The sequence below is a fragment of the Hydra vulgaris genome, chromosome 03, assembly GCF_038396675.1.
Source record: "Hydra vulgaris chromosome 03, alternate assembly HydraT2T_AEP".
NCBI lineage: Eukaryota > Metazoa > Cnidaria > Hydrozoa > Anthoathecata > Hydridae > Hydra > Hydra vulgaris.
Window position 1 is genome coordinate 2,646,159 of NC_088922.1, and position 72,089 is coordinate 2,718,247.

At 30.0% G+C, this 72,089-nt stretch overlaps 2 protein-coding genes and 1 long non-coding RNA gene across 3 annotated transcripts; 2 read left to right on the plus strand and 1 right to left on the minus strand.

Moving 5' to 3' along the window:
- The first annotated feature begins 748 nt into the window (after positions 1–748).
- On the plus strand, positions 749–2,170 carry LOC136078378 (piggyBac transposable element-derived protein 4-like). The gene is made up of 2 exons (XM_065794147.1): positions 749–1,535; positions 1,653–2,170. Exons 1-2 carry the CDS (start codon positions 749–751, stop codon positions 2,168–2,170), a joined length of 1,305 nt encoding a protein of 434 aa, XP_065650219.1.
- A 41,267-nt stretch (positions 2,171–43,437) lies between these two features.
- On the plus strand, positions 43,438–44,998 carry LOC136078379 (uncharacterized). The gene is made up of 2 exons (XM_065794148.1): positions 43,438–43,648; positions 44,052–44,998. The coding sequence occupies exons 1-2, from the start codon at positions 43,438–43,440 to the stop codon at positions 44,996–44,998; spliced, it is 1,158 nt and encodes a 385-aa protein (XP_065650220.1).
- Positions 44,999–58,298: 13,300 nt separating this feature from the next.
- LOC124809206 (uncharacterized) lies at positions 58,299–59,966 on the minus strand. Its single transcript, XR_010637323.1, has 2 exons — positions 59,067–59,966; positions 58,299–58,968 (listed from the first exon to the last, which is right to left on the minus strand). It is a non-coding gene; the product is annotated as an uncharacterized LOC124809206 (long non-coding RNA).
- Between the last annotated feature and the right edge of the window lie 12,123 nt (positions 59,967–72,089).

The following is a 72,089-nucleotide window of genomic DNA, read 5'->3' on the forward strand; positions in this document are numbered from 1 at the left end:
ATATTAAACATATTATTTTTTTTATTTTTAAGACATTTATATTTCATGTTGCTAACATTTGGGACAGTTATTAGTGTTTTTTAAATAAAATTATATGTGTAAATATGACTTTTTGCCGCCACTGTATATATATATATATATATATATATATATATATATATATATATATATATATATATATATATATATTGTATATATATATATATATATATATATATATATATATATATATATATATATTGTATATATATATATATATATATATATATATATATTGTATATATATATATATATATATATATTGTATATATATATATATATATATATATATATATATATATATATATATATATATATATATATATATATATATATATATATATATAGATCAATAAAATAACCTTATAAAAACCTAACTTTTTAAGGTCTTTTTATTTTAAATTTATAAACAGACTTAAGGTATTTAATAAATATATTAGTTTTATATATTTATTGTTTTATATATTTATTAACCCTTTAACCGTTAATCACGAATATATACGTCATGACAAAACTTTCGAAAAACGGCGTTGACGTATATATACGCAAAATTTATTTGAAGCAGTGTGACACTTACAATACTAAAATAGAAGCCGTCAGACCAGTCATATATTCTAGAACATTCTTCTACGGAAATTTTAAGCTCGTACTGGATATTTTTCATGAGTATAACTGATTTAATTTAAATTTCAGTAAACACTGTTAAAAAATGCCAAGTTTAAAAAAAAAAGGTAGTGATGTGAAACTGAACTCAACAGAAGATATTGTTAGATTTATGCTTGAAAGTGACGAAGAAATTTCAGACTGTAGTAGTAGTGACTTTGATGATGTTATAGATGGCACAGACATCTCCACTGAAGAGGACAGCGATGATGATATGGAAAAGTCAATTGCTGAAAATAATCAAAGTATTGTTACCCAGCCTGTTTCTTTTGTTGTTCCAATTAAAAAAAGACAGCGAATGACTACAAAAAAAACAAAAGTTATGGATAATTTATGTTTGACAAAATGTAAACCTGTATCAGGTATGTGTAGGCAAATATTTCATAGTGAGCCAGGTGTCCACGAGTCTGTAGCATCAGATGACCCTCTGGAGATTTTTGAACTCTTATTCACAAATGAACTTATAGATATGATAGTCAAAATGACAAACAAATATGCAGATCAAAGTAATATAGGTAAACTTCACTCTAAGACATCACGTCTTTCCAAATGGGTAGACACAACACCTAGTGACATTCGAATGTACTTAGCTGTACTAATATACCGTGGCTTGTTACACAAACCTAGAAATGACTGGTATTATTCTAAAAACTTACTAATCACAACACCTGGATTTAGACGCCTAATGTCTCAAAATAAACTTTTACTAATTGAAAAGTATCTCCACTTTGTTGACAATCAAGAGTTAGAGGAGTATTATAATCGCTCTGCAAAAATTCAACCAGTACTAGTTAGTCTAATTGAACGCTTCAAGCTTCTCCTAAATCTTAGACGTGATATTTCGATTGATGAATCTCTGCTCTTGTGGAAAGGTCGTCTAAGCTGGAAACAGTATATTTGAAAAAAAAGAGCACGTTTTGGACTAAAATCATTTGTTTTGTGTGATGCAGCTACTGGATATATCTGGAATGTAATTATTTATACAGGAGCAGATACGTTAGGAATAGACAATCGTGACGAAGATTATCATGCATCTAAAATCATACTTTCTCTTCTGGGTGGGTTGTTAGATTTAGGCCATTGTATTTATATAGATAATTGGTACACTTCAATAGAAATCTGCAAAATTCTCAAACAGCGCTCTACGGATCTAATTGGTACTATTCGGAGAGATCGTAAAAGTTTGCCTCTATCAGTAGCGAAAGTTAAATTAAAGCGAGGAGAAAGAGTTGTAGAGTATGAAAATACATTAGGAATTTCTCTCCTACATTGGAAAGACAAAAGAGATGTATTTATGATGAGTACATGTATACTAGACACAGAGAAGATTGTAGTTAGACGTGGCATTCAAGCAAAAATACCAACTGTTATACACGAGTACAATCAGCTAATGGGTGGTGTAGATCGTTCTGATCAAATGATGACATCGTACCCAACAGAGAGAAAGCGTGTTAAAAAAATGGTATAAAAAGGCTTTTAGTCATTTAGTCAACATGGCTTCTTTTAATGCACATATCATTCACAGCAAAAAAAATGGGAAACTAGATGCTTTTTATTTTAGGCTAAAGCTAACAGAGCAAATTGCTTTAAAATATGGAAATGAAGTTGAGTCTGCTTTTGACCGGCGTGGTGGACGTCCAACACTTGAAGGGAATCCATTCCGACTTACCGAGTCTAACCATTACCCGAGTATGATACCTGCTACTGCTCTAAAAGTTAATGCTACAAGAAGATGCGTAGTTTCTTATAATAAACAAAACAAAACAAGAAAAGAATCACGTTACTTTTGTGCAAAATGTGATGTTGCACTATGTGTTGCACCTTGCTTTGAAAAATATCACACTGTATTAAAATATTAATTTTATATTAAAGTAATGTCTATTTAGTATTTAATATGGATCTAGTTTTATGTAATTTTATAATTTTTTAACTATTTTGTTCACTTTATCTTATAAATGCAATTTTTATAGAATTTTTTATTTTTATTTTTTTCAAATTAACCTGACGCTGAGGCTAGTGCGCGCTAAAATTAGGTGACGGTTAAAGGGTTAAGTATTAATATTATTACTAAGTTTATTAAATACCCTAACATTTACACAACAATAATTATAAGGTATCTTTCCTTTTGAGATTGACAAAGAGTGACATCAATGATTTATGTTAATGGGGTAACATGGTTTAAATAAAATTTACTTTAAGTGATATTAAGTTATACTATATTATAGTATAAGTGATACTATAAGTAGGTAAATTTTAAAAGCATATAATAAGAATCAGACTACAGGTTATTTTCTGATTCTTATTATATGCTTTTGACTAAAGCTTAATTATCTTCATTACGTCGTTGAATTTTTTTTGGTGGAACAAGAAGGTTGTAACACGGGGAGATTGTGGCAAATGGCATCAGCTGATGAGATCTAGTTTTGTGAGAAACTTTTATCTTTCTTATCATTTTCTTATGAAAATATCTTATCACTTACACTACAAATCAAAAGTACCAGCTAACTTAGATAGTGAATCAATATGCCATTGTTCATGACAACTTGTAACAGAGCAACTTTGTGATTGTTGCTGAAGACATTTTGGCTATTTTAAAACCATACCAATGTCAAGTTTGCATTGAATGATTTGGTGACAAACTTTTACAACAATTAACATCACACGCACAAAATTAAATTATCGATATTATTCTTTAAAACAATTAAAAAAAGAGTTAAGACTACGCAGTAAAAGTAATAGTAGAAACAAGGCGAAGTTAATTAGGAGATTAGAGGGTATTTAACTAAATAGATAAACCTAAATATACAAATAGGTATGCAATCGTTATATGCATATTCTTATTCTGTTTTTACCTCTGACATGGTGTCGGCACACCCATAAGTTATTATATATCAATATATATTAAATACAATTGTCCCTTGAGTTCAAATATTTAGGCCTTAGCTTATTTTTAAGTTACTGCTTAAGCTACCAGCAGTAGAACAAGGGATTTTCTACAGTGCATATAACATGTGGTTTTAATCTACTTATAATCTTCTTTTGAAACTAGTAAGTTTAACTTAAAGTATTGTTCAACCCGAAGTCCGTTTTTTAACGAAGCCTGACTCTAAGTTAAATATCACCCTAAGTACAGGTTTTCGTTACAATTCGGGGTAGGTCAACTTTCACTTGGGGTGAGTTCTTAGTATTTTTATTTTATGCGTTACTTACAATTTTGTTTAATGTGAATTTTCAAATTATTTTTATTCTAAGCGTATTAATTTGCTTTGGATTGTATTTTTTAACAATATTTTTAAGTTTAAAGATTCACTTAATTTAACTTAACATAAGATTTAAAGATTCAGCTAAATTTTTAAAGATTTTTTAAAAATATAAAGATTCAGTTAAGATTTAACGATTCAATTAAGATACAACTGTTCTTCAACCTTATCAAAACGTTTCAAAATACTATTAAGATTGTTAGGTCAAGACATGTTTGCAATTCTATGTCAGTTAATTTTCTAATATAGTATTTATTCAAGATTATGTTTATACAAGTTTTAAATGTGCGTATGTTAGTTTTAGTTAAATGTGGTAATGTTATGTTAGTTAAATGCGTTTATATCTTTAAAATACCCTGATTAGTATATTAAAGGTTCAAAACTAAAATGTTAAATTTTCTTTGTAGTGATGCTATGTGAGTCAAGCTACTAAAAGCTAACCTGCACTTTTAGAAATGATTTCAATAGTTTAACCTCTGTCAGATGTTTATCTTTAAAATCATAAACTAAGAGTTCAGGTTAATAAAAAACTGGAGATAAATTGAATCAAGATTTTATGAGTCAAGCAACTTACTTTGATGGTAAATACTTTATGAAATTAAAAAACTCTTAACTATTTTTATTTGCATTAGCACTTTTACGTTTATTTGTTTAAATTTCATTGACATTTTCTGTTATGGAATTTACTATTATTATTGTTTGTTTACTTTTACATACTAGTTTACAGTTTTTGTTATAACAACTATATATGTAACAGAGTGGATCGTATTGTTATAATTTATTCAGGTTTTTCCATGCTTTTTTTTTTAAAAGTGTTATGGTTTGATTATTTCACAAACATTAAATATAATTTCAGACAAAACCGCACTTAACTATTTTACTGTAACCAAATCTGATCAAGCTAAACAAGGACCGTCGACACGGCCATTAAAGTGGGGGAGGGGGGGGGCAACTCCTCAATTTCTAGAAAAGTACTACATTTCTAAAAGAGGGCAACGAATTTGATGAGGTTTAAAGGCGTCAAAAGTAACCCAAAGAATGTGTTAATTATCTAGATAACAGTAAACTACCATGATATATTATTTCTAGTTATCGTGGCAACCATTTTCACATTTTCTACACTCTTCATTTTTCATAGCAGTTTCATTTATCAGACACTGTAGTGAGTTTCAATTCAAGTCTAATTCAGGAGCCTAGTTTTACGATCTTTAACAAATTTATGCTCCATTGATGTAAAGCTTATACAAATAATTTCTGTTTGTCTTATCGCTGTAAAAGATTTTGTACTAATAAGATTTTGTACTGAATATACGTTGTATTTTTTCATTACTGTTACAGCACTCTTAAAGAAGCAACTGGAAGTAAACAATTGTACAGTATAGATACTGAAGAGTATGATATAAAATATTTGTGATGTCACAGCTTTTTTTTAGACGGAATAAAATAAAATACTGTATACTAGAGATGTGCCTCAGACAATTTTTTCCCGATTCCAATACCATAGAAAAGTCCTGATACTCGATATCGATACTTTGAAAATAATATATAGAGCTGTGACTAATTACTCATAAAAAAAAAAAATTAAACTGTGATGTGAAAAGGAGTGAAATAGGACGTATTATCGTTCATTAAATTATGAAAGCTCAAGGTGTAAACATTAGTGTTGGTGGAGTTCACAAGATACTTTCACGTCAGAAAAACAATAAAACAACATCTAGAAAAAAAGGTTCTGGCAGACCAAGAAAAATGACGGAAAATTGAATGTTTTAAAAAGTCGAAAAACCACTATGACGCATATCGCAGAAACTTTTACGTGTTCTGTTGATAAAAAGGTTAGCCGATGGACAATTTCGAGGCGTCTTAAAATCAGGGGTTCAAAATACAATGTAAAAAAGTACCTCTTCTTACAGCACGCCATAAAAAGGCAAGGTTAGCTTGGGTAAAATATAATAAAAATACAGACTGGACAAAAATATTATGGTCAGATGAATCACGATTTGCATTCAGATCGTCCACAGATGTGCATTAGAAATGAGAACGAAAAATTAAATCCAGATTGTATTCACCAAACAGTAAAGGGTAATATTGGAATTATGGTTTGGGGTTGTTTTTCTGCCAAAGGTGTGGACAGATTGCATAGAGTCGAAGATGGATTACGAATAAATTCCTAAGAATACATTAGTATTCTACAAAAATCTTTGCTGCCCACACCGGAAGAATTAGAAGAGAATGAAATTAAATTTCATTATGACAATCCTCCTTGCCATATGTCTAAACAAGTTAAAAAATCGCTCAAGGTTAACAATATCTTCCCTTTTGAAAATTGGCTTGCCCAAAGTCCAGACCTTAATCCCATTGAAAATTGTTGTAAAATAATATTGATGTTATAATTATTACACTATTATTATTGTATAATACTAGTGTAACAATTATTAATAAATTGATGTTACAAATGTTACACTATTATTATTGTATAATAATAGTGTAACAAAAATAAGACTAAGATTGTTACACTACTATTATTGTGTAATAATAATAGTGTAACAATCTTAGTCTTATTTTCAATAAAATTATTTCAATAAAATTATTTTTGGAAATAATGAATTATTTCTATTTCTCTATTTCTCTAAACTTTCATTTCAGTAATTTTAATTTTTCTTCAAATAAATTTATAATCTTTGAAATTATATTCTAATAATGAAATCATTTGAAATTCTTTTGAAAATTTTATACATCAGAAAAGTAAAGTAGAAGTAGTATTTCTTATACTAAGCTTTAATTTTTTTCAATCATTGGTGTTGTTATGTTTTTTATTTAATTTAGAACAAACTTTAGAATGGATCTCCATCAGTTTCTTATTGCTGCTTTTAAAAATGAAGAAGATGCTGTTGCAATTTTACCAGAAACATATCTAATTAATAATGGACTTTGCTTTTGGCCACCATATACCTCACAAGGCAGAGTAAATTAGGCTATCAAAGAATGTGAAGCCCTTAATGAAAATTGACCGAAACATGCATTCGAGTTATTAAAAAAATAAGTCACTCACATATGTACATAATATATGTACATAATGTGCTTAAGATATAACCTGCATTATTGTCAAAAAGTTATAATGTATTGTACAAAAGAAATAGTGATAATTTTATGCTGTATTTGTAATATTGATAGTGTTGTTATAAGAGTGTAACTTAGTGGTTGTATTTTAGGTTCCTACAACAAGGCACAATGTCAACGTGAAAAGGCTACCATAACATCTGATTTGCAGAGTGATTCAGAATTAAGTACTAGGCTTCGTCCAAAGCGGTACTTAATAGTAGAGAATTTATATTTTTTTCTAAATACAATTTTATAGTTTTAAAGTTAAATCCTAAGTAATTTTCTTTTCTTTATTTTATGTGAAGAGCAGTTTTATATCCTGATGAGCACAGCGAAACAGAATCTTTTGTGGAAGAACCTATTCCAATTTCTAAAAAAGTTAAATTATTGACACCAGCTCCGGTTACGCCAAAAATATTTCCCTCTGGAACATCCATGCAACTTACACCATCAAAACCTGTAAGCGCACAAATGCTAACTCCACTACTTTCATTCACGCCTCCTGCCATAAAATCTAAAATAAATCTAATAATGAGGAGCAGAGATCACAAGAAATGTTGCCATTGGCTGTGACAAACAAAATAGTTTCAATATTAGTGGAACTCAAAGAGGATGTGGCAAATCTGAGAAATGAGGTTGCATACAACACAGTCATGCTACAGAATATTGCTAATTGCGGAGTTCATAAAGATGACCAAAACATTTTTGATATTCTTAAACTTCCCTTATGCAATAAGGCTCAGTTATTGCAACTTGAAAAAACACTTGAAAATGAAAAAATGACAATGAAAAATCTTGTAAGTGGCTCACTCATTTAACTGATCTTAATTTTTACACTTTATTTTTTTATTATTTATTTTAATTATTTAAAAGAAAATATAAAGTTTCTATTGGTTTATTGAAGTTCACCACAAATGTGTTTAGCAATAAAATTTTGCAACTCAAGAAAATTTTAATGCTAAACACATTTAATCTTTATTTCTCTTTTCTAAAACTAAATTAGCAGTAAGGAAGCAAAAGTTTGAAAATTAAAATTTAGATTTCTAATTAAATTAAATATATGTTGTCAAGTTAATATATTTTTTGTGCTAATCGTAAAATATTTCATTTTGAAAACATTTTATCTAATTTGTTTTGTTGTTTATTTTATTGCTTATTGTATCTAGATACGAGCAGTTGCTTCTAAAGGTGGGCAAAACTTAGAAGAGGCAGTAAAGAGAATGCTGTTGTCATTATTACATAATAATGTTCTTAAAAAACTAAATTGGACAGGTCAGGGTGATAAAGATAAACAGTCTTTCCGTGATTTAAATTGCAGATTAGTTGTTGAAGGTAGATCTTATTTTTTAACATTGAATTGAAATTTTTTTTTTGTATGTATATATTTTGCCATTTAAATAATGATGCAATACCAATATGTATAAATATTTACATGACCGGGGCAAAAAGAAGAAAAAATTAGTCTTATCACTAAGCCCCGTAATATACATTGTTCTTTTACATTATAAGTAGTTTTAAAAGATAGATATTTTATAATACCGTTAAAAATTAATTGAAATATATTTTTATTTAGTTAACAAAAGTCAAAAAACAAAAAAAATATGACACAATTTAAATAAAAGACAATAAGAACCTCAAGGTGTACAAAAAACAAAATAAAACAAAATTAAATATAAGATCTGATTTAAAATAAAGTTATAAAAAGAACTATTTGTTGAAATAATTTTATTGATTGTTAATAAATAATTATTATTAGGATTAAGAGTTTTTTTTATACTGTTTAAGATAATAATAACAAGAACATAAAAAAGCAAACCAGGTGGCTTGTTTGCATAAGGGAAATTATAAAGATAAATAAAAAAATAAAAACAAGAAAATAATAAAAAAGAAGATAAAAATAAAGTTAAAAATAATAATAATTAGGAAATAACTTAATTCATTGTCAATGGTAAGAAGTTTTTGTTTAAATGTTACTTTATATTTGTGAAAAGAAGCAGTAGTTTTGATGTCGCTATTAAATTTGGAATGCCATAATTTAGGTCCTCTATTTGCAATAGAGAATTTGGTGGCCGTATAGCTTTTACCGTATAGTTTTAGGTTGAATAAAATTTTTTAAAGTTAAACATGATTTATTTTGTTAAAAAATGTATTAAATATTAGAGGTAACATTTTATTATCAATTTTGTACATAAAAGTAAGTATCTGATAAATCTTCAGTTGATAAACATTGAGTATATTTAGTTTATTAAATAAACCTTTTGAGGGCGTTAAACTAATTAGGTTTAAAATAATTCGTATAGCAAGTTTTTGTCTACTGAGTAGTTTTTTTAACCTTGGTTGCGTTGGTGCCGCACCAAGCAACGAAGTAAAAAAGTTTTATAAAAAAATTTAGTTTTTAATTCATATAAATCTTTTTTTTAACATTATTAAGGTGGCTCTACTAAAATGTTGGTAAGGAGGATAGTGGGAGCTAATAAACATTTGAAGGTAATCTTTATTGTAATGGTGTCACGATACTGTATCCGGTTCTGTTGAATAGGCTAACATTTGAATCCAGTAGTAAAACATTTTGTAAAAAGTGGGACAATTAAAAAAAAAAAATTCTATATTTATTGTTCTTTTCCTTTTATGTAAGTAAATGCCAAGTATATACCGAAATGTTTTTATTTTAAAATAGGTTTGACTTCATAAAAATAAACTTTAAATTATATAACTTAATAAATTTGTATTAATGGATGATTCTCCGAATAAATATATAAGTTGAGAATATGACATCATTTGAATTTATATGTATGTTATCTTATGTGTTTTAATTTTACAGGCGCATTGAAGCGAAATCTCCCGACTGCACAAGCCACACAAAGTGATATTCAAAAGGCGATAGTACATTTTTTGGCGGGAGCAATCGATAGAAATGGTGGAAGGAATGCGAGAACCACAAGGCTACTGGCTCAGAAAGCTACTGCAACCGATAAAGTACTTTGTTTTTCGAAAGTGAAAAATAAAATTTTTCTAGTTTACCATCAACTTCCCATTCAGGAGATTCAAATTGAAATTTTTCATTGTAAATATGTTAGGTTTTAAATATGTTAGATTGTAAATATACATATATTACTCATTGAATATTATATTATATAATAATACCCTTGCTTGATCAACTATGTCGTAATGTAAGCAATGAAATGTAGTTAATACATTATGAATTAAAAATTTGAAATTTAATTAACAGAAAGATAAGTTTAATCTGATGCTAAAAGTAACGTATAATTTTCAGTTAAGAAATGTTAACTATTAGAATAATAGTTGACATTTCTCAAATGTAATGGTTAGCCATTTTTCTGCCAGTTCTTTTCCTGTAGTGGCTAGCCACTGTTTGCCATCACTGGCTAACCATGGCTAGTCCATGAGGAATCCTTAGAGCAAAACGGAGCTTCGCCAACGTTGGGAGCCGCAGCTGGTCTAGCGGGACCAGTGCGGGACCATTATATCCTTGCTGTCTGGGTATATATATATATATATATATATATATATATATATATATATATAAATAAATTAGTAAAAAACACTTATCTAACTAATTTTTACTAATTTATTTATTATTGCTCTGTTCTTTTAGAACATTGAGCACTCTATTTGTAAAATACACTAATATAATTTACATATATATATATATATATATATATATATATATATATATATATATATATATATATATATATATAAATATATATATATATATATCGAAATAAAGTAATGGATCAAAAAAGGCATACTCATCAAATATGACAATAAAATTATGGGAAAAACTAGATTTATTAACGTTGATTTGCGTCATTTAAGATAATAAAAAAAGATGAGACCAGTGCTTGATTATCGCAAACTTAATACCTATATAAAAGCTTCTACAAGAGATGCAGATGTCATCAACGATGCAATGAGGGATTGGAGACTTAATGTAAAAATAGTAGTGATAAAAAAAAAGTGTGAGTGAAACATAAGTTTATGACGCCGTGTACACAAAGATGGGGGAAAAAAAATAGTGTGTGTAGTGTAAGTAGTAGTGGCACTGCATAATGGTTTAACAGCTGAAGTTGAAGTCAACGGAAATATGTTGTCACAACATTTTTTTTTATCTGCAGTATTGTCATGCTGTTGTCATCCTAAGTCTCCATAGACAAAAAAAAAGAAGATTTAACAGCTGATGGTGATTAAGACCTGAGACTATTTAAAACGTCCGAAACAAACTTTAAACAAGTCGTCAACGAAGATCCAAGTTTTCAAATAAATATTCTTGATGATGGCAAAGATGACAACAGTATGGACAGCGCTAATCAAGAGATGCCAGACAGAGTCTGTTAACTAACCAAGAGATTGGCAGACAGAGTCTGTTCGGTTCACTCGCTATGGAAGAAGAGCACTTCATAACTGGAAGTATTACAAATATATATAAGCTCTTAATGAGCTAGGGAAGATGTTGTGATTTTGTCAACAATTAGCATTCCTAATTAATGACAAAAGTAACACGTTGCATTTTTTTTATTATTGTATCGTTTTGCATAAATATAAAAATTATTGACAAGAGTCAAAAGCTGTTAATTTTTAAAAGCTATATATGGCGAACGATTTTAGGTGAGAAGATGAGATTGTTGATAACTGAGAAAAACATAGGAAACAAAATGACTTTTAAATGCTTGATAAACACAAACAAATTTTGTCAACAATACAGGCGGTTCCAAAGTCCCTGTAACTCTAGGTCAAACTAGTATGAAACAGACAGAAATACGTTTTGAGAGTTTATCAAGTTAGTTGATTTTTTACAATCAACTAGTTTAAATCAAATGTTCTCTTGTAGACCTATAGGCAAAATGGAGTTAAGTATGAAAGTAATATGGAAAAGAAATTGAATAATAAAATAAGGATACCTAAAAACTTCTATGTTAAAATATAGATGAATTTAGATTTAGGAGGATAAAAAGAAAGAGATACTAAATCCTGAAAAAAAAGAGTTTAGTTTATGTCAAAAATATTGCTGAAAGATTCTTCTTATTAAGATCAAGCCAAACCATCAGCTTTGTGTCTTCATTGGCATTGAATGCCTCTTATTCTTTACCAGTTTCGTAATGAATCTTATGTCATCTGGTTAATGAACAGGTAGTCTGTTTATAAGTAGGTCCGATCAGACTTCAGGAATTTGAAGATTCAATGAGCAGCTTCAGGTGCGCTAACATATCGGGTGTCTAAGAATGATTTGACTTTACACCAGTTGATAGCGTTTGATCCATCCTCCGACTAAACCTTGACACTTGCACAATCGTAAGACCATGCAAACGTATTTGAAGGAATACTTTAGGCACTTGATGGATAAACAGTATTCCAAATTGATACGGCAACCAAATTTTGAAAGAAGGTACCTCAATTGGTTTTTTGGCTGAGTCTCTTTGGATCGGGTACGTTCCAGTATCTCTTCTGCGATGTGTGTTATACCCATTGCTGCTTCGTAAAGTGTCATTAACGAACTCTTTTGAAAATTCTTAATGCATTTTTTGCCAACTATGCATGGAGAGAATTTGTTTTTCGTTCACAAGGGCCATGAATCATGTGCTTCATGACAGTGTGGTAATGTCGTGGATGACAAAGAGGATTGGGAATTTCGGCACATATTTTAGTGTCCATTTTTTCTTACAATTTTCTTACTTAGTTTTCATCTTTCTGAATCAAGATAATAACATGGGCATGTGGAATGTGTCTCTTTTTGAACTCAATTACTTGAACTGTGATTCTTTGATGTCTTTAACGAGGAACACATGATTGGTATTACCAGGACTATCTTTTGCATCTTGATGAGGCAGAATGTCGCTAGTTATTTCCTGCCACTTTCGGTTACAAATAAACGTTATAAAAAATGTAGGCTGGTCAAATTTTCCACAAAAAGTCATGGCATCTTGGATAACCTGTTTAATTGCTCTGGGGCTATCAATGAAACTTGAGAGAAGGATAACCTTTTCCCCAAAAGTAGCACCGCTTTGTTCGGCTCTATCATTAAAACTCATTAAGGCCACTGTACAAAGCTGTGTAAGTTCCTTTCAAAGAGTCTAAACAAAATTGAGGTGGTTTGCTTCAGTCTTTACATATGCATCGCTGAGGTACTGCTGTAGTAAATCTCCGCCGTACAGAATTTATTTTATGTTCTAAACAGAGATTTTGCTGCTGTAAAATTGGCGTTGGATAATCTTTTTCCTTTCGTTTTTGGACGACTATCATAATTGTCTTCAATAACCTCTTCATCGTTTGGGTCATCTGAAACGTCATCCAGTTGTCCATACGTTCCCTCATTTTTACTGAGTGGGAAGTTGCTGTTCCAGTCTTGCTCTCCATTAGGTAGAAGCAGTGAGTAGGTCATCAGGTCGCACATGGATTGGCGCGTGCTGATCCGACAAAAGGAGTTACCGTTGTCAGGAATATGAGGATGGCTAACAATGTCGTGATCTGCCGGTGGTTTACCATTAACACTTTTAAAGACTATTGCAATTCCGTTAGCAGCTGAATTGTTGAACCGTTGCACAGTAAGGCAGAGTAGCTTCAAAACTTGCCATTTGACGGGAATGAGATTTGACGTGATAAAATATTTTGGTAGTATGATATAGCAGTGATTCTGGTCGATCTTGTGCATCTTTTTTTTTCAGCATAGGAGTAACTATTAAGTTTAATAAACCCATTATGCAGTGTAACTCCTATTTTATTCGCGCTAGTTATACTTACTATTTTTCTTTTAACAATTAAAGCCAGTGTATGTTTAAAAATCAAAAAAATTTTAACGGATTCTTTAATCATAAGTTTGTAGCTATCTTTTAGTAATGATAACGTGATTCGTAAGTGCTTGCATTAAAAGTATTACACCGTTGGAAAAGAGCATTTGATAAATTTCATTTTAATCTCTTTTTTTTATGCTTTATATATGGTTACTTTCTTTATATATATGTTTGTGTGTCACAAAATTTGAAATGAATTTTTGAAAGCTTTTTTCTCAACCAATTTTGCATTTTCAATGACAATACAAGGAAATGGAAAAATTTGACCAAAAAAAGTTTATTAAGTTAACAAAAATTTTATTTGTATTTCCCCATACAATTAATTTATTTGATATGAATTGCGTATTACGTCACAAAAATCATTGATTTGCAAATTATTTGCAGTTTCGAAGACATTAAAGCGCAGCGATTCAAAACCTATTGTTTTTTAAGTCTTAAGTTATTAAGTCAAAAAACAAAAATTTAAAACGCGCTACTTTTTCTTCCATGCTTTATATAAGGTTACTTTCTATATATATGTTTGTGTGCCACAAAATTTGAAATCAATTTTTGAAAGCTTTTTTCTCAACCAATTTTGCTCAAATTTTGCACACTTAATCATTTTCGATGACAATACAAGGAAATGGAAAAATTTGACCAAAAAAAGTTAATTTAGTTAACAAAAATTTAATTTGTATTTCCCCATAAGAACACTGAATTAATAAAAAAAAAATTTAAAAACGTAACAGTAATTTTTCCTTCTACAAAAGATAACAAAAAAAGAATTTCAAGGCCCAATAGAATTCTGCTTGCATAAAGCAAGGATTTGAAAAAAGAATTTTTTTTTGATTTACTAGTTTTAATTCATTTTTTGTTTATGTATTCACCTGTATTCGCCATTTAATTTTTTTTTTTTGAGGAACCACTGAAAATTAGAGTTTGTAAAACTTTTTTTTTGCACTAACTTGCACCTTTTGTTAATATTTGTAAAAACCTGTATATTAAAACAGTAGAAACCAGATATTGAAACCAGGTTATAGATACATAAAGCTAGTGACGTAACATTTTTCTTTAGTTATTCTTGAGCACGCTTCGCTAACATTCTGTAACTTGTTGCGTTAGTAAAGCAAATGTAAACGTAAATAAATATTCGAAAGTTTTCGAGTTTTCAGGTAACTTTTTATCGAGTTACTTTACAAATTAAAAATAAATTACTGTAGTTAATTTTATTGAATCGAGTGAAACACTCTATTAATTTATACAAGCTGTTGATTATTCTTTTCTTGGCTTTTTTCGCTGAATGGTTTTTATAAAATATTTACTCGAAATTAATCGAAAATACATTGTTTCATATCTAATATCAGTAAATAAATGTTTGAACAATTATTAATTTTTTTTCTTAAATTTAATATTTGCCCTTAAAACAGTTATTTAGTTTTAAAATTAAAAAAAAAATTAGTTTAAGCAAGTATTGAAGCTATTTTGCTCTAATGTGCGTCGCCGATCTTGGATTTTTTGTCAAGTAGGATCACCATACCTAGCTGCATGTGAGGTCTATTTTCTTGATCAGCTTATACATATTCTTATTCTACAAGTTGCCTCATCATTTTGTAAACCTCGGCGTACGGATTACAAAGATGTAACATGGTATAAAGTTGTTGCCTGAGATGTTCGTCACATTTTTGGTTCGAAGAAAGTTTTGATTTATGCTTGCTTACTTGATTTGAATCCATAAAGTATAGGCATGGCAGTTTCATCATTAAGGCGGACAGCTAGAATGTTGTGATAAATCTGACCATGGATCTTAAACACTTTTGAACCACGTCCTGGAACAATGATTAATTAGGCCTCCATTGATGAAAATGCAATGGCGCTGTTATAGTTACGAATTTGCAGAAGGAACTTATTGATTTAGGGTGATTTTTGATGATGAATGGTAATAACAATTCTGAGAAAGGTTCAGGATTTGGCAACATTACTTTTCCTTTAGCGCAGCAGGTGTTGAATTACTTATCTTGACTCCTGCTGATTCATTGCCTAATTCAGATCTTTTAACTGTATTTTCATAAACGATCGGCATTGTTGCAATGAAATAGGTTCTTCTCTATGAGTTGGCAATTTTGGTACTGAAACTTTGTCTCGCCTTTTAATTGCCTCTTCTTCGTCTTCAACTTCTTGGGCCTTTGCGTCGCGATCAGCATCAGATGGCATGGCTTTCATCTGCCTCTATTTCGTCTTGTTCTTTGCGAGTTTTAGCGTTACGATTTGCATTCTTTGACTCGGATTGCAGCAGCAGCACCATCGTGAAGTTGAGAACGACTGAGCTGCATTGATTGTTGTTTTTGCTCCCTACGTCGTTTAGACTTTTTAGTTTTTTAATGGGATTTTTAAGCGTTTCGAGATCACCTTGCAGTACGAATACATTAGCTGGACCAAATAAATTCTTACTTACATATTCTTGAAGAGAAAAATTATGTATAGGTTTTGGTTGATAAGGTTTGGAGTCAAAATCGAACTAGTGGAGGCTAATTTTCCTAAGGGTGTTCCAGTGATTACAAATTGAATGATATAACTATTTTCAGTAGTAGATGATTAGGAATCATCAATTCTGTCCATTTGAATGTTCTAGGAGATTAAGATCTTTAATCACATGAACTGAGTAGTTTCTAGATTCATCGTGATATGGATTTTGCTTTCATATTTCGGTATAGCGAAGTGTCTTTACATGATTAAATAGTTCATCTGCAATTTGGTTAAGCTCATTTTAAGTAAAAATGGAACCTTGTAATGCAGAATTGACGGTGTGAAGACCACACAAACACAAGCGCATATTTTTGTGATATAACTTCTGGTACTCTTACGTGTAGTTAAAATAATAAAAATTATTAATAAAGAAAAACCTAGGAAATCAAATACTTGAAATAAACGAAGATAAATTATTTTGAAATTTTAACTTTTCAAACTTATTGACAATGCACACAAGACTTCGATGAGTGAATGGAATCTTTATTTAAAACAAAATAAATTAAAACAAATTCTGAAAAAAAATTTTATTTCAATTTTTTATAATTATTAATTTCCTTTAGTTTCCTTTTTTTCTTCTTCTTCTTACTATTTATATAGAAACTTTATTATTTTTGTCATTGTCATATTTAATACCGTCATTACTGCTGTTTTTATTTTTACTATTATTATTACAATTATTATAATTATAAAGAAAAACAAACAACTTGAAGAACAAAATCATTATTTAACTAGTATTATTTTAAGAATAAAAAGAGATAATAGGCTTTAGAAACCAAAAAACTAAAAACACAAGACCTACCCATAGGAAAATGTTTATGCTGCGATTAGCATTGGTTCAAACTGGCGAGGCACTGTTTTAGTGTGAATGTGCAACATTAGTGTTCGATGCGACCACCATTTTAGACAAACATGTCAACGCGTTTCATATCAGTACCTTTCATCCACAGAGATCTTATTCCTTATCAACCGCTAAACTTGCTGGGATACACGATTTGACTGTGCTACTCATATAGTTAGTGTGTTAAAAGAACTTGCCAATACATTTGCAGAGTTCAAAAAAATGCTAGCATTAGAAGTTTTAGACATATTCACTCAAAAAATCAAAAGTTGTCTGTCAGACAGAGCACCTGTTAATAGTTGTGTGAAAAACATGATTTGACTGTGCTACTCATATAATTAGTTTTAAAAGAACTTGCCAATACATTTGCAGAGTTCAAAAAAATGCCAGCATTAGAAGTTTTAGACATATTCACTCAAAAAATCAAAAGTTGTCTGTCAGACAGAGCACCTGGTAATACTTGTGTGAAAAACATGCTTAGGAGGAGATGGAGATTGAATTAATACAACTGCACTGCAATGTTCATCCACTCAAAACTAACGCTTTTTTGGAAAAAGCTTGTCCAAAATATCATATGCTAATCATTGACCTATTTGATAACACACAAAAAAGAATGGGATTTTCACAAAATCTTGAGTTCAATTATAGATCTTGTGACCAATGGAGTCTAACTGTTCACTCATCTAAAGAATGTATCAAGAATAGCAGTAATTCCACTGGAAGAAATATATTTGAAGTAAATGCAAGAGCGGTGATTGCTTTTCGAGAGATAGATCGAGGTCATTCAAGTTTAAACACATTTACTCAAGAAGGGATAAACAAAAAGGGTCACCAGGTTATGAAAGATGGGAAGCAGAACATGTATGCAATATTATTCATGTTATGTCATCTGGAGCTGGAGGGAGCTGGTGCTGTTAAAATCTTTGAACGTTCTGTGGAAAAGAACAATTTAATTTAAAGAGAATACTTAAGAGATGGAGATTCTTCGTCTTTTAAAAAAGTCATAGCAAACCCCTATACAGACTATGGTATAACACCTCTAAAATTGGAATGTATTGGGCATGTTCAGAAGCGCTTACCCAGCAAACATGCCGGTTGCAGACCATTATCTGAAATGTCGCTGCTGTCATTTTGAAAGTGGTCCATAGTTGGACTAACCTACAAAACACCGCCGCCGGCATTTATAAAGCGGTCCATAGCTCGATTTGCCTACAAAATGCCGACAGAGGCTAGTGCATGTTGGCCCTTTGTCGTTTCTAAGCAGAATGCCGAATGCGGCAGCTCAGCATGGCAGTCTGATGTCTGTAGTGCCTTAACTAGAAAATAAATTGGCGGGAGGAGTAAAGTTCACGCTGTTTATTTTTTAATTTGAACTTTGTAAAGTTCTAAGTAAAGTTTTTATGTAAAGTTCAAATTGTTCATTATTTAAATTGATTGGACACATTTCTATAAGGTAATAAATTTAAGTAAATAAATATAGTTCATATTTTATGGCAACTGAAATTTATTATGTTATTATTTAAAACATTCTAATGAAAAAATGTTGACTTTTAATATTAAAATTTTAACGTTTCAATTGAATAAACTTTTACTATTTATTAAATCAAATAATACAAAAATAGATAATTATGCAATTAGGAAATACTAACGAGGTATGTTAAAGTCGTATATTTAATTGAGAATGTTAAAAAGCTTCTTAATTTGTCTAGCCAGATAAATTTCACTAATATACCCCATTACCATTTCGAATTAAAGAAATATACTTAACTTTAGCTTTATAAATTTTTAGTAAAAAAAATATTTAAATGATCTTACTTATGTAATTCTAAGATCTTTAGTAACTAAAGATCTTAAGAACACATAAGTAACATTAAACTATTTTTTCCTTCATAATAATTTTTTCATATTTCAGATGTGCTTAAAGTTCACAAAAAAATTTGTATAGCTTAAATTCAACATAAGGAGAAATTTCTCCATAAGTTGACAAATTTACTAATGTTGAGAAACTTCTCCTTATATTTAACAATAAAGCGTGAACAACTTAAGTTGTACATGCTTTATTGTTAAAATAACCTTTATATTATATATACTAAATATTATTAAATATTATATATATATATATATATATATATATATATATATATATATATATATATATATATGTATATATATATATATATATATATATATATATATATATATATATATATATATATTATATATATATATATATATATATATATATATATATATATATATATATATGTGCAATTACAGTTAACTCTTGATACTTAAATTAAAAATTAGTTTGAGATAGCAAAAGTTTGAGTTATCGATAGTATATTACATATATAAGGGTTCGACGGGACCCATAAAAAGTTTGAGATAACCAAAAGTTCGAGATATCGAGTAGTCGACATAACGAGAGTTGACTATATATATATTACACAGGTTAACAGCATTTTTGGGGCCAAAGATATTTCAAGGAATTTAGGGTAACTTTGGGGTGCTGATTTTAAATATGTCATCAGTTTTGCCAGATTGGCTCAAGTTTTTGAGATTTTTTGTGAAATGTGCAAAAAAAGACGTAATTTGCTACACGCGCATTAACTTTATTGATATTGTCATGAATACAATAAATTTAACAAAGTAAATGTTGATTTTAGTTTATTTTAACTAGTTTTAGAAAGTAATCTTCAAAAATGAACAAGACATGAAAGATAGGAGACATTTAATCGCTGGAAAAGTGCTTTTTAAATGATTTTCTTCTATGTGAGCTATTCGGGTAGTCACGCTGTAGATTCCAGCAGTAATCAGCCATCATATGTCTGTCCCATCTGCCTCGGTACCTTTCCTCCATCACCATAATATCCTGATGAAATCTCTCCCCTTGTTCTTCGCTAAAATCTCCAAGGTTTTTTGGAAATCTGCCAAGTGACTGTGAAGATAATGAAATTTAATGCTCATGTGTACACCCAGATTTCTAAATCTCAATAGCATGTTTTGTACCAGTTCTTTATAATTGTCTGCCTTTTTATTTCCCAAGAAGTTCTTCACTACCAACACAAAACTACACCATGCAGCAGCTTCAATGTCATTCATTTCCTTAGGAAAATTTGAAACTTTAATGAGTTTCCGAGTTTGAGGACCATCAAAGATTCCTGCCTTCAATTTATCGCTACTAAGACCAGGGAAAGATCTGCAGATGTACATGAAGCAATTACCATCTTTGTCTAATGCCTTTACGAACTGCTTCATTAGTCCTAACTTTATGTGAAGTGGTGGTAGAATGATTTTTTCCCTGTCCACCGAAGGTTCGTTCACTATGTTTGATGCTCCTACTGTCAAGGTGTCCCTTGGAGGCCAATTCAGTTTCTCCCAGTGCTGATGTTTTGCTCTACTATCCCACATGCAGATGAAGCAAGGATACTTTGTGTATCCACTTTGCTGTCCAAGTAAAAAGTTGATCATTTTTAAATCAACACATATCAGCCACGAATGTTCATGGTAGCACAGTTTCTCCAAGACCATTTTGACATTTTTGTATTGTTCTGCAAGTTTAGTTGAGTGAGATACTTTAAGAGATGCACACTGATTGCCATTGTTCAACAAAACACATTTCAAACTTCTTTTAAAACTATCTATGAAAAGCCTCCAGTCTTCAGAACGATATACTTGTAAACCCATTTGCAGCATCAGGTCAGGAATATCCTTACAATATACAAGTAGGACATCTTCACAGAAAAATTGAAGAAGTGTTTCTTCTCTGGTCCTGTAAGATGTAATTTTAGTTCCAGGCGTCAGACAATTTTTTTCATTTAGCCTTGAAGCTAAAAATTCAGATGCACTTTTTGAGAGGTTGAGGTCTCTTATTAGATCGTTGAGCTCTCCTTGAGTAAACTGTGTAGGTGTTCTGAAACTTCCTTCATATTCTGGTTCACTTCCAGAACTAATGCTTAGCTCCATACCATGCATTTCATCATCATCAGGTGGGGAAAAGTCAGGTAACATGGTAAACACAGGTACAGGCACATCTTCACAATGAGGGACAGGCCTTCTTGCAGATCCCATGTTAAGATATTCCCACTTTTGTTTCTTATGCTTATTGAATCCTTGCACTTGCACTGCACAGAAATAACAGTCATCATGATGATTTTTTTGCTCTCTCCACACCATTGGAACACCAAATTTGAAGCTTTTTCTTTGTCCTTTGCTTCATTTTCGAAATAATTCGATACATGCGTTGCACACTATGTGTGGTGCCCAAGACTTGTCTTGGTCCCCGAGCATAACCCAAAAAATAGGCCAAATACACTTTTTTTATGAAGTCTGTTATGTTTCTTCTATGTTTTGGCAGTGTATATTCACCACAAATGTGTTACATTTGTGGTGAATATACACTGCAAATGAATGAGTCTGGATCGTTATGAATGAGTGCAAATGAATGAGTCTGGATAGTTAAGACAACTTCTTCTTGATCAGTTCATGCTTTTTACTGGAAAACAGACATGCTTTTTACTGGAAAACAACATAAAGTTAGTGCAAAAATCAAGCTATGAACAAACTTTTAGAACACTAATCAACAAAAACTATATTAAGAACTGCTCAGTTCAAGTCCTAATCCCAAGAAATTAATGAGATGATGCGTCACATTTACCAACAAGTGCTATAAATAAGATACCAAAAATATCAAAAACTTGAGCCAATCTGGCAAAACTGATAGCATATTCAGAATCAGCACCCCAAAAATACCGAAATTCATTATAATATATTGGACACCAGTAACTTTTTTTTTGCTGACCTGTGTTATTCATAATTTTTAGCTTTTTTTCCACACTTGTGTGGTTTAGATGGTTCTTCATAATGACATTATGAAAGAGTTGAGGTAATGTTTTACAACCGGATGCCCTTCCCGACGTTAACATGAAGCAGGTTGTACTGGATTACATGTTACCAGCAGCAAGATAACCTGACTTGACGTTAGGATAAACTGACCTGACAAAAGTGTATATATATATATATACATATATATATGTAACATTTACTATATATATATATGTAAATATATATATATATTTATATATATAGATATATATATGTATATATATATTATATATATATATATATATATATATATATATATATATATATATGTTATATATATATATAATATGATATATATACCTAATATATATATATATTTATATATAATATGATATATATACCTAATATATACTAATATGTATATATATATATATATGTGAGTGTATATATTAGGTATATATATATATTATATTATATATATATATATTATATATACTATATATATATATATTATATATATATATATATATATATATATATATATATATATATAATTAATACGTAGTATCATTGTCTGACCAATTCAGTGCGTATCACAATCACGGACGCGTTTCGCCCTCTGGGGCTCATCAGCGTGATGTGATACCGAAGGTGTGTGAACACACCAGGTCACCTTCTTGGCAGATCAATGATACTTGTGGTGCTAACAATCCATACACAGAATTGTATAAACCTAAATATTTAAAAAATTGTACCAACTACATTCATATATATATATATACATATATATATATATATATATATATATATATATATATATACATATATATATATATATATATATATATATACATATATATATATATATATATATATATATATATATATATATATATATATATATATATATATATATATATATATATATATATATATAGTATAAATATATATATAGTATAAATATATATATTAGGTATATATATTATATGTATATATATATATAAATTTGTAAAAAACACTTATCTAACTTTTATCTTCTACTTGAAGTTTCACCTTTGCAGGATCATCAGGAAGAACTCTTCCTGATGATTCAGCAATGGTGAAACTTCAAGTAGAAGATAAAAGTTAGATAAGTGTTTTTTACTAATTTATTATTGCTCTGTTCTTTAAGAACATTGAGCACTCTATTTGTAAAATGCACCAACATAATTTACATATATATATATATATATATATATATATATATATATATATATATATATATATATATATATATATATATATATATATATATATATAATCTTAGAAAGTCATTTTCTTGTTATACGTTAAAATATGGTTAGAATTCAATAAATACGGCTGCGTATAATTTTTTTTTAAAATATATATATATATTTTTAATATTATATAATTATTTTGATATTTCGCTGATCTATCGTGATCAGCGTCATCAGGTATAATAAATAAAATAGTTACAAAGAAATCGTTATAATAAAAACAAACCGTTAAAAAGATAACACTAAAAGGCAAAAATATAATACAAAAAATTTATACTCAAATAACTGACGTCAGCAGATTTTATTAAAAAATGGCCTCCAGGTTTTAGTTGTCATGTTATCACCGTCATCCCGATTGAGAACCACATTATCAAAAGTAAGATTACACGATTATGAGTTAATTAATAGTATAACCAACAAATCAAAAATTTACCATTATATTAAGAAAAAAACGGAAATGAAAGAAAAATATTATAAATTACAAATTACACTGATTATAAAAAATGTTTTTGATCCTCCCAATCAAGTTATTAAACCTGCTATACTCAATTTAACTAATGTTACTCTAGTGCAAATTAAAAAAAAAAGGTAAGCTAGATACAAATACATACTTTAAAATGTATCCATCAGATTGTAACCCACCAAGGATATACGGAATGATTAAAGCTTACAAACCAGAAAAAGATTACTCAATGCGCCCCGTTGTATCAACAATTAACACACCACCTTATGGAACATCTGATTATCTTGTTAAAATTATTCAACCGACTCTGAACAAAAATAAAAATTGACTAATGAATTCTAATAAATTTGTAAATGAAGCTAAGCAATGGATAATAGATCCTTACGAAGTTCAAGTTTCATTTGATATAGTCAATTTATATCTATCCATACCCATTCACGAAGCAATTCCGGTTATTATTGATATATTGAACGCTGACATTGATGACTTAAAAACTCGAACTAAACTTACTCTTGCAGACATTCACCAATTAATTGAACTTTCATTAAGCATATGCTATTTTTTATATAAAGAAAATATCCGAGTAAGACCTAATTCAGGTCCTATAGGTTTATCTTAAATGGTTGTTATGGCGGAGGCGTTTTTAAAAAATATAGAAAGAAAGGCCCTTAACATAGCAATAGTTTATACATCCGAACCAAAAACTTACAAGAGATATGTAGATGATTGTCACGCTCGCTTCGCTTCAATAAAACAACAACAAATGTTTCTGGACATCCTTAACGAACAACATCCTGCCATAAAATACACAGTGGAACTTGAAAACGACCTTAAACAACTCAATTTCCTAGATATTAATATTACAAACACAGGCTCTGGAGTTTATGAATTTCAAATACATCGAAAGGAGGCTATTACAAATGTTCAACTTAAACCTAACTCGAAAATTAATCCTAACATTATTATTGGCGTTTTTAAAGGATTTTTATGTCGTGCAAAAAGAACTTGCTCTCAAAAACACCTTCAAAAAGAAATTGATTTTCCAATAGACATATTTGTTGAAAATGGCCACGACAAGAACATTCTAAATAATATTACTATTAACTATTTAAAAAACGGTTCAAAAAACACCACATGTCAACCATCAGATACCCAACCCTTTACAAAACTACCTTGGATACCAATTGTTGGTCCAAAACTTCGTAAAGAATTTCGAAAACAAAACATAAAGGTTATTTTCACATCAACTCCCAATTTAAGAAATATTTTTTGCAACAATAAAACTTAACTACCACTAAATACAAACCCTGGCGTATACCAGCTAAAATGTTCATGTGGTTTGATATACATTGGTGAAACTAAAAAGAAGGTGATATCGAGATGTATTGAACACCAGAAAAACAGCTTAAAAGAAAAATGGCTCAGTTCGGGTGCAACTAAACATTCCAAAACATGCCATGTCAGTTTGATTGGTTGCACCCCAATACATTATCTGTAGCCCCAGAATATCGAACTCGAAAAATCAGAGAGTCACTCAAAATAAGCAAAGCTAGGGTTCGACAGGAGTTAAGAAATGATGATGTGGTTCTCAATCGGGATGACGGTGATAACGTGACAACTAAAACCTGGGGACCATTTTTTAATAAAATCTGCTGACGTCAGTTATTTGAGTAAAAATTTTTTGTATTATGTTTTGGCTTTTTAGTGTTATCTTTTTAACGGTTTGTTTTTACTATAACGATTTCTTTGTAACTATTTTATTTATTATACCTGATGACGCTGATCACGATAGATCAGCGAAATATCGAAATAATTATATAATATTAAAAATATATATATATTTAAAAAAAAGTTTATACGCAGCCGTATTTATTGAATCCTAACCATATATATATATATATACATACATACATACATATATATATATATATATATATATATATATATATATATATATATATATATATATATATATATATATATATATATATATATATATATATGTATACATATGTATATATATGTATATAAATATATATATATATATATGTATATATACATCTACAAATGCAGCATTAGACGCAACTGATGATATCTTCTTCATTTCCCTCATTTTTTATGAAGAATTAAAGCGCACCTTTTTAAAGCAGTAAAGCGCACTTTTTTAAAGCAGTAAAGCGCACTTTTTTGCGCCTAATGATGCATTAGTAAATATATATAAATATATATATGTATATATATATATATGTATATATATATATATATATATATATATATATATAATGGTAGTAAAACATGTAAAGAGGTTCTTAGATGACTACATAGATGATAAGAAAAACATTAAACCAAAAACTGCAGATAATGCAAATCTTCAATTGGTTGGTAGCCCTGATAAAGCACGAAATCATGTAGTCCACTGTCAAAGCAATGTTTCTACTTATGAAATTGATACAAACTTAGATTCTATTTTGAACAATTCTGATTGCTATCCATATTCATCCGACACTGAATTTTCTGGTGATATTATTTTACATATAGATTATAATTTAAGATTTAAATTAGGCACAATGGTCATTTGAGTTTGGCATTACAGAGAAAGCTTTGTCGTCATTGTTAAAAGTTTTATAGAGTTGCCAAATGATTCGCGTACTTTACGTCAAACAAAATTGGTTATGTTTGTAGAAAGAATTTCTGGAGGACAGTATTATCACTTTGGTGTTGAAAGCGGAATTAAGAGTTCTATTTCAAACTTTGTTTTTATTTATGATTTAAATTGCTTATCTATACAAGTAAACATTGATGGTCAGTTTTCTTTGTTTAATGGTCAGTTTTGGCCAATATCATTAAAACAATATTCAGAAAAACAAATTTCCATTTATAATTGGTTTATTTTATGGTAAAAGTAAACCATCAAATTGCAACGAGTTTCTTTTCTTGTTGAAGAAAGTAAAGCACTTTTTCTATCTGGAATTGTTATCTGTGGAAATTTAGTAGATCAGCTGTTATTTGTGATAGTCCAGCACGAGCGTTTGTAAAAGCATGCAAAGGACATGGAGGATATTTCGGATGTGATAAGTGCTGCTAAAAAAGTTTTTATAAAGGAAGGGTAACCTTTCCTATTTTAGGTGCTAAACTTCGAACAGATCAGTCATTTTTTGACATGACCTAAAAAAAAAACATCACAATGGGGAGTCTGATCTTTTAGAACTTGGTATTAGAATGGTAACACAGTTTCCTCATGACTATATACGTCTTGTCTGCTTGGAAGTGGTAAGAAAGTTGCTATACATATGGTTGAAAGGTCCTTTGCATGTTAGATTAGAAGCAAGAGATTCAACACGACTTTCTGTTCGATTGGTTGGTGCTTTAAAGTATATACCAAAAGAATATGCTCGTAAGCCTAGGGTTGTGTCTGAATTTGAAAGGAGGAAAGCAACCGAACTCAGACAGTTCTTGTCATATAGTGGTGTTGTATATTTAGCAGATATACTAAATGAAGCCATGTATAAAAACTTCTTGTTATTATCTGTTGCTATGAGAATTTTATTGTGTCCAAAATTATGTGTACATCATGCTGTCAGTGCCATTACTTTACTTAATCTGTTTATAAAACATACCTTAGATATGTATGGTCCAGAGATGATAACTTATAATGTGCATGGACTTTCACATTTGTGGCAAGATGCAATCAAGTATGGACCTTTAGACAACATATCTGCGTTTCCATTTGAAAACTATCTTGGTCAGCTAAAAAAGTTAATACGAAAGCCAAATTTTCCATTACAACAGGTACAACGAAGATTACATGAAAAAAATTTTTTGGAACTAAAAGCGGTTGAATTGAAGTATCCTATATAAAAACAGCAGCAGAATATTAGGCTTCCACACGATATTAAAGATATTGAATCTCAGCATACGCAAGTGATTTTAAGAGATTTTTGTATTAAGTGTACTGTGTCAATTGTTGTTGTCAATTGAAAACTGGTGAAATTATTTTTGTGCAAAACATAATTAAAAAACATGGAGAAGATGATGATATTTTAGTTTTATACAACACATTTGAAAGCGTAGAAACACTTTTCACGTATCCTTGGAATTCGACATCTGTTGGCATATACTTTGTTTGTAATTTATCAGACAATACAAAGTCTTGCTCTATTGGTAACATTGATAAGAAGTATGTACTTTTGCCTTGAAACCAAAAATATGCTGCACTCCCACATTTTGCATTTTTAAAATCGTTTTTTGTCTACGTAATGGATTATTTATAAATTCAAAATATATTTAAAATTAATTTGTATTTTGTTTCAAACTGTATTTTTTTAATTAAAATTTGAAAAACATTTAATTTCACTACATTATGCAATATATTATAAGTTAATTAGTCTAATGTCAAGAAAAAAATAAGCAGGCACTAGAGTTATTGCATACCAGGTTTTATAAAAAAAACTGCTCATTGCTTGCTATTATAGAATGTATTTTTAAATATTAATTACTATTTCATTTGTTTGTAGATTGTTTAGTTTTTTTTTTACTAATAACATTTAAATCATAAATAAATAACTGTTTAGCAATATATTCATACGACAGCTATAAATCTTTTTTAATATTTACTCATAAGGATTAAGGTTAGGATTAGCCATAATACCTTAACCCCTAACCCTAACCCAGTAGTGTTTTTGATTTCTAGAAAGAAAAAAAAATGAAATACCTTGTTGTATCATTTCTCAACGAACAAGGTTCAATGTATGTTATACCAGACAGTTGGTTAGTGGATGATAGTTCATGCTATTGGCCACAATATATTAGTGATGCAAGAATTAAAAAAACAAGCAAAGCCGGGGAGATCCTAGATGACACCTGGTTAAAGCGCACCATTTCCATCATGTATAGAACAGGTATAATCTATTATAAATTTTTTTCAGAAAGTAAGAGATTTGTATAATTAGTGGGCAAACTAAGATAAACCATCTTCAGATAATATCAAAATCACCTCTCGAATATTTATGAAATTAAATAACATTATTTATTATTCAGAAACATGTAAAAAGCTTGTAAAAAATTGGTGGTTGCGCAAGATAGTCCAGATTTACAAACAGAAGTGAAGAGCATAAGACACAAAGCCGCCAAAAAAAGGTTTATGTTTAAACAGTTTTTAGAATTTTATGGAAATAGTTTTACTTATTTTTTTTCTCTAATTATTGATTTTCTTACTTGAGAATTTTTTATTTTTTACTTATTTTTTTAATACCTTTTTGTCTAGTTTTTTGTTCGTTTAATCATGTTTTATCAATAGAATTTCTGCACAGTTTATAAAACTAGAATTTAGTAGAAAAGAATTTCTTGTATTTAATAAAAAACTCTCCTTTCTAAAACATTAACTTATTTTCTGCATTAACTTACTTTTTTTTTCAGAAAGAACGATTACTGGTATTATGAGGACGAGAGTGATGTCACAAATAAATTTAATAACAGCTATAAGCAAAGCAAAGCTAAGATGACAAAGTTATTGAAGAGACACATTTTACCTGAAGCTCCTAAGATATCATTGGCAATACCAAACCAACTGGTTCGAAATGATATACTTACTAATAGAGTAACTTCTCCAGGTTTATTAACATCTTCACCAAATAATAATACAGATCAATTGTCATCAGTAGCAAATGGTCAATTCAATTTCGAAAAAAACAACACAACCAATATTTAAAAAAAAAATATTTAATGTTCCTATCGTTCCTTCTGCATCTTTGAACATTTTACCAACTGATATAACTTCATTAGTAAATGTTGTTATAGGGATCAAAGTTTGCTTGTGAGATCTTCAACATCAAACTAAAATTAATACAAAATTGCTGCAAAGTTTAACTGCGGGAGAAAATGATGAAGAAATTTTTGATAGACTATACTTACCTCTTAACGACTTAAAAGAGCTGAATACACTTGAAGATAATACACTTGAACACTTGACGAATACACTTGAACATAAAGAACGATAAGACAGTATTTTCAAACTTAGTAAGTAAATTGTTTTAAATATTAATAAACATAATAAAATATTTTGCTACAAAGTATTTCTAATCTTTATATATAGGTTATTGTTGTAGCTAGCAAAGGCGGATACAACCTGAAAGATGCTGTAAGAAGAATATCTGCTTCTCTTTTTACAAATCAACTTTGTTGTCAGCTCAATTTGACCGGTGGTCAACGAAAAGGAAGTGAGGTCGGCTTCACTTCCTTTACGTTAACCTTAACGTTAAATTGGATATAAAAAATAAATTTGGGTTAAAAGATTGCAGTGTAGGCGTGTACTTGAAAGTGAGTTTATGCAGTGTGTATGCAGTGTTTATGAAGGTATATTAGCATGCATTTCTGAGAAAACGTCATTTGTTTTTTCGGAGATAATTTTATAGGTTATAAAATAATTGTAAACGTGCTATTTTTATTTTAAAATCTCTTACGCGTATACTTATTTTAAGGAGCCGTGCAAAGGAATCTGCCTACAAATACAGTTAGTGAGTGTAATTTTCAAAATGAAATTGTACGATTTTTACGAGGAGCACCAGACCGAAATGGTGGGAGGCAAGCGCGAGCAATCGTTAGTGTTAAAAGAAGAACTTCTATCGAAAAGAGAAGAGCTAATATGGACAATGATGACGAACCGCAAGAATAAATTTTATATCTTAATAATAGCACTTTTTTAGTTTCATGACTAATTTTTTTACTATGTTATACGAATTCGCTCCCGCGAGGTGCAATAATGCTATAAAATTAGTGCAACATGCAATGCGGCTTTGCCGCCGAAGAATCGCTATGGGAGCAATAAGAAAAGTAAGCAGTGGTACAGGCAGAGCACGCCAAAACAGGGCCAGCATATGTAGCCGGCGCCGGGAACGCGGTGGTCCAAGGAAGGTTTGTTATCGGGAATTCTTCTGGTTCAATGATGGCCCATCAGTGGCTTGTGGATGGTGGGCCGCCATAGAACCGATGAGCAAAATGCAGCGGCACCAGACGCCAGCGTCGTGCCAGCATATAGTGCCGACGGCGGCAACACGGCGGTCCGATAAAGGCATGTTTGCTAGGTAGGTTCTCGTCTTAGAAATCTTGTGAAATCACATAAAGGTACAAAGAACCCCAAATCAGGATAGGGGAAGTTGACTGAAACACCAATCAACTCTGTGCAAACCTATTATGGAAAAGCTATAAGAAACAACTTAGACAATGTCTATGCCATGAAAGTTGACATTTTCAGGAAATACTCATATTGTATATAATCCATACATCGTTGGATTTTCTTTTATTTAGGTAAATAACTTCTTAATTTGTGCCATTTATACAAATAATGCTATGTCTTTAGCACTCTTTTAACTAATCGAGGCATACCTTTTGACTAAATGAGTCAATCAAAAAATTGGTATGACAAATGGATTTTACTATCATCTTGAAGCTATGTTGAAATTTTGTTGTAGTTACCATGTTCATATCTGCAGATATCGTGTTTTGAAATATTATATTTTTTTGTCTCTTATTAATGATAAAATAGAGTAATCAAGGCAAGAAAAAGTTTGGTGTCTTTAAAATACCTTTTAGTCGAGGCTTTTTATATATTCCAAAATTTGGTTACTTAAATTCACAGGGTCAAAAAATAGTTGGTTTCTTGGTCAACCTCCTTAGAAGGTACAAAATTTTTTAGATGAACATTAAGTTTAATAAAATGCCACTACAATTTTGTATTGTATTTGAGTTTTTTTTTCCTGCTATTTCAGCAACACTAAAAATAAAATTTGCAAAATCTTACTTTAAGACATAGGTAATGATATGACACTTGTGCAATTGCAGGGATTGGGCCTGATAGGAAAAATAATAACTGGACCATGGATGAGTCTGGTTTATAAGAATGCAACAGAAAAGAGTAATCTTGAGGTGGTAAGTTTTTAAATTTTTTCAAATAAACTAATAAAGGAATTTAAAACATGTATAGAAATTTAATCTGTTTTTGTTCCAGATAGCAATTAAAGAAATTATCCAACTTCAAAAGTAATCCAGAATCAATTCTTTATACGGATGCGGATGTATTTAGTCAAATATTGAATATTAAAGAAGATAAAGTACACCAATCACTTTGTGTCATTATAAATAGAAAAATTTTGGTAATGATTTTATAAGCTTTGATAAGCTCCATGCAGAAAGTTATTAAAAGTCAAATGACCAGGTATTTGACTGGTAATCTCTCAAATCCATCAAAAGAAATGATAAAAACCACACTATCTGCTTCACCACATACAATGGAGGCTAAAAGGATCTTACATGCTTGATTTTTGTTTATGTCGCTCCTAATGCTACTTTTACAAACAAAACACTAACATGGCTTGTCGAGAAAACATTGCCAGAACATCCAGACCTCGTTCAGTTTGCAATTCAGAGAGGAGTTTTAACATGTCGAGCCTCTAAAGATTTTAATAAACTTTTGTATGAAGAAATAGGAAAAAGATGTACAAAAGCTAATTTAAAAAAGAACTACTGGAGAGAAAAGAGCTAGAGAAGCAAATATGTTAAAAAAGGAATAGCTGGTAATGCAAAGATAACACACCTTCTGTTTATTAGTATTGATGAAAAACAAAAACAATTTTTAGATATAATTTTAAAGAATGGAACCTTGATAGGGCAGTTTATAAGCCATAAATGGGAGCAAGATAATGGCAAATATACATTAATTTTTTGGTAGAACTATTAATCAAAAGTTAGCAACAAAGAAAAAATCATATACATACACAATAAGATATTAAAAAGTCAATAAAGATGAAGCTGAAGATATCGACATAAACCAGGTAGGAGTTGTAGCAGATTTAATACTTACAGATCTGAAATTTATTTAAAACTTACATCATTATATTAAGCTTTATAGTCTAAGACATGTTTTTTTCCGAAAATTTTGTATACAAATCTTTTATTCAGTTTTAATTTTTTTAGATTTTCTATTGTATTTCAGAGCGGACACATGATTATTTTACATTTTAGAATGTAAAATAAAAGAAAGAGCAGACAAATGACTTCAAGCTTTCTGAAAACTCTAAATATAATGATGTTTATTTATATGTCAAATGAGAATGATTTGCAAAAACTTGTGATAATTAAAATTGAGAACAAAATTACCTAAAAAAGTTAGCATCCTTGTCTCTGTTAGCCTAACTAACTGTTAAGCGAACAATTAGGTAATTCTTTATATTTTAATTAATTCTTTATCTTTTAATTTCTTTTAAAAATCAATTAAATAATTCTTTATCTCTCACTAAATTTATATTCATGGACAGCTTTCAAATTTTATCTAAGCATCCCTAAGTTATGACCATTAGATATTTACATCCCACTCGTTTAGGGATGGGTGGAAACTTAACTTGGACATAACTTTAGAATAATAAAAGATTATAAGGTGAATTTGATCACATATTTAAATAAGGTTTTTTTCATAGTACATTGTGAATATCTTATGCATTATGTTTTAAAGTCCACTTTTGAAGTGCAAAGGTACTTTGGTTACCAGGCTCCAATCACAATTTTTTTTTCATAAATTTTTTTTACATTTTCATTTGATACATGTATAAAAAACTTAAATTTATAACAAATTATGACACTTCAAATTAAATGACTTAAATAGAACTTAATTACTTTTAAAATAGGCCTAAGCAACCCCTATATATATATATATATTATTTAAATTAATCTAATTATTATAAAGTGGGATACAATAAACATTTTTTGTTATATACGATATGGTACATTGTGAATACCTTATACGCTGTATTAAATAGTCCACTTTTTGAAGTCGTTTTCCTGTGTATCTTTTTTAAGATGTCCACTATATTTTCTCCACCTTCAAAATGACATACCTTTTTTCTAGTTGACATAGGATAATTAATTTAGTATTAAAATTTGTCATTTATTAATTTCTTTACGACTAATTTGGTTTAAAATATAAGAGTTTAAATTTTTTATGAAGGTGCCTAACTATAATACTATTATTTTTGCTGTTACTTTTGCACTGTTGATAAAGTGTTATTATTGTTAGTGTTATTATTGTTATTTTTATTACATTTTAAATTATTATTATTATAATTATTTAGTGTCACTCCTTCGATCATGTTTCTGTATGAGTGAATCCTTCCTCAATCAATAATTTAAACTTGTTCTTAATAATTTTATTGTTCATAATGTCATAGATATTCTTATTATTTTTATTGTTATTATTATTAATAATATAATATTGCAATTAAGTGATTGTAGATTTTGAGGAAAATAAATACCTTGTTCAGTTTGCTTTGTACTTAACAAATCGAACTGCACTCTTGCATTGAACTTTATTCAAAAAATTAAAAAAACTAAAAACTTAATTAAAAACTTGAACTAAACCCGATTAAAAACAGACTGACAGATAACCTCAACATTTTTATTATAAGTCTAAGGTTATTTTTCAAATCATCTTAGGCTATTTTTCAAAAACCTATCATGAAACTATCAACTAATTCAATTAAATAAAAAACTCTCACTTACCTTGTGCCGTGCCTAGAGCCCCCCAAACCCCCTGGTTTGGGGGCCTATGAATTTAAAGAGGCCCTTCCACGCAGTATGCAATAAAAAATTTTGAGATAATGATAAAACCAATACTATGATGCAGGCGTTTCGGTAATTTATAATGTTAAAACCTCGTATTAACGTATGCTTATTTTTGTATATTTGCTAAACCAAACGAAAATAAAAATTAATTTAAAATTTTTTTATATTCATTCTATCCCGAGTTTAAAGTTTTTCTTATGCTCTTCTTTTAAATAATTAGTGGTTACCTAAACTAAGATGTTACCAGTAAGCTTAACCAGCCGTCTACCATCAGTTAGCTGTTGTTGTGGTAATGGTTTGTTTTTTCATTGTTGGATAATTATCAAATATTCGAAGTTGTCACTTTCTTTAACTTTCATGTTAATTTGTTTTAGATGGTTCTCCAGCTTCACACGCAGGTATATATTAGAACTATTGAAAATGTTAGTTTTATAATATGAACTACTAGTAAGGAACTCCTAAATAACTACGTCACATTATAAGTCATTACATTATATATGTTACATTATGTCACATTATATAAACTACATCACATTATACGTCACATTATATAAACTACGTCACCTTACATGTCATACTTAATTCACTTATATGTTTATTTATTTTCTTTAGCTGGATCTCCAGTTGCATGCACAGGTACGATAATATATAAGAACTTTTGAAATTGTTAATATTATACAGTATTAAAGTTGTTGTTTTTAATGTGTTATAATTAGTTAGAATAATGTTAATTAACACTATTCGTATTTATAAAATTAATTTTAATTTTAAAAATACGAATAGTGTTAATGTGCTAATGTGGACTACATTAACACTATTCGTATTTTATGTGGATGCATTTTGGTGGTGAAGATAGGCAACACTTTAGTTAGTATTATGCTCTTCCATACCCAGGTCCTGAATACCATGGAAGAAGAGCTAGAAGAGGAAGAGGAGCTGGAAGAGGCAAAAGAAGAGGAGGTGTTGTTGAAGCAGGCAAATATCAAGATAATCAAGAAATCGCGAATTGAAAGGGAAGAGGGGGGAATATTTTTAATTACAATGTCTACAGTTAGTGTAAATAGGAAATTTTATATGTATATCTAGCTTACATGAACATCCATTTACAGATACTATTTACACTAAATGTGGACATTGTAATGGTCTCTTAAAAAACAAAAAAATGTATATATCATTATAAATTGGTCTTTTGTTGTTGCATACTATCAACAAATATCAAAACTTACGGATAGGTGGTTGTAGAAAATGCTTAAGTTTTTAAAGCATTTTTAACATAATTTTTTTTTATACTAAATGAATTGATTATCTACCCATTTTTTGCTTTTTACATTGTTAATCAGTTTAATGTTGAAAAATAAAAGTAGTTCATTTCTGCTATAAAAATCATTTAAAAAAAACTAATCCCACTAATATAAAATCTTACACTATTATGTATAACTTAGTATTAGTTTCTTTTAAGCAATTTACTTTTTTAATTATTTTCTTTCGATTCTCTAGAAAAACTTAAATAAAAAAATTAAAAAACAGCTACAGCGCACAGTGGGCCAGTAGGTGGACAAAATGGGAAAAATTTTAGTTGTCTAATCTTGAAAACCTATTTAATTTTAGTATCTACATATATTAGGAGAAATCTATTGATAATTTATTTATATTAAATCCCTTAGTTACCAGGACTCTAAGCATTTAAATATTGAGATAAAATAAAAAAAGTCAAAAATTATAAATAAGTAATTAACGGTGACATCAACGTTGTGTTATATTTCATTTACATCTACGTTTTTGAAACAAAAAATTAGTACATGTTATTCTGGAGTATTTAGAGATAAGAAAAACCAATGCGTGAAATAAATTTGTCATAGCATGTTATCTCAGTTATACTTTGAAAATCACAGATTAAAAAAAAAAATTTCTTAAGAAACTTATTTTTTGCCGCACAATAACTAATAATTACTACAATCTGCCATGTGTTGTCTTATATTTATTTGAGCTATATGATGCTTCAATCGAGTTTTAATTGATTGCTCGTCCCCTTAAATCCCCGTTCAGATTTTATGTATGTTTTAACTTGGTTGCTATGGTACTAAATTTTGCATAGCAACAACTCATTTTTACATTAACGTTGTTTTAACTGTATTTTACTTGCGCTAAATACACAATATTGGGGGTATGTATTAAAATGAGATTCAGAATTCTTATGAGGTTAACTTTTTTTGGTTACTATGGATACCTTACTATGCATAACATAGCAACATATTTTCGGTAGTTGTTAGTAATTTAATTACTAACACTGACAGTAATTTAATTACTTTTAATTTTAATTACTAACACTTGTAGTAACTTAATTACTAACAAGTATTAGTAGTCCAGGCGGCATATATATTATAACATTTTACTTTTAAATACAAAATACTTGTTACAATAATTATTTAGATATGGTTTTGTTAAACTTAGACATTCATAATTTTCTCCGAAAAAACAATCTTAGTATTTCAAAACAAAATATTACTGAAGATATATTAAAATTTATTCAGCCAAAATTTGCTGATTTTAAAGACGTTGATTTTAGACATGCTGTTCAACGATTTGTTTACTTGTATAAAAAAAGTGGAAATCTGCAAACTATACTGTGAAAAATTTTGAAAAGAAGTTCGTGAACTGGCTTAATGAACATTTAATTGTCAGAAAAAAAGACAATGAACCAACTGCAAGCAGACGTGGTCGAAAACCAGTTGCATTTGATAATAGTTCTAATAAAACTAAAAAACGGCGTGTATCTTGTTTGCTTAAGACTTATTCATCTAATGAATTATTTTTTGCTGCTAATAAAAAATTTAGAGATGAATCTGTTGTTATTGCTGCCAAGAATGTTTTAAATATATTAAATACAGATAAAGCAACTAAATATTCAGCAGACGAAGCACTGGCTTTAATAATTGATGCAAGTCTGACAAAAGCTTCCTATCAATTGATTAGAAGCGGAGCTTTGGAGAAAGAATATAACATCTACCCCGCTTACAATGATGTCAGAGATGCAAAATTGAAATGTTATCCTGCAAACATAACAGTGGAGGACTATTCAGCTTCAGTTCCTTTAAAAGATTTAATGACTCATACTTTGCAAAGAACCTGTGCAGTTCGGGAACCTGTGCTAAGGCACTTGATATTGAACGACAAAGCAATAAAAACAATGACACTAACGTGTAAAGCTGGTTTTGATGGTGCTACTTGCCAAAGCATTTATAAACAAGTTTTATCAGAACCCGACATTAACAGAGATTTAAAGCTTGAAGAATCGTTATTTATTACTTGTCTTGTCCCATTGGATTTGAGTGGATTTAACAACAGCAACGAAAAGGTGCCTATTTGGAGAAATCAAAAGTCGTCCTCCACAGCCTATTGTAGACCCATAAGATTTGCATACAAAATGGAATCCAAGGAAACTGTGATTGAAGAAAATCAGTACATTAAAAGTGAGATAGAAAGCTTGGGTATGATTTTATTAGAGGTTTGCGGATCTTCTATTGAAGTGAATTGTATTATTGAACTTACAATGATTGATGGGAAGGTTCAAACAATATTATCTGAAAAAAATTACTCATACCAATGCTGTTCAGTGTGTTGTGTCTCTTCAAAAAATATGAATAGTCTTGATATCCTTAATAAAGATTATACTAACAGAGAGTTCAAATATGGTCTTTCCAGTCTTCATGCATGAATTCGATTTTTTGAGATGTTATTGCACATTGCATATAAAAAAGAAACAAGAAAGTGGCAAGCAAGATCTAAAGAACACAAAGAAATGGCATCTGTAGCTAAACAAAAAATTCAGACTGATTTTATGAACAAAATGGAACTTGTTGTTGATTTCCCTAAAAGTGGTGGTTCTGGAACAAGTAACGATGGCAATACCTCAAGGCGTGCTTTTGCAGCATATGAACAAACAGCTGAAATTCTGAGTATTGACCAAAACCTTATAATCAGATTTTACATTATCTTGGTAACGCTCTCTTCAGGATATGAAATAGACTGCTTAAAGTTCAAGGATTATTGTTTTGACACTTTTAGACTATATGTGTCCTTTTATCCATGGTATTACATGGCTCAATCAGTTCACAAAGTATTGATACATGGACATGACATAATTAAAAGCCTTACATTACCCATCGGACTTATGTCAGAGGAAGCTCAAGAGGCTAGAAATAAAGACTTTAAATCTTATCGCGAAAATTTCAGCCAAAAAACATCCAGAAAAGCAACAAATACTGATCTTATCAATAGACTCCTATTTTCCAGTGATCCTGTTATTTCATCATTGCGTAAATCAACATCACACCAAACAAATCATAAAGCATTTCCTTCAGATGTTTTACAATTACTTAAACAATCTTCAAACGATATTATTGTTTTATAATTTTTTAATGTAATTCAAAATTGACAATGTTTTCTTGCACTATTTTTTGCTTTTATTATTCCTAAAACATTATTTACCTAAATACTCAATTTTTATTCAATATAGGTGGGTCAAAAATCCGATAAGATATTCAAATATCAATTTACCACTTTGTAACTAAGGAAAGTATCCGGTAACTAAGCAATATAAGTATCCATAACAATTAAATTTAAAAAATTATCACTTTTGTAAGAAGTGTGATCTCATATTGGTACTCATGCCAAATTTAGTGAATGTAGCACTTATAAAATATCCGCAGATAACAAAAGTAGGTTGTTGCTAAGCAAAATAAAGGTATCCATAGCAACGAAATAAAAAAATATTTCCTTCACAAAAAGCGCAGACATCATATTAGTACTCATACTAATTTTAGTGAATATAGCTCTAATATTAAATTAGTTATGAATTTTGTCCAGTAAAAGTGCATTCTGGCCCACTGTGCAGCGGAAACATACGTTTCTAAGAAGCGTATCTTTCCGCTTTAGCTGTTGTTTTTTTTTCATAACTATTTTAATGTTTGATTTTATTAGATGAAGTAGTACTATTTATTTTACAAAATGTAATTAGTAGTTTTCTTTATATTTTCAAAAATGTATATACAATAAATTATTTTGATATATATTTCTCTTTAGATAATTTTATTAATAAAATAAGATATATAGAAATTGATTGGACTTGAGAAATTCACCCAGCAGTTGTTCTTAGTGGCAAAATACGTATCATATCGTTTTTGGATATGATTGTATGGCAGTCAAAATTGTTTTGGGAATGAATAAGATAAGCTTTGTAGACCTCAAAGGCGATCCACAAGGTTTGGAAATTTTATAGACAATAATGAATTTCCACGAGGTATTATTCTGAGGTATCATGGAAACTGTCTTCACATTCTGTCCCATACTTGTCTTGTATTCGCAAAACACTATACAAAACTTCTGAAATTTTTGACAACTTGAGCAGTAAATCAAAAAACTTTGCGGGAAGCATTTTGTAATACAACTGCTATGAAACAAATGTGCTAGAAAAATTCTAACAGGACCCTGGATGACAACGTTTCATGTATCATCTGAAAGAGCAACTTTTGATCATGTTGGTGGTATTGCAATAATTAAAATACTTGTGCAAACAGTTGAAGATTGCAAATGTAGTCCAGCTGCAATCTTTTGCAAAGAAACAGACTTTTTCGGAAATACTCTTCTACCAAATATTTTAGAATCAATAAAAAAATTATGTACAATTGATGCCCAGGATATCGCTATGACTAAGTCTTGTCCCATTGCATTAAATGAGGTTTTAAATAGACAATTAGAGAGGCACTTCTAGATAAAACAGCAAGTGCACGGCTTCATAACATAGACAGTGAGGAGTTAATGGGAATGTTCAGTGCTGCTAAACGAAGATCCTTTAATGCAACAATTAACTATATATCTTGCAAGTTAAGAGCCAAAAAGAATAGGACTGTGGATTATCTTGACAATCTTAATGACTTTTCTAAAAAAAAGGTTATTAAATGGGCTATTCAGGCAGCACGAAAAAAGCGAATAAAAACGCGACTCCATCATGCTGAAATTAGAACTGAGACTTCTAAAAGACAGACTGATAAACGACAAAAAATGGATGATAAAGAGAAAGACAAGTTATCTTTACTAACTATCGTGACATTCTGAATTTGTTTCAAAATTTGTCTACTAAGCAAATTCATGATTTAAATGTCATGTGTGAAAAGATTGTTGCGAGAAATCTACAGTCGCGATCAAAAGTTTAGAACATTTAAAAAATTCAGAAAATTTGAAATATTTGTTTAAAAATACTTTTTTACATTGAAAATTTTGAGTGTTATTATTTTATTCATGCAAAATGTTATGTTATAAACCACTAAATTTGTTTAGTCATAGGTTGTTGTTATTTTAGTAAAAAATCAAATAATAATTATGAAAAAAACTAATGAATTAACAACAAAAAATCGTGCTCAGATTGTTATTCTATGTGAACAAGGATTGACCCTGACTTCTATTGCTGCACGTTTTAATGTAGCACATAGCTGCATTATAAAAACATTAAACCAACATCAAGAAACTAATAATTCTATGAGCGAAGCTAGAACTGGATGACCAAAGGTGACTATTCAAAGGGCAGATAACTGCATTTATCGTTATGCAAAAGCACATCCGTTTGCTTGCGCTTCTGTTATTTTATCTTAGATATTCCCAAATGGTGTTGCAATAAGTGTTGTGAAAATTAGAAGACAGTTGTACAAACAGTTTAACTTAAGTAGACATGTTTCGACAAATAAACCTTGCCTTTTTCCAAAAAAATATTTAAGGCCGTATTGCCTTCTGTCAAAAATACAAGAACTGGTCAGCGGAAGATTGAGAGGATGTAATATTTAGTAAAAAATCACTAATTAAACAATTTGGTGGTCATTCTACAAGCGTTAGACGCCCACCTTGACCCCCAGTATTTGCCTTCTACTGTAAAATATTGCCCTAAAATCATGATATGGGGTGCCATTGCAGCAAATCAAAGTGGTGGTTTATTGTATAACACCACAATTAACATCCATATTTATCTTCATATACTTAAAAAAAAACTTAAAAGTTTTATGAATATCACAAATGCCCATAATTTTCAGCATGATGCAGCACCCTTTTATAGGGCAAAGCTTCTAAGTAGTTGTTTACGTGAGAATGGGGTTGAGATAATTGGCCCCCGGCCTAGTAACTCACCCAACCTCAATCTCATTCGAAAATGCTGAAATCATCTTTAAAATGTAGTTCAGAAACTAAGACCCTCATTTTTTAATGATTTACATGAAAAAATTAAGCAGGTACGGAATCAACTTGTGACTCTTAAATATTTGAGAAAGTTCATTCACTCTATGCCTACCCGCTTAGCTAATTGTTTAAATGCTAAAGGACATCATAGTAAGTATTAACTTCAAATATTTAGTTTTCAAGCATTTACTAATGTATCAAAGATATTATTTTTGTCAATCACAATGATTAATAACACATTTAGATAAAATAAATTATTAATTTAATAAAAATTGGTTTTTTATAAAATGTTCTAAACTAAAGAGTGACACGGGGACAGAAAGTCTCCCCATCCCCACCCTATCTGCATACACATTTTCCATTCCCGTTTCATCCCTATCAGGTTTCTCCCCATCCCCACCCCATCCCCACCAAGTTTGTCCCTATCTCCATTCCATCCCCATCATTACCGCTTCTCTCCCCATCCAGTCACCGCATCCATTATAATAATTCAAATATCAAAATCTCGTATTTTAACTGTTTTTAATAATACTTTTATTAATACTTAAAAACTGTCCTTGATTCAGGTATATTATTATGCATACCTACTATACCTATTTTTTGTTCAAACCATGCAGAAATAACAGTCCATCGATACAATCTGGATGAATTTGTGTTCTTATATCGTCAAGTGTTCTTCCAGCAATTAAAAATGAACGTTCGGATGATGTGCTTGTTGCTGGAATTGACAACACTGACAGTGCTACCTGTGACAAATTTGGATAGAGTCCGTTTTAATTTTCCAATACGAAGAAATATTATCCTCAGAATCTGTGCTGTTCCAGTAGCTGTCAACTTCATTGATGGCAGCATCTTCACTTTCAAATAAATTCACAAAAAATTCGCTTGAATTGTCATTATGTAATTTCCTCTTTTTTTCAGGTGGCTCAAGAGAAGTATTTTGGTTCGAGTCAAAGGAGGCTGGTCTGACTAGAGGCCATTCATCTACCATGTTGTTTAAACTGTTTAGTATAACCAAGCCCATTATTACCGTTACCGCGGTATTACCGTAATATTTTTTCCATCCCTGAATATCCTAAACATATAAAAAGACAAAACTGAAAAGCCAAAGACAAAATTGAATTAATATATTATTTAAAAGCCAAGACAAAACTGAATTAATATATTATTTTGAATTATTTTTATAATATTCGTTTATTCAAAACTCATTCAAATATATTTAACAAAATCAATAATGTTCCTCTCGTATCTGGTGTAAATCTGGAAGGAAATTAAAACAACTACTTTCATATGAAAATTCAATAATATTTACGTTTTTAATGTGTTTATGCTTGTTTAGGTTTGAGGTGGAGGGACACAACCTGCTCCCAATTAGTATGTTTTAATATAGTAAAATATAATGTATTTTTGTATTTTTTATGCTAGATTTCATTTTTTTAAATAAATAAAAAAATAAAATGAAATAATCGTTTTTAATTTGAGGGTGTTTAACCCTATAACCCTCCCCCACATACACCCTTTTTTTAGGTTAGCCCCACTCTTTCCTTTGAAAATTTCCTATTATTAGAAAAAAAATTCCTAATAGGGTTTTTTTAATAATACGGTCCCACATACACCTGACTCGAAAATCCAAACTCAAACCTTATCTATAATACTATAAAGTTTTTATAGATTGCATACGTTAGATATATTCGGTGTTCCGAGATGACGTCACTCAAAATAAAATACTTTTGTCTGCCATGTTGGTTCACAAACAACTTAAGTTTGATTTATCATATGCGGTTTTCTTCGTTAGCTACACTTGAGTTTATCGTTTATCAATTTAAAAAAAATGGTATTTTGTTGTATTTTCTATTGCAGTAATCGTTCTGAAAACTGCAAGAAATCGTTTTATCGAATTCCAAAGATTATAAACCACCATGATAAAGATACTGAACTGTTGTCAACAGAAAGAAGAGCAAATTGGTTTGCTGTTATAAAACGCAAAGATGTTAATTGCAATGCCAGTCACTACAGAGTTTGTTCTGATCATTTTTGTTCGGGTTAATTAAATGTTAATATTTCTCAATCTTATATAAACTACATTTTTATGTAGTTTATAAACTATAAAGTTTACTATGTAGTTTATAAAACTCTTTTATAAACTACATTTTACATATTTTTATGAACTCGTAATATAAATTACATAAATTAATTAGAATATGTAATTTCATATTATACTTTTAAAATATAAATTTTATATACGCGTTTGTCCAATCACTGTAAAACATTCTTTTTTCTAGTATTTTTATTTTCCTTATTCTATATTATAATAAATCATTAAGATAATATAGTAAACAAACTACTAGAAAGAAAGCTGGTTTACATTGGTTGGACAAACGCAGTACGATTTCCTTACTACAAATAAAGTAAGCAAGTGAAGTATTTATATTATTATGTTTTCAGGTAAACCTTCAAAACTATTTGAAAAGACACACCCTGATTCGAACCCAATACTCAAAATGGGCTATAAATGCAAAAGTTTAAACAGCGAAAGATTCATTCGAATAAAAAAGCGACAACATGAATCTGGAGATATGAAAACTAATAAAATAATAACTACTAAAGGCTGCACTGATATGTCTACTAAAAGTGACATCACTATTACCGGAAATAATGTAGCTAGTGATGAAATTGATTTTAATGTTGAGCTAAATAATATGAATGGACCAACACAAATTGACATCTCAGCAAAAATAATTAAATCCCTTGAAAATAAATTGTTAGAAAAGGATAGCCTGATTTACCAGTTAAATAAAGAACTAAGTCTTAATAAAATTGGAACTATGGAATGGTTTACTACCAATAGCAAAGTGGCATTTTATACTGGTCTAACAAATATTAAAATGCTCATGACTTTGTATGACTTCATATGTAGTGATATACCCCATGCATCGAGATCGGTGTTGTCAAAGTTCAGCGAATTGACTTTGTCTTTAATGAGATTACGTCTTAACTTAACCTTAAAAGACCTTGCCTATCGTTTTGAAGTTAGTAACTCAACAGTTTCTTCTGTATCTATTGAACTAACAGATGTCTTATTTATTTATTTACGCCAACTCATAAAATGGCCTTTACGTGAACAGATATGGAAAACTACACCTAATTGTTTTCGTAAACATTTTGGTACAAAGGTGGTTGTAATAATTGATTGCTTTGAAGTTTTTACTCATAAACCTACAAACCTTTTAGCCAGAGCACAAACGTTTTCAAGTTACAAGCATCACAACACTGTGAAGTTTTTAATCGGTATTACTACACAAGGAGTTATTAGTTTTATTTCAAAGGCATGGGGTGGTAGAACTAGTGATAAACATCTCACTGAAAATTGTAAAATTCTTAATAACCTGTAACCCGGTGATATTGTAATGGTCGATAGAGGTTTCAATATTGAGGAATCTGTTGCTGTTTATTGTGCGACAGTAAAAATACCAGCTTTTACTAAAGGAAAACGACAGCTTGACTCGATTGATGTAGAACAAACACGTCATATTGCATCAGTTAGAATTCATGTAGAACAAGTAATTGGAAATTTAAAAAATAAGTACACTATTTTACAAGACATTTTACCACTAGATTACCTTATAAGAAAAGATAACAATGGTTATTCAACAATTGATAAAATTGCAATCGGTCATGTGGTCTAACAAATATATGTGATTCTGTTATTCCATTTGACTAAAACTAGTTTTTCAGTTTATTTAATTTTGTAAATTTTATTTAGAATTTTTTTTTTGTATAATAAATATGTCTTTTAACAGTAATAAATGGTAGTGATGTTTATTAATAAAGAATGTTGGTTATGATTTTAAAATGTTCTAAATTATATATTTTTTGTGTCTGGTTGTCGAAAAAGTTCTATATTTTCCAGTTATAAGTTTGTGAGTTGTACTTATTTGTTTATTTGGTTTATTAAATTTCAAATAGTTAAATCTAATTAAAAAGTTATTTTCGATAAATCTTAGTTATTTACACAAAAAATGACTATATTTACAATAAGCTATATGCTAATTACCTTTTAAGTATTAAACTTGTAGGGCTGCTTTAACTCCTGCAACTTCACAGATAGAAACTCATAGTTGTATAAATTCAAATTTGAAATCCCCAAAAAGTCATTTTAATTAAATTCTTATGTGTAGGTCATTAAAATAGATATAAATAAAGCTCCCTAAATAAGAATTTGACGCACAACAAAATCATATTCCAACCATTTGGAAAATTTGAATTAACTTACTTTTTGTTGCCAAATATATATATATATATATATATATATAAATAAATAAATAAATATATATATATATATATATATATATATATATATATATATATATATATATATATATATATATATATATATATATATATATATATATATAAACACCTTGCCCCTTTTATTAACTAAGTAATTTTTTTATGTTAATTTGCTATAAATACTTTAGGATCAAGTAATGTTTATTGCTTTAAAAATTTTCACATTTACTTAGCACCCAAGATTACTAATCTAGAATGCGCATATAAAGTATGTACTGGGAACAGAAGCAGCGAGAGCCCGCTTCTTTTTTTATTCAGCAAGTATCATTACGGTACCCCCAATTGCTAGTATTTTAAGAACGTTACTTTACGGTACCCCCAATTACTTGCGTTGACCGTGAGGAGGGCGGCACGAATAAGATTCTGCTAAGGGGCTATTCATAAAGTATGTACATGTACGTACTTTATGGTACATATATATATGTACGCATGTATTTGGGGAGGTGGTTTCCCAAAAGCGTACGAACGCGTACAAGAGGGAGGGGTGTTAAAGACAGTGATTGTCTTTAATTATATTTGAATGACAGTAAAAATTTTTGAATATCTTCTAAACTTGATTTTATTTTGTTTTTTACATTGCGTTTCGCGTGCCTAACAAATTAGTATTTTTTAATTTATTTCTAAAAATGAGAAAAGAAATTTAGCGTCAATTATTCCACATAATTTTTTTATTTTTCATATGCGAAAAATAAAAAAATTATTTGAAATGATTACGTTGCGCGCAACGTAATTTGATTGTCAGTGAGATAAAAAACAAAAACACGTCAATAAAAAGCCAACTTTTTTTGATTTTTTTTTTAAATACTATTATATATTTTAATATACCATAAATATATCTTATTTCGGAAAGTTCTAGAGCACATTAATACTTTTTCTAAAGTTTTTTTTCTAAAACACATGGCCCCTGCTTTAAACTTAAACTCAAAAATTACCTCTTAGATGAAGCTTAAATGATTCCTTATGCTTCTTCATAAGTTTTTATGTAAAAAAACAACAATGATGAAATAATTTTTTTTCAATTAAATAGTTTCAAATTGGTTTGCTAATATAAACTATTACAAAAGTAATTCTTATATGCAATAGCTGCTCTTATATATCCTCAAAAATGAAAGTATTTTATTATTTTTTATTAGAATGTTGTTTACAATCTGGACACACCCATTTGTTATTTGGTTTATTGATTAACTTCAAACATTTTAAATGAAATAGCTTTCTCAAACAATCAATGTTATTGCATGGAAACAGTTCGCCATCTTCTTTTCCATTGCAATAACAATTTTGTATACTTATATTTAAATGTATATTTTCTTCATTTAACTTTCGAGTGAAATACTTAGCCGCTAGTTCTGGGAGTATTAAATGTTTAAACTTTATTTCACACTCTTTGATAATATCTTCCCACAACTTTATATCAGGGAAAATGCGTTCTATGTGATAATCTTTTTCTGTGTAAATAAAGATATCAGAATACTTTTTTTTGCATAAGTTTATCTGTGTTTGAATTTGATAATAATATTGATGGTTTCTTGACAACTTTGTAACACCATCAATATTTTGTAAACAAAATTTTTTATTTTTTTCAACAGCTTCAAAAATAAAATCATCTTTATGTTTAACTGGGCATTTTATTTCAATACACCCATCACCACAGCAAGAGCAATAAACAACTGCATCAGGTGATGCTCCCATATAAAAATGCTCAGTAGACAAAAACAAACCACAATTCGAAATCTTCCGATTTTCATGGTGGGCACTAACAGAATCTGTGTAAATAATTAATGCTTTTTTCTCACGAACGTTTCCGTAGTTAGTAGCTTGCGTTGAAAAGCTATTACTTACAAAATAACAAATTTTGTTAATCAAAGATGTTTGTTTATTTTGATTACAATGCATTATACTGTAAACATTGGATGCAGTAATTCTGCCAGCACGATATAAAAACCAATTTTTTGATAGTGCTCGCTTTCTTGTTAATTCCTCAACAGCTGTTTGTTGCTCCTCAGTAACTTGACTAAATTCAATGTTTTCACAGTGTTGACATAACTCTAAGAAACTATTCTTTAATAACTTTGTATCGTAAATATCAGATAACATTTTTGGTAATAAGTTGGTAATAAGTTGTTTTGGAATATAAATATCGTCATAAGGAGGTATTATAAACAAAATTGCAGGTTTAGAATTGTAGACTCAGTTCTTTATAAAATATATCGACTTGTTTTTGTGATGGTCCTTTATACTTTTCCAAACATGACTGTTTTTTTTATCAGCAAAAGGTTCGCTAGAAGTTTCATTGTTTTTTTTAAGTTTATCGTCAAACTTTCTTTTAAGAGTATCTAGTGATGTAAAGTTTATATCAACCACTTCAGCATAAGGTACTAATTTTAATGAAGCAGGCAACATCCAATAGGCCTTTTCCTCAGTGACAGTTTTAGAGTCTCTAATTCGGACGGTTGCGTCAACAAAAAATAAAATTGCCCCGATGTGCGAACAAGACTCCCCTAAGCCAGCCATACAGTTGCAGTGAGCAGATAATACATCACCATCCATATGTGCTATAACCCAGGTCAATGTTGGAGGTTCATTTAATCGTTGAGAATGCAAAACCTAAAATATAATTGAGTTTTATATATTAAAGCTAAAGAGCTTTTGCTTAAATATATCAAAAGAGTTTATAAAATAGTATGCGTCAACATATTATATGAAGGTTTCATATACTATTTTGGCTTTCATATTACATTCATTGAAGCTATACAAAAGATAAATATAGAAGATAAGTAAAATTATATCACCTTTCCGTGAACCAAGCATATGGATTCATAACTGAATAGTTTAACAACAATTACTCTCACCCAACCACATAAAAAATGTTTATATGCGTCTAAACTTTTTAAGCATTTAAGTTCTTCTTTGGTGGCAGGACTTGGTGCAAACAATAAATGTGTGATAATATCAGCATGGGTGATTATAGGATAAAATTGTGGCTCGGAAAGATAATCTGCCTTTTTTAAAGTATATGGATCAACATTGTCTATTTTTGAGATCTTGGTTTTATATCTGCTTTTATTTTGGTTTGACAAAAGTTTGTAATAATCACTTTCAGCCATACTCAAGGTTTTACACGGAATGTTATGATTTGTTTGTGAACCAACATCGCTGATTCGCATAATTTAACATAAATTAAAATTTTACTCGGAACACAGAATTGTATTACAGCTTAATTTCATGAATGCAAATCATGTAAATTTCCTTTTCATTTTAGATAATAAAACCTTTAAAGTCAGATGCATCTAAACGAAAAGAGGTAGCAGCAACAAAGATACAAATAGCAAACTTCCTAAACTTACATTTTTTACACCAATTCAAAGTGGTTGCACCGGCAATGGAAAAACTTGCTCTATTAATGTGGTCATTCATGAACAGTTAGATATTGACAATAATCAATCTAACACAACAGAAAAAATGTACACTCTACCATTGCCACCACTTACTTCCGTCGCTTGTGACCCAGGAAGCTGTCCTGAACTTATTTTTGACGCTCAACGATGTGACCTAGTCAAACGTGGCCCTCAAGAGGTTGCCATTGATCTTCCATATACCATTGCTGCAAGGCATCGATTTTCAACGGTCCATTAAAAACTTGCAATGAACAATGGAGAAACTGCGCCTCGGTCATGGCTTGCATATTTGGTAAAATCTGAAAATCTATTATGCTTTTGCTGTAAACTTTTTGAAACAAATGAAAGTCTGTTTCGTAGTGGTAAAAGTACATGTGGGGACTATCAAAGAAGTTGAAAGAGCAAGAAACAGGCACTTCCCATCAAAGTGTTTCAGATAATGGATGCAGCTTAATGAGGGTATCAATAATGAATCATCCGTAGATAAACAAGAAATGCAGCTTTTCTTAAAAAAAAAGGTGATTGTGAAGGGATGTCCTCAGGCGTTATATTGACATAATAAAGTTCCTGTTAGAAAAAATTTTAGCATTTAGAGGTTCCGAAGAAGTACTCGGCTCACCACACATTGGAACTTTTTTGGGTCGGTTTAAGCTATTAGCAAATAGAGATCCTGTAATGAACAAGCTACAGAAAAAGATTGCAAAAAATCAAACACATGATCATTATTTCAACAACAAAATCCAAAATGACTTAATCCAACTTATTGCAAAAGAGGCAGAAAAGGAAATCCTGCAAAAACTAACGATATCTAGTTACTATGCAATAATTCTGGATTGCACTCCAAATGTTTCTAACCAAGAACAGTTAACAGTCATTTTGCGTTTTGTTCAGTTTGATGCAGATAATGAAGTCTCAATAAAGGAAGCTTTTTATGGATACCTTCAAGTTATTGACATCTTAGGTAAAGGACTTTTTGACACATTTTTAGAGCGAGCATAGAAGTTAAAACTGAATATGTCGGACTGTCGGGGCCAGTCGTATGATAATGGTTCTAATATGACAGGAAAGAATTCTGGTGTCCAGTCACGAGTTCTACAAACAAATCCAAAAGCTCAAAAAGTCATTAACTAGGGCTTTATTATTCTTTAGTGTTCTATCTTGATTATACACCATAATTTCATTATCACACAGCACTAAAGCATTTTGAATGAACATGTAAAGATTGCTGTTACAAATCAATCGGACACTCGCTGGCAAAGTCGGATCAACTGTATTAAACCTTTGCGGTATTACTTTGGCAATGTTTTGATTGCACTGGAAAGACTGGAGGTATATGCTATAGAAAAAAAAAATGAAAACACACCCACGGAGGCTCGGTCGCTGATAACATATATTTCAGAACGGGCATTACTTTTGTCTATTTTTCATTTGCTATGAGATTTTATCCCAATTAACTAAAACAAGCAAGACGATCCAATCCTTTGGTATCTCCATAAATCTCATGGAAAATAAAATCAGAGCAACTGGGACATTTTTAGAGATGTACCAAGAAAATAGACTCTCAAGTGCTGAGACCACAGCCCGTGAAATTGTAGAAGAACTGAGTATTCCAAGAATTTTTCCATCAATTCCCACACAAAAAAAAATGTTTGATTTTGAAGGAGACGACGAAAGCGGTAGTCAAAAGCCCCAATCAAAGTTTTCAACTGACGTTTCCAACAAACTTATGATGTGGCTGCTGTATTTTCATCTGTGCTCAATCATATTAGTCTTTTTCAAGCATACAAAGACAACACCCTTTTGCTGAAGTAAATGAAGATGGAGTTGAATCGATTTATCCATCTAGTTTTGGAACACAACAAAACGCTCCAAACTGCAATACATTTTCTGAATTATATCAACAGCAATGTCTCCAAGAGGTGTATCCCAATGTCGCTATCGCACTCCGTGTTTTGTTGACTTGCCGTGTGGCAGCAGCAACTGCTTAAAGAAGCTTAAGTAAATTAAAACTTATCAAAAATTTCCATTGCTCAACAAGACCGGCTGCAAGACCGGCTGTCTTCTCTAGCCATGCTCTCAATAAAAAGTACCTGTGCCCGGACGATAAACTGACCACTTTATTGAGGTCTATGAAGACACAAAAATCTGGCGAAAATAATTGTCAACATCAGTTTTGTCTTTTATCTTAACTTTTCAATGCATAGTGTGGGGCCAAAACCAACTTTTTTATGAGGGAAGGGGGCCTACCAGCTGTCTGGCACTGCACTGCACGTGCCAATAGTATGTTGTTATTAAAACGACACTATATTCCACAACCTATTCTAATATCAAATTTCTTTCCCATGTTCTCCTCACATCTAAGTTATTTTTGCACTGTTGGGGTCAAATAGGTAGTTTTCTATTACATCGTATAAACAGTTTACAACGCACTTCTACAAGAAATATGACATTTTCTCTTTTACGATCTAATACAGGCTTGGTCGGGAATGGCGTGCGATCGCACTCTGATCTTGACCACGCATATAATATTTAGTTGCGACAACTTGCCCATGGCTTCATAGATGTTTTGAGAACAATCAAGTATGTTTCCATGTTTGACCGCATAACAATAAGTTTTAAAAATACACGCAAAAAAATTAATTTCATAACTTTAATCTTTACTAACTAAATGATTTGATATTGGCAAAGGCTTTAAAAAGATTCGCTAAATGAAACTTGTTTTAATTTAATACGTTGACTTATTGTTGGAGCCACACACACACAGATATTTAAAAGATTTAATAAATTGGCAGCGTATAAACTTTTTAATAACATATTTTGATCTATATTATTAAAAAGTTTTATATATACAGCATATAATATATGCATATATTAACTTATACGCTGCCTTGTTATTAAATTCAACTTATTTATGCAATCGTATAACAAGAATATGACAATCAAAGATATCATATATATAATGCTATATATTTTATGTATGCATAATATATATATATATATATATATATATATATATATATATATATATATATATATATATATATATATATACATATATATATATATATATATATATATATATATATATATATATATATATATATATATATATATATATATATATATATATATATATATATATATATATATATATAACAATAGACAATATTGTTTCGTCCTTTGGGACTCTTTAGTAATGTACATAAATATAAAATTATGTGGGATAAAAATTATATAATAAATTGTTTATCCGTCCGATTAAGTTATAGAACTTATATCTTCACTGGTGCAGCATTCTTCGCTACTATAATCAGTGGCAATGCTAGCATTAGCTGAATCAAGGCAAAAAACTCTTCGCTTTTCTAAGAAAATATCCACAGCGCGACTTAAAAAATCATCGCGTTCTTGTTGAGTGAAATTCGTGTCATTCCCTGCTATGATTATTGAGTCTTCTATTGTTGAGTGGTTCATCTTTAAACGCTAATCAATCAAAATCACAGTCATAATACTGAAAACGTGTTCGACAGCTGAATTAGAACCAGCAATACACATCAGAAGTTCAACTAAAAGACTCAAGTTTGGAAACTTAATTTTTTGATAAAGAAAAATATTTTGCCATATTTGCAATGGTGTGAGTGCAATGGTGTACTGCGCATTTATTACTAGTTTTGCAGCTCTCCATTCCGAAAAAAACATTTAAAAATCCATTCTTAATATTTCTAGAGGGTAAAAAAATTCGTTTCGTAATAAAGATATACTGGCATCACCATACATGCTGTCTGCTGTACATACTTGCGGATCTAACCAATCAATTGATTAGAATATGGGATTTAACAGCGAACTAAATCTATCGTTTAGCAATAGCAAAATGATTTCAATTGCTAATTTTCTTACTTTAATGGCAGAATGAATACATTCAAAGTTAAGATTAACCATATTGTTGAGTTCAATCTCAACAAACTCTGATTTTTTTAATTTGTTACCTTCTTTGAAAGACGAAGAAATAAGAGTTTATAATCAATGAAAAAGATGGTTGAACCATATTTTTCAGTGATTATAAACTTGAGTAAATATAAATCAATAATATTATCAATATCTTCATAGCTTATTTCCGCTAAGCTAGCCTTTGTTATATCCACCGCTGGTTTTAACTCATTCACCATTAACATTTGTTTTTCAAAAACCAATGATAATGGTGATAACTTTTCCAAGATTTCCAAATAACTACAAACCATACATAATAGTCTGTAGTCATGCAACCGTTTGGACAATCCAGAAAATTTAGCACGCATATCTGCTTTAGTATTGCGATCAGCAAGAGCATTATCGAAACCCACAATAAGCGAAGGCTAATTATGTAAAAGTTTTGTAAAGCCGCGTCTCCTGTGACTTATAAAGCGCGTTCCAAATATTTTAGGCAAATTGTAATATGTAATATTCAAAGCCTCAGCAACTTTTTCAACTGCGCATTTTAGTTTTCCAGAACAGCGAAAAAAATTAAATATGGAAATGTAAAAACGTTCACAATCTTTATACTGGGAAATATCTTTCACGGCATCTTTTATTGCTAATTCTAAACGATGGTTTACGCAGTGAATTCTTATTAGCCACATTCTATCTTTTTTTAATTATGTTAACACGCCATTACAAATTCCAAAACCAACGCAAGCTCCGTCGGCCGTAGCGCTTACAAGTTCGTATTTGTAAGCTGACGCAGTTAAATGAACACTACCGGTTTTAATAAAAATGCTATCAATAGCCTTTTTAATGGTATTGGCACTTATACCACCCAAACTGTTTATATCAAGTAAAGAAACTACACAACAGGCAGGGGTTCCCTCGCGTTCAATGCCCACAAGAATCAATTGTTTTTCATCCTTTGTATTTCGAGCCTGAGAACCAAAAATGGAGAAAAAATTTGTTTTATTGACAATTTTAGCAACCTTTTCTTTAATGGCACTGCATGAGATATATTCACCTGCTAAAAATGAAATTAAAAAACAATAAAAAAATGATAACAATAATATATTTATTTTTCAAATTAAAAAATCAAATGGATAAATTAAAAGGATTAGACCATTCGGATGTAAAATCTTAAAAAAATTAAACTTTCATTATAAATAGTAACGTAACTTTAATTTGATTTTTTCATTTGACTTGTTTTATCAAATTACGAAATAGAAACTCGACCTAAAAATCAATAACCTGCTTTATTGTTGTCTTTTCCTTCTAAAAGGAGTACACCATTAAGTCTTTGGCATTTGATCAGTGTCTTGAAATGGCCATGTGGCATGCTCGGTTTTAGAGCCATTTTAAAGGCTGTTCTAATCATCTTTAATAACACTTCGCGGTTGTCTTGTGTAGTAGGTAACATGTTTTCCATATCGAGGTTAGGAACACAACTACTTCTAGGATCTTTTGAGTTACCATTATCAATCAGCACCGCTAATCTATGGCTTTGCCCTCTATGATGGCGATCAACCTTTATTATTATTAAAGAAAAAATCACGGTTTAAATTAAGCAATTCTCTAAAAAATTTATTTACTTAGTAATATAGTAAATTATAAGATAACTACAGTTATAATTTATATAATGATAGAAAAATTATGTTTAAATTAATTCCTGGAGTCACAAATTAAAAACAAGCTAATTATTTTAATTTTACCTAATACTTTGTCACCACACAAGTTCCCTCCGTAAACGCTGTCAAAGAATTATTCGATACTCCTTTAACTAAAGCATCCGTTAAAATTTCAGTTTTGTTCCTAGCACAAATCTTACACCATATTTTGACAACTAAGCCATTTTCTTCCGTGTATCTAATAACTGATTGTTTCCCCCACGAAAGAAAAGTTTCAAGTTCTTCGATATTGGTTTACTATCTTTAATTTTTTTTGCTTCAGATGTCATTCTTACAAATTTGTTATACTTAAACTTAAATTTACTTATTTCTGTTTTAAATACTTATTAAAATGAAAAAAACAAAAAAAAGCCCACTCACTATTCATATTCAGTGGTAAAGCAGTTCCGCTTCCTCCTCGTAATTTATTTTTTACCTTTTGAGTTTAATCATAAAAAATGTTTTCATATAGTTTGACGTATTTAAAATTTTATTTTGGTTAGTAAAATAAAAATTTAAATACGTCAAACTATATAAAACAAATTACATTCCAAAAAATTTTTTTGGAATGTAATTTGTTTGGATACTGTTCATTATAGTCCGCTAACTCAGAGGTCTAGCACATTGCGGAATTGTTTGTAACATTTTTAAAGATACTGCTAAAAACAGCGTTCTAACATTGTCATAGTAACTGAATGATTTAATTGTTTCTTTTGTTCGTCGTGCTACAAAGAATTGTATGTAATTTGTAAAAACAAAACTCAGGCCAACTACGCAAAGCGCGAAATGGTTAATAAAAGATTGACTTTTTTATTTATTAAATAAATCAACTAACGTTTGTTTATTAGAATCTTGTTGAAATAAATCAAAAGTACTCAAATAAAAGAAATTATTCTAAACACTTTGATAAAGTGAATAACAATTGTTTCTTTGTAAAACAATTATTAATAGTAAGTTTTTATTTTATATAAATGAGTGCCGCTTAATTATAAAAGACGAAGTTTATCAATTATTCTAAACTTATTTTATAACAGTTTAATCAGGCAGCTTTTAATTTTTGTAATTATCTCTCATCGGTCCAGTTAAACTTTTTTGCGCTTGATTATTTTTTGAAATTATCTCAAAACATCTATGAAGCCGTGGGCAAGTTGTCGCAACAAAATATTGTATGCGTGGTCAAGATCAGAGTGCAATCGCACGCCGTTCCAGACAAAGCCTGATCTAATATCAGAAAAAGGTTTTCTGATTTATAAATTCTAAAAAATGGAGATCTTGAAATATCTTAACTACGCTGAAAAAATAAATTTTGACACCAAACCACTTTATAATACATCTGTTATTTCTAAATATTTTCAACACAATATTTGTAAAGCAGAATTTTAAACTTTTTACCATTAATTAATACACTACTAATCTTAATTGGAATATCGACTTTAAAAAATAAACTTCATTTCATACCAAAATCTAACATCAGATGAACAAAATTCTTTTTTTCAGACTTATCTTAAATGGCAATGCTCTTCGAAAAAGTTAAAACTTACTTTACTCATGCTTAATGTAACAATATAAAAAAAAGCAAAAACTTCACAATAGCAAATTTGGTTTAGTTATTTACATTAAGTAAGCTAAACTATTTAATTTGTATTTCAAAAGATCCAGCTTTAGTTAAGTTATAAACTAGCTAGTAATTTAGTTATAAACTAGCTAGTAGTTTAGTTATATCAATACCATTGATATGTTCAATGAATGAAAATAATTTTTTAATTGTTATTTAATATAAACAGCATGAAAATGGTATTTAATCAAATCAGCTGGGGCATTTAGTAACTCCTGACTGGGTGATTGTGTATCAGACAGTATACTATATTAAAATAACTTTTGCCAGAAACTTGGAGGCTATATTCTAGCTGACAGAGTGCCAATTCTTATCACTCACTGCTATTATTCGATAACTGTTGTGTTTTTATATTGTAAATTAATATGATGGACTCTATTTGGGTTATATCTTAATATAGATATTTAATATTGTAATTTAATAATGTCGTTTCACTTTCGTTTTTAAAGTAGTTTCAATTAGATACTAGGCTTTTCTAAACTTGAAAGAGCATGGCTTTTCTCAAAATGCACGGGTCATTCGAGGACTTTATACTTTTTGGAACTTAGTAATTATTTATTAGATCAGAATTATTAGATAAATTATAATAGCAATATTAGGATCGTGTTATAAAAGAAGCTGGTATAAAAAATAGTTTAGCAAATTATATATTACATTTTTATAAGTTAATCAGTAGAGAGGATTACTCCTTCTAATCTTTTAAATCGTTTAGATTTTGTTTGTTGTAGCTTTTCTTTTAGCTTTATTTATGGTTTTTTGTGTGGTTTTGTTTTATTGAGCTTATATTTTATTTTTTATAAAAAAATAGTGTTATGGACGCAGCCTAACTTTTTTAAATGCATTTTTTTTCACTAAAAGAGTTAATAAGAATTAATAAAAATATATATACAATTAATTATTTATGTAGTTAGTTACATTTTCATGTAACAAATTATTTCAATTATTTTTCAAAGAGGAGACAAAATTTTGTTTAAAAATTTAAAAGAAATGCAAAAAAAAAAAACAGTTTTAAAGTGTATTTATATAATAAACTTATGCATGTTTGCTTTAAAAGTTTTTATCTTTTCTGCCTACAAATGTGCGCGCGCATGTTGTTTACAAAAAGATGTGACGTTGAAAAGAAAGTCATATGTTGACGGCATCAACTTGTGTATAACCCAGCAAACATTAGGCAGGCGGACCGACAACGGACCACTGTCAGCACTTATGCCGTGCCGTCGCCGCTCGCTGCGTTGCCGCGTAGGCTTGCACATCGTATTTACATCGGTCTTATTTAGCGAAAAACTGCAGTCGATTCGGCAGCGGACCGATGGTGGCAAATCGACAACTTTCGAACAGCGGTCCGTCAGAGGCAAACCGATGATAAAGCGATAGCGGAATAGCATAGGACCAATAATAAGTTTTGACTAAGATTTGAATTCATTGATATTCAAATTATTTTTGTATTTTTGTTTGAATAGAACGCACTTATCGTTAGCAAATTGTGTATATCTTTCAGCGCAATTTTTTACTCGTAAAAGAATGGCAAATCCTGCCGATGCCAGGAAGGCACATCAAATACCTTTTGACTTTGTGCATAGGTATATAGCCATTTAATACGAATTTATTATACTAAAATTCTCCTTGCACCAAAAAACACTACCCCAACTGTAAATCATTTGGTCATACGTGGCAACGCTTAAGCTCGGTGAACAAAAAGAATAATTAGAAGTTATAATAAAAATCTTTTTAAGATTGCAATTTACAATTACAATATGAATATTAAAATCACAATAATTTTTTATTATTTAAAACAGAATGTAAAAGGTATTTGCATCTATAGATTATTGCTTAACTTGCGTTTAACGAACGTTTAAAATATAAAATAAATAGTTAATTTTGAACACATCTTAAGTTCAGTTTATTCTCATTTCAATCAAAAAATATATTCAGAAAGCCATTATGTGTTGAAAATCGATTTACGTTGCAGTCTGCAGACTTCTAACTTTACCCTGAAAGCAGACAATGATATATAATGAAAATATTAAAACAGTTAAGTTTAGAGCTATTACAACAAAGATAATAAACTAACCTTCTCAGCCCTTAAAAACGTTTTTGTTTAAAATAGTCTGATCATCAGTTATTGACAAATAACTCCAGATACTAAGTTTATCAACATTGAATAAATATAAATTTAATTTTATTATTTAACCATAATTTAAAACATAAAAAAAACATTGCTTAATTATATTGCTACATTATCTTAACTAAGAAAACATCTTTAACAAAGACTATATCAAAATAAAGTTGTATTGCGTGTCTTTAAAAAAAATAAAACTTCATATACAGTAACCTTAAATACTCTACCTGGTATACCGATTCCTATCAATACGCTTGAGAGGCTAATGAACAACATAAAAAAATTGTTATTTCATTAAAAAGATTATCTTTAATTTTAATTTTAAGTTAACAAATAAAATAGTATTTAAAAATGATATACTTATATGCCAGGTTGGAAGTCAAACTGTGAAACCCACAGCAACTTAAGAGCAATGGTGAACCTTTGCAAACCATAAGCCTAAGACACAAGTGCAGATCTGAAAAAGAAAGAATCAGAGACAGAACACATCAATAAAAACATAATTTGATGAACTAAAATATAGGTTGCACATTTAACATAGTTTTCACCATACAAACAAAAACATAGCACGATATAATATACTATGAAAATACCATGAAAAAATTTAAAAAAAGCCAAATAATTGATTGAAATAAAATGGTTTCGTAAATAAGTATATAATTTTTTTCAAACAGTAAACAAAATCCAGAACTTATATTTTGGGTTTCTTTCAAAAACAACTGAAGCAAATAACATTAAAATAATAAAATCTATCTTACATTATTCACTGGCAACATTTAATATCACGATCAATTTAAATTCTCATCTACAATCTCATATACAAGAGGTTACAGTAAAAGGGAATGAAAATGAAAAACATAGAAACATTAATATTTATTGCACAAATACTTTACTCTAGTGAGTTTAAAAAATAAAATATTTAAAAAAATATTAAATATTGTAAAATAAAGATAACAAATTTGTAAACAAAGATTGTATTTTAATTAAAAATGTTATTCATCTTCTGAACTAAAAAATGCCTCTTTATTTAATGGCATTGGGAAACTTGATGTAGACATCAGTTTTTTCTTGGCCTGTTTGTCTTTTTGGTCTTGTCGAACTTTTCGCCCACCAATGTGGTCTGATGCACCACGCAAAAACGTACAACCTCACGTTGAAAATATGATTCAGTTGCTGAAGTTGTTACAGGATTTCTTTTTACAGCTCCTAAGAATCAATTTAAGACTTTTATTTAACTTTCCAGCAGGAAAAAATATTTATATATTTTAATGTAATTTCAGCAACTTTTTTTTTTAAAGCTATTAATTAACAAATTTTATTTATTTATTAACTGTTTATTAGCAAATAGTTAATTAAATTAGACATCAGTAATTGTTAAATTAGAATAATTAGCCCCTCTAAAAAAAATTACTTTCAAGCACATGTCGACATTGTAAATCTTTTAGACTTTGTTTTACAAAGATACTTTCATTGTCATTTCTGGCAATACCAGTCCAGTTAATTTTACAGCAGAGGTTATTAGTGAATAACGCAAAAGAAATTCTCCGCACAGCCGCCTTTAATGTCTGGCCTCCTTCACTTGCCACAGCTATTACCTACAAAAAACATAGAAAAAGCATCAGTAATATATATACTGAAAAAAATTTCTAAATAAATTTATAAAAAAAATTGATTTCAAACTAAGAGCATAAAATATTCTATAACATTTATTATTGCAAATTTTCTTGTTTATAAATTTTTGTTAAACACTGCTTTATCAACTGCAAGGAGTTTTTTAATTTCACACAAATCTTCTAAACTGTCAATAGGAAAGTTGTATTTCTCTAAAATATCATTCTCTCCCTTGCACTCTAACATTTGCTGCAACATTTTTGTGTTGAACTCAGTTTGGCGCTTTAAATCTTTGATTTCACTTTTTATCTCCATAAGTAAAGTAACCAGCTTTTCAGAAAAAACCTGAGATAGCAAACACTGAGTCATGTGTAAGATGATATGTTAAATAAAAAATTGTATATATTATTTCATTGATTGCTTTTTAAAAGTATTTCCTAATTTTTTATTGAAAGTAAAAATGTATTGATTACTCATTTAATGTGGTTTTTTTAAAACTAACTTCAAACACATCTTCAGACATCGAGGGCATTTATTGTTGAAGCCTAAAAATTTTTAATGTTTTTACCAAAATTTAAAAAATTCGATCACATTATCTTATTATATAAAAGCAATAATAAAACTTTTTAATAATTTTTTGTTGTATACAAATTTTATATATTATGTATTGGATTATTTAAAATTGCTTTATTCATATAATGAAAACAATCATACGTTAACGGAGGTACAAATGGTGCACTTTGTGAATCTTTCTTTGGAAAACGTGATTTCTTAATGATTTTTGCGACATTAAACTCTATATCATTGTCACTCATAATCTGAATGGTGTCAATATTGTAATCAATTATTTTTCTGTAAATATATAATAAATAATGCTATCTATTGTATTTTTTATGTTAACAAATGAATAAAAAAAAAACTTACCTTTGGTTATTATTTATTTTTTTGTTTTACTTTTATAAAGACAATTTCTGCCTTCAACACAAACCTCTTTGTTCTCAAGCGTGCAGGTTGTTGTTCAGGCTCTGTTTGTAAATCCGATGTGTCTTCCGCAGTCTTTAGCTTTAAACAGGCTTTTTCATAAGTGTCTAGAGACATAAAGTAGGTTAAACATAGCAATTTAAAATTAGTAATATATGTTTTTCAATAAAACCTTGATTATATAATGGTAAAACTTTCACTAAGCTATACTCTTAGTTAATTTAGTAATAGTTTAATCATAAAGAGGTAGTGTTAAAATAAGGTAAAAGTGTAAACCTGTAGAGTGTAGAACACGAATGACATGTATTGCCCAAGTATCACATGCTTTTTAAAGACTTGTAACAGCTTTAACAACCATTTTATCACTAATAAATGGTGGCCATCGACAAGAACTCTCATCAATTAGCCAGGTAGACGGGACCACAAACAACGAACCTTATTCTTTAATGAAAGAAACTACAGCAAACGTTTTGTTATTATTGTTAAAGCTTTAATTCCTAAAAAATTTTAATTAGCTTAGTTTGTAGTTTCGGTTTAACATTAATGAAGATTTTTGTGACAAAAGGAAATTTAAATCAATTTAAAAACTAATCTTTTAACAATAAAATTAAAATAATAATTGATTTATATATATATATATATATATATATATATATATATATATATATATATATATACACACACACACACATACACACATACACACACACACACACATATATATAAATAAATCAGTCTTCTCTGTTTGAAATTTACCACTAGCGCATGAAAAACACTGTGATTTTAAAAAAATATTTGATTAAGAAAAGGAATATATATATATATCCACTTATTAAATTTAACTTTTACAATTTAAAACACTTTTAAACTGGTGAAAAAAGTTTAATCAAAATTATATTGACAAGTAAAAACAAAATTATATAGATTTAAGATATTGTATATTGAATGTTATTGTATTCTAAAAACAAAAAAGATCTAAAAATAAAGAAAATTCATTCATTAAGTATAAAAAGTGTAATTAAAAATTTTGTTTGAAGTAAACAGCAATAAAGTTACCAATGATGAAAAATATTTAAATCACCATCACCCCAGTACTAAGATAAATTAACGAAAACATTCAGAGTATCTAGGGGTGTAAGTGGAAGTGCTACATATGATTTTTTTTGTGGCAAAAGAACATATTTTTTTTGATATCATCAATACAACAAAATTGTAAATTTTCTGACAATTCGTCAACAGAATAAATACCAATCAACGTAGAATCCCACGGATAAACAAATAACTTTGACTTCTTTTTAAAAATGTTAAATACTATAAATATATCATAAGGTTCTTTTTTTGCCTTTACAATGTTTTGTACAATCACTATTTCACCACTTTTTAAGCTAATACAGTTATCACCTACTGAGGTTGTTACACAAAAATTTGGTAAAAATAGTTGCTTATATTGTAAAGAAATATCAGGCAGACCTACTGGTAGTTTGATAGTATGCTCTTGCTTCAATAAAGGGTATTTAACAAATGTTTCTTTCAATTGCAATGACGCTCTTTCTGACAATCTATGTGCTACTTGTTGTAAAGGAAAGTTTGGTTTGTGCACCAATTTTTTAACTTGAGAAAGATAATTTTCAAAAGGAAAACAAGATATATTGTCTAATGCTCCGTATTTTTTTACATCTGAACATAAATGTGAAAGTCTATGAAGGTTATAAGTGATCACTTCCGGACCAAATAAAGCAGAGGCATGCTGATTAAAAAGAGTGAGCAAAGTGTGAGCTGATTCTGCATAGATTGCAGCAAGCTGTGGACACAACAAAATCCTCATGGCACACAGATAATAAAAGAAAATTTTTATACAAAGCTTCTGGGAGTACTTCAGCCAAATAAATGACACCAGTATATAAAAGAAACTGCCGATTTCTGTTGCCTTATACCTTTCAAATTCAGTAACAGATCTTGGCTTACGTGCAAACTCTTTAGGAACAAACATGGTTGCACCAATTAATTTATCCGAAAGTTTTTTCACATCTCTGGGACCAATTCTAACATGTAATGGATCTTTGAACCAAATAAACATTAACTTTCGAACAACTCCTAAGCATACAAGGTGCATATAATCACTAGGAAACTGGGTTATCATACCAACACCAAGTTGAACGAGGACAGATTCTTTGACATGATGTTCTCTTTGTGTCATATTTAAAAAAGAATAATTCGTCCTTAGTTTAGCTTGCAAATCTGGAAAAGTTACTCTTCCAGCATATACACCTTTTTGACAGCATTTATCACAGCCATAATAGGCTCCATGTCCTTTATTTCCTTTTATAAATGATCTAGCTGGTGTATCACAAATAAAAGCTGATATGGCAAACTTATATAATTTACCATTAATCTAATATCAGAATCAAATAGAGCAATACTTTCATCAACGAACATTTTTAGAAACTCATTAGGGTCTTTTGGTTTAGACCTACCATAAAAAAGGCCAAATATAAATGGGGTTTTATTGTGTTGAATATTGTTTTCCACATTTTCAATTAAACCTAATATTGGCCAAAATTGCCAATTGCTGCATTTAAACAATGGTAAGCCATCAATGTTGACTTGCATTGATATCCAATCCTTTTTCTCTAAAAAACCTGAAATATTACTTAAAATACATTGCCTAATGCCAAAATGACAATACTGTCCTCCAGTAATATTGGTAACAGGTACAAAAGACTTTGTTTGACGCAGAGTGCGTGGATCCTTTGGCAATTCAGGAAACAATTTACCCAAAATTTTTAACAAAAATCCTAATGCTGCATCGGTTATAGCAAACTTAACTGCCCACTGCATCGAATGATTTTTTAGTTCTCCATCGTTATCATCATCACTCGTTTCAGAATCTGATGACTCTAAAGGGTAACATTCAGAATCAGAAATTGCTAGATTACTGTCAGAGTAATCTAGCAATTTCTGATCAATCAATATTAGTTCAAAATCAATATTATATGCACCTGAGAGAATAGCACTCTCAGTTGAAAATTTTAGATCTGATATACTCTTTAAATACAATAATTGTACTTCTTCTGGTAAATGTGAAACATTGCTTGATTTATTGGTAAGATCTTTTAAGCAATACTCGACAACAGCTAATATCTTTCGTCGTTTTGTCCAAAAGCTCATTATTATAACAATGTTAAAATCATATAACTTTTAATATTTATAAGAAATAATTATAGCTATACTTTATAATATAAAGTATAGATATAGATTTAATATAAATTTATATATATAATTTATATTTTAAGACTAAAAACTAATTTGATTTATTTTTACATCTTATTTATTTATTACTTACTATTTTACTTAGTATATAATTTTATCAGAGCTATAAATAGTAAATAAACTATTGTTAAAAAATAAATGTAATAACAATTTTAGGCATATATTTAAACACTAATAAGTTATAACCAGTGAATTTTTCATAAAAGAATCACAATATAAACATCGATCAATCAAAGTCTCATGGCGCTTGAAATGCCTGCTTTTGGTGTTATTACGACAGCTTACCGCTATCCGAAAGCCAGCTCTGGATTTGTGTTGGCAAAACTATAATGTATCGCCATGTATTTACCGAAGCTGGCATGCCGATTTAAAAACGCATTTAAAACGTTTTGCCGTTTTTCAGCCTACGGCGGTAAGCCAACACCAAATCGATAAAGGTTCATCATTGGTTAGCCAGCAGCAGCAATCCGTATTAGGCATCACAGTGGGCCAGCAGCGGCATACCGGCGGCGGCTTTACGCATCACGGTCCGCTCAAAGCATGTTTGCTGGGTAATATACATCAAATGATGCTATTAGGTGTGTATAAGCCTAACTTGCTTTAAAATTAAGTTTAACTATTTTCAGAAAAATCAGTTAAAAAGTTAATAACGTAGCTAAATTAAATTTGTTCTTTAAGTATCAAAATCTGAAACTTTGTAATATTAAACCTTATGTATATCTTAAAAAACTAATATATTTTGTTTTTTGCTTTTATATATAATTGATGCTGTATTTTATAAATAATTGATTGCTGGCTTTATGTTTAACTTAAACTTGAAAATTTGCTCTAATTTAGATTCTTTTTGCATTTGATTTACGACATGAACAAATGAATTTTTTATTAATAAACATATGGCAAATAACTAGCGGAATAATAAGTGAATAATTATCAAGTTATTTTTTCGGAATATTAAGTTAGTTTTAATTTTTTGTTTTTTTGAAAAATTATTATTATTCAATCATTCTTATTATGATTATCGTTATTGTTTTTCATGTGCAGAGCCAGAATCAGCAACAGTACTTTTAGATCCTCTTGAAGGAACTCTTAAAGAGCAACACATTTTCAACGCACATAGAGATGTTTGTATAGAACTAAAAGAACATCAAATATTTCCCACAGAGCATTATGTTTCAGCATTCTCAAAAAGAATGGAAAAGTAATTAATAGTTTGCAAACTTAAAATATTTTTATCATCTATCTACCCAGCTAACACAAAACGTTCAAGCACGTTCTATGAACGTTCTGCAAATGTTCTTGAAAATTGTAGTATATACAACTAAAAATTAACGTTTCCTCGACGTCCTTATAGATTCGCGTAACTTTCGCTGCAAACGTTACGTGAAACGGCTTTTGTAAATTCCGTTTTTTAGTTTTTTAACGTTTAATACGAAGGTTTAAATATGAACGTTCAAAATACAATTTCTTTTAACGTTCGATTTGAACATTCAAAATACAATTTCATTTAACGTTCAATTCGAACATTCAAAACACAAGTTCAATACAATTCAAAAAAATTTGAACGTTTAATACGAAGGTTAGCAAAAACGTTCTTAAACAAACAGCGAACGTTTACTTAATATTCACTGCAAACGTTCTTCGATAGTTCTTAAACGTCCACCTCAAACACGCAATAAAATACACAAAAGTTTCTCCACTGTTTTTCCCTTTTCTTAATTTTATAACTAAACGTATAAATGTATTGGATTAGACAAATTTTCTGTTCAAGCAGTTTTTAAGTATTGTAATGCTTTTTTGAATTTAAATAACCCTTGTTTAATAATTGCTAAATATGTACTTAAGTAAAAAATTAGATGTACTTAACAACAAAGTCATCATGTTTTACAACTAAATTACAGAAGGCAAACTCTTCTGTATGAACTTTAGACAAGGAGCTAAACGGCACCATAATTATAATTATTATCTAGCATAATAACTTTGTTTCATATAAGTATTAGTATTTTTAATTTTGAAATTGATGTTTCTGCGCGTAAACTTTAGTGCTGATTAGCTCTTTGTTTTAATTTGACACCGAAAAACTTGCAAGTTTTGTAAAGTTTTTTGCAATAGATTTGCAGAAGATTCATATTTAAAACGTTTAGCATCCATATTAAATTAAAAATTATGTCTACCCTTGACACACCCCCACTCCGCCCGCTATGAGATCTCATAGTGGGCGGAGTGTGTGTGTGTCAAGGGTTGGTTGGTCGGTGTCGGTCGGTCAGAGAGGAATTTATAAATGTTTCGTATTAGTCATGGTTCTAGAAACAATAGGATTAGTTATTTATAGCAAGGGATAATCTTTTTGTTTTTTTCTCAATTATAGGATTAATGACAGTATATAAAACGCGTTAACTTTAATATAACATTCATAATGAGTTTTTACAGCGACAATCAATACTGTGAACTATTTTGCAATTGTTCAAATAACGAGTGTGAAGGATGTCTACAAATGAAAAATCAAATATCACCACAAGATCTGGAAAACGTAAGATGTCACGACATAAACGAGAGCAAGATGCTAAACGAAGAGAAGCAGATTATATCAAGTCCCTCGAAAAACAATACAACGATCTCGTTGAATACGGTTGTAACTCCAACGACGTCGAAGATATCAGATCAATATTGTATTTCAAAACGAAACAGCGACGATACGCACCGTACACGGTTGAAGAAGATGAGAGTAATGGCGGAGATAAACAATTGGGTAGCGAAAATGAAATCAACCGAAATGAAACTGGAGAAGCTACTGAATATAAAAACGGATCTACAGAACAGATACCTGATACCAGACCAAGAAGATGGTCTGGAGACAATGAAGAAACAATTCCAGGGAATGAAAGCGTTATCGAAGAAAACGATAAAGAAACTACTAAAAATAAAACAACAGGAAACACGAATACTCGAACAAACATTATCGAAATCGATTCTGACTCAGACATCGATGGTGAAGTACAAGGACCACCAGAAAGCCCTTGCCAAATTAAAGCGGAACCTTGTTGCGACAATGGTCCAGAACGAGGCGTAAACTGTCCTATCATAACTGTAGACAATGCTGTAAGTACTGAATATAATAATAATTGTAAATGTGGTAAATGTTATTGTTGTGATGTATGTATAAACCCAAATTGTAATTGTTACTATATAAAAATATATCAATAATTTAGGAATTATATGTATTTAACAAAGATTTAAGTCACGGATTTGAAATGTTTCATGTCATATACACAGGCAAACCAAACGCGTATATGTGGTTCTCCGAAAAAGAGGGTAAAATGCAATATATTCCCATTCTCAGTAAAACCCATACAGTATGCAAATACTTTGATGGAAACGCGTCCGAATTTGATGGCGAACTCCACACACATGAAATCTATGCCCAACACAGTTATGGTAGATGCAAGCCAGATACCGAACTGCTCGCGCTACGACGACGATTCTTTAGCACCCGTAGATACAAATGCCTCGGATGTCAGCGAAGACATGCAGAGCGATTCGGGGTCCAATGTAGCAAATGCAAGTATCGTGTTAAGATTAAGCACATTACATCAGGGAAGTACTTTAAGAACGCCGTTAGCTACGTTAAGAACATTATTTAATTATCTACACGCTCATATTTACTTCGACCTGTATTGGGTAACCGACGATAATATAGTGACATCTAGACAATCAACATCCACAAGGAACAGTTCATTAATACGTAAGAATACTTTCTGTTCGTACCTTGTTAATAATTGCGTAATCAATGCTAGACATTACGACAACTTACTAGAAACGGATAACGAGTTACGTGAATTGGAATATCAAATCGATGTACGTGTATTAGAAAGTACAAAGAAAACGATATTCCGACAAAATTATTTAAAAATACGTAACAATGACTTATTAACGCCTAGAATAATAGTATGTGACAATGATGCAAGACTAGGGGCAGTTGTGTTCCTACTGAGTCACATAGCTACACAAAATGCCATGTCGGTGCAACGGTTACGACACCTACTAGCTTCTTTTATTTTCAACTTAAATTACAAAAAGAGGGGTCTAATCCTGTGTGGACCGTCGGATTCGGGAAAAACTTTTTTCGCAAACCTTCTATTCATCAAATTCATGCCCCATGAAATAGGATACTTTAATTGTCCCACAGGTCCCTCGCCATCAGCATTTATGTTACAATCCCTATCTAATGCGCTAGTATACCGTTGCGACGAAATGGTATTTGAACACTTAGGAGTAATTCAGCAGATGAAACAATTATTAGAAGGTAGCAAGACACTAACTACGGACGTAAAATACAAAGACTCGCTGGCGATAGACCCTCACCCAACATTGATTACAATGAACAGTAGTTCAAAGTATGATATATTGAAATGGCATCCCAGCGAGTACCAAGCATTTGAAAATAGATGCACTATATTGTGGTTTGGTTGCCCGCTGACAAACATCTTAACACCAGAGGAGTTAATAGCAATAAGCAGTTGTGGAGACGAATTATTATACCTACTTAGTTTGTCAAAAACGAATAAAATAATAGAAGAAAACAATGTACTTGACAAATTTAGAGAATATATTTTATAAAATAATTTACAGTTTGATTTTCTTTTCTGCGGGTTCGTCCTCGTCTAACAAAGGCGCCAATCCAACAAACATAGTAGTAAACGAAGGGTAAAATATTTTCTGATAACAGTTCAGAAATAATATCTTAGGATTTCCCTTAACAAATGGATTAACCATAGTAACAGTAGAATACATAGCATCTTTATCAAACCTAGATTGTTTAATTTTAGGGCGTTTATATAATGGATTGACAGGATAAACACGAGTTTGATCATAAGTCCAATCTTTATCAAAAATTTGAATACGATGCTTCAATCTTAAACGACCACGTACAGTAGTAGACATCTTTTCCAATATAAGCAGGATCAATACAAAAGTATAATCTTTTACAACACTTATTACCACTAAAAGGCATGACGGTAGGCAAATTATTCCAATACGTATTATAAGTGGTTTCAACCATTTTATCGCCAGCGGCAATATCGTAATTTTCGCGGTTCTTAAATAAAACAGAAGAATGGTCAAATTCACCATAGGGTTGCGAAAAAACATCAAAACATTGTTCTTTATTATAAGGTTCCTTAGAATCGGAGCAATAAGGAGTAATAGGAGCGTATATAGAATGCATATTGCCAGTATTATAAGCATCACCTATACCCTCGCGCTGGGTATACCAACGATCAATTTGAACAGGGTAACGGATATTTTTACGCGCTAAATCATCTTCAGATGTAATAGCACGACCAATAAGGTTTTTAAGTCCATAATTAGGCATATGAACATGACCCATACGATAATCACAAGGGTAAGTATTAACAACAGTCCATTTTTCATCAAAAAAGCCATTAGCTTTCTGACGTTCAGCACTAGCATTAGTATCAATAAATTGACCACCCCTATCGAGAGAGGTATCGGTAAACTTAAATTTAACAGCAGAATAAGGATCGTTGAGTAACAGCTTCATAGGTTTACGTAGTCCAATATCGTTATTCCAAACAACTTTATGAATTACCTTTTCGGCAACATTATTACGTTCAATAAATCTAGGATCTTTAGTACTAATAACATTGGCAAATCTAGTTTGAACAGGCTTACCCTCAACACTATCAAAAAACAATGAATTCTCAAGCAATTTAATAGTCGGTAAAGGCGATGGTTTCTTGTCGGCAGAAGATAACTTTAAATTAAAAATCTTAATAATATCATCAGAATCAGCAAGAGGGTATATAACATCAGATATCATCTGATCACCCTCAACATCAAAAAACCTAAGTCCGATATTAGACATTTCCAAAGGTACAGAAGAATTTTGAGTAGTCTTGAGTTGGTTTTCAACACGAACATCCATTACTTCACATTCAACTGATTTATCAACATAAAATATACCTTAAGATGTCATCCAATACTGATCTTTATTAGTCCAAAGATTAGGGTAATCAACAGGAAAATAATAAACATTCTGAACAGTATCGTTGGTACAGTCACAATACCAATAAATATTTTGCTCGACACAGAACTCGTCATAAAAACCTTTACTACAGTCAAATCCTCTTTCGATAACGAAATCTGGCGACGCGCCCACTTCGTGATTCGGGGGTTGTTCGGCCATTACTTACGTGAGTTCCGCGCTGAGACCAACCTTTTCTTCCTCTTGGATGAATGAATACTCTTCGGCTTGTCCGCACCATAGGCAGCAGCAATATCAAATGAATAATTTCCCCAAACCTTATCTAATATAGCAGAGCTCTCCTTCACAACGCTCCAAGGAGAGGCCATTTTAGGTAATTCATCATAAAACTTAGGAAACTGATACGGTTCAAAGTTATGTTTAAACAACTGTTTCGCAAGTTTAGCTTCCTTGATATAAGGAATCTCCTTTAGATCAAACATATCAGGAACACCTGGTTTAAGACGCATATAATCAGGCAAATCATCCGTAGGAACAGGTTGATAATCAGGATCATAATTCCAACCCTCAACACTTTGCGATGCTGTGCTGATATCACTAAGATTAAGTGACTTAGTAGAATTCGAATACTAGTATTAAGAGAACTACTTCGGGACCAATCAGAATCAGAATATAACATATTCTCCAATATATTTGTAGGGCGGGTTTTACCCATTTCCTTTAAAGCAATAAACTCTGTCGAACTAATATTATTTTTTGGCAATATAGCATTTTTCAATATTTTCCTAACATTGGGCATCTTAATATAAGGAACAGTTTCCTTAGCAATACCAGCAACAGCCTTAACATTTTTAGCAACATTTACAACAGTTTTAGGATTTAAAGCACCAGTTAAACCAGTAACAACAGATTCGGCAATGCGAGCACTCTTTTGATCTTTAAAGTTTTTTTGATTAACACCAAATATTTGGTTATCCCAACCAGGGGCCACTTGTAGCGACTGTTTAGGGTTAACTTTATTCTGTTTAAACTGAGGTCCGTTGGCCTTGAAATTTGGAGGAATTGGAAAGTAATAATCGTCTCCCATCTGAAAACTGAATTGTATTTTTGCAGCCGCAAATATTCCAAATGTCACAAGCAAATAGGTTGTAATCAATACATTCATTATACAAGCTAGAACAAGCGGTTCTGCCACACCAATCACAATGGGTAACAGAAGCTAACGCCAACAACATTAAAAACATAATGATTAAATATTAAAGAAAACAAGCCTATTTATACAAATAAACCGGTGTTATAAACCATAAATAGTACGAAACATTTATAAATTCCTTACTAACCAACCATCCGTCCACTATCCATATAACTATGAGATATTATATTATTGTTAGATAATAGAAACCATCCCACCGACCACGTGGGATCCCACGTGGTCGGTGGGATGGTTTCTATTATCTAACAATATATATATATATATATATATATATATATATATATATATATATATGTATATATATATA

What these genes read in the sequence shown, in the direction of transcription:
- LOC136078378 (XM_065794147.1), top strand. Translation starts at nt 749, where the DNA reads ATGCCAAGTTTAAAAAAAAAAGGTAGTGATGTGAAACTGAACTCAACA. An exon ending in GCTTCTCCTAAATCTTAGAC is followed by an intron (nt 1,536 to 1,652) that starts GTGATATTTCGA and finishes TGTGTGATGCAG; the next exon opens with CTACTGGATATATCTGGAAT.
- LOC136078379 (XM_065794148.1), top strand. Translation starts at nt 43,438, where the DNA reads ATGGTATTTTGTTGTATTTTCTATTGCAGTAATCGTTCTGAAAACTGC. An exon ending in TTCTGATCATTTTTGTTCGG is followed by an intron (nt 43,649 to 44,051) that starts GTTAATTAAATG and finishes TTATGTTTTCAG; the next exon opens with GTAAACCTTCAAAACTATTT.